At 44.3% G+C, this 66,370-nt stretch overlaps 4 protein-coding genes across 9 annotated transcripts in view; 2 read left to right on the plus strand and 2 right to left on the minus strand.

Annotated features, from left to right (window-relative positions):
- LOC100380499 (TRAF2-binding protein) overlaps nucleotides 1-1,588 on the plus strand; it is a 4,441-nt gene extending 2,853 nt beyond the window's left edge. Inside the window, exon 2 of one of the 2 annotated variants that reach the window (XM_014206807.3) lies at nucleotides 1-863. This exon is cut by the window's left edge and continues 484 nt beyond it. In XM_014206807.3, coding sequence (XP_014062282.1) covers nucleotides 1-172 — 172 coding nt within the window. In that variant the 3' untranslated portion in view covers nucleotides 173-863. 2 annotated transcript variants of the gene reach the window in all.
- A 1,896-nt stretch (nucleotides 1,589-3,484) lies between these two features.
- Nucleotides 3,485-8,929, minus strand: LOC106608730 (RNA-binding protein 4.1). 2 transcript variants are annotated; one of them, XR_014392888.1, is made up of 7 exons: nucleotides 8,800-8,929; nucleotides 7,854-8,281; nucleotides 7,087-7,739; nucleotides 5,448-5,544; nucleotides 4,674-4,707; nucleotides 4,337-4,485; nucleotides 3,485-3,785 (listed from the first exon to the last, which is right to left on the minus strand). XR_014392888.1 is itself a non-coding variant. In XM_014206834.3 (4 exons), the coding sequence occupies exons 1-3, from the start codon at nucleotides 8,892-8,894 to the stop codon at nucleotides 7,111-7,113; spliced, it is 1,152 nt and encodes a 383-aa protein (XP_014062309.3). In that variant the 5' UTR covers nucleotides 8,895-8,929; the 3' UTR covers nucleotides 5,959-6,762; nucleotides 7,087-7,110. The 2 variants fall into 2 exon arrangements, 1 of the variants encoding a protein (XP_014062309.3); XM_014206834.3 differs by lacking the exons at nucleotides 3,485-3,785; nucleotides 4,337-4,485; nucleotides 4,674-4,707; nucleotides 5,448-5,544 and adding an exon at nucleotides 5,959-6,762.
- Nucleotides 8,930-9,346: 417 nt separating this feature from the next.
- ponzr6 (plac8 onzin related protein 6) lies at nucleotides 9,347-12,223 on the minus strand. Its single transcript, XM_014206940.3, has 4 exons — nucleotides 12,079-12,223; nucleotides 10,562-10,678; nucleotides 10,221-10,378; nucleotides 9,347-9,924 (listed from the first exon to the last, which is right to left on the minus strand). Exons 2-4 carry the CDS (start codon nucleotides 10,674-10,676, stop codon nucleotides 9,706-9,708), a joined length of 492 nt encoding a protein of 163 aa, XP_014062415.1. The 5' UTR covers nucleotides 10,677-10,678; nucleotides 12,079-12,223; the 3' UTR covers nucleotides 9,347-9,705.
- Nucleotides 12,224-26,894: 14,671 nt separating this feature from the next.
- LOC106608729 (FMR1 autosomal homolog 2) lies at nucleotides 26,895-53,753 on the plus strand. 4 transcript variants are annotated; one of them, XM_014206830.3, is made up of 17 exons: nucleotides 26,895-27,588; nucleotides 30,330-30,382; nucleotides 33,226-33,319; nucleotides 34,275-34,361; nucleotides 36,132-36,280; nucleotides 36,679-36,772; nucleotides 37,024-37,140; nucleotides 37,266-37,436; nucleotides 37,567-37,645; nucleotides 37,876-38,033; nucleotides 38,619-38,705; nucleotides 48,928-49,156; nucleotides 49,908-50,087; nucleotides 50,385-50,585; nucleotides 50,686-50,790; nucleotides 50,976-51,061; nucleotides 51,149-53,753. In XM_014206830.3, the coding sequence occupies exons 1-17, from the start codon at nucleotides 27,538-27,540 to the stop codon at nucleotides 51,254-51,256; spliced, it is 2,049 nt and encodes a 682-aa protein (XP_014062305.3). In that variant the 5' UTR covers nucleotides 26,895-27,537; the 3' UTR covers nucleotides 51,257-53,753. The 4 variants fall into 4 exon arrangements, with proteins under 4 accessions (XP_014062305.3, XP_014062307.3, XP_014062306.3 ...); XM_014206832.3 differs by having other exon boundaries at nucleotides 37,876-37,985; XM_014206831.3 differs by having other exon boundaries at nucleotides 34,275-34,346.
- The last annotated feature ends 12,617 nt before the right edge of the window (nucleotides 53,754-66,370 follow it).

The following is a 66,370-nucleotide window of genomic DNA, read 5'->3' on the forward strand; positions in this document are numbered from 1 at the left end:
TGGGGTGCTGGCAGTGCCCCCTTCCAGAGAGGTGGGCGTGCCAAGTATGGTTCCCATCATGGATACAGGCTCAGACCATTCAACCAATGGCATCCCACCACTCATGAGCCATGGGCCGATAGAGATGGATGAGACAATAATGTACCAATCATGCAGTATGTTTCTCTCATAGACAATGATTTTCTCTTTACCTAGTAGCAGTTGTCTTTAACCTGTTAGTGATCCCTTCGTGCGCCAATCCCTTTAGCGGGATCGATTGGACAACATCCAGTGAAATTGCAGAGCGCCAAATTCAAACTACAGACATTTCAAGATTCATACGTGTAATACATCAAAATAACGCTTAACTTCTTGTTAATTCAGCCGCAGTGTCTGATTTCAAAAAGGCTTTACGGCGAAAGCAGACCATGCGATTATCTGAGGACAGCGCCCCGCATACAAACACATGAAAATCATTTTCAACCAGGCGGGTGGCGACACAAAAGTCAGAAATAGCGATATAATTCATGCCTTACCTTTGAAGATCTTCTTCTGTTGGCACTCCAAAAATGACCCAGAAACATCACAAATGGTCATTTTGTTCGATAAATTCCTTCTTTATATCCCCAAAATGTCATTTTTTTGGGCGCGTTTGATTCAGAAATACACCGGTTCCAACTCGCCCAACATGACTACAAAGTATCTAATAAGTTACCTGTAAACTTGGTCCAAACATTTCAAACAGCGTTCCTAATCCAACCTCTGGTATCCTAAAATGTAAATAATCTCTAAAATTAAAGACGGGAAAAACTGTTTCCAATACCGGATAAAAACAATGTGAAGCGCATTCCAGTTCACGTGCACCAAACAATAGAGTCCACTTGGAGTGACACTTACAATGAACAGCCCTACTTCTTCATTTCTCAAAAGAAAAACATCAACCAATTTCTAAAGACTGGTAACATCTAGTGGAAGCCATAGGAACTGAAACCAGGTTCCTATTAAATAGTGCTTTCAATAGAAACCCATTATGAAATACTATGACCTCAATTTCTTTTCCCCCTGGATGGTTTGTCCTCGGGGTTTCGCCTGCCAAATCAGTTCTGTTATACTCAGACATTATTTTAACAGTTTTGGAAACTTTAGAGTGTTTTCTATCCAAATCTATTATATGCATATCCTAGCTTCTGGGCCTGAGTAACAGGCAGTTTACTTTGGGCACACTTTTCATCCGGACATTTAAATACTGCCCCCTATCCCACAATATTCATGTTAAACATTGTATAATCTCTTGTGGACAGGAAGTGACACACTTTAACAATAATTTTACTTCTGGGTAACTGAGATTACAGAATGTTTAAACTTAATCATACTGTTGACTGTATGTAGCGCCAAGCCATTGGGACCTCAAGTGTAGTTTTTCATATCACTCTGCAAGTGTTACTAAGACTGTTACGTTATTATATAAAATGTGAAACTAAAGCTTTTGAATATTGCCCTTTTTCATGTAGTTCAAGTATCAGTGTTCAATGAAAGATGGGGAAGGATCATATGGTTTTGTAACTGTTTTGTAAATGTTGACTATAATAATAAAAATGTTTTTATTTGATTATTGTGTTACACGTCGTATACTTCCAAAGCCTTTAACAAGTAATTAAACTTTTATTTGCAAGGCACCAAGGTTTCTGGACCAATCAGACGGCACTGAATGTGTTTGCATTTGGTGAAGGGTCAGGGAGGTACATACAGTGGCTTCGGGGTTGTATTCAGACCCCTTGACTTTTCCCACATTTTGTTAGGTAACAGCCTTATTCTAAAATTGATTAAATAAATAACAATTCTCAGCAATCTACACACAAGATTGATAAGGGGGGAAAAAAACTATTTCATCCATTTTAGAATAAGGCTGTAACGTAACATTTGGAAAAAGTCAAGGGGTCTGAATACTTTCCGAATGCACTGTAGATCCAGAAATGTGTGGAGAAGTAGCGTGCCATTTGGCCTGATCGAGGCGTGTGGGTAGCCAGGCAAAGGGCCACTAGCTCTGAGGAAGGTATGGCTCATCTGGACTTGGGCTTGGTCCTATCAGTTCTCGTGTGCTCATCCATCCGCAGGAGGTAACCCCCTGTCAGCCGCCCCCCCCCCCTGGAAACAGCGATAAACCCCAGAGTTGAACGGAGAGGACCGGTGGATGAGGTAGCTGTTTCCCCCATGTGAGTGATCCAGGGAGTGGGTTCTGTTTTTTTGGAGAAGGTCCAACTTGGTTAGAGGCTATGCATCTCGTTCCCCGTATACAGGGCTGTGGACAGAAATAAAAAGAGTGAGTTATAACAAGTGGCTAGTGGGCTCAGAAATATCCAGTTATACATCATGTTCACAAATAAGCCATTATAGATGTGTTGATTGGTGTGATGACGGCGCTCCCTTAATATGACCTTACTAAAGAGCCCCTGAAGTGGAAAGGACCATCAGCTCACCTGTACACAGAGACAGAGGGACACGTAAGCAATGTCCAAGGAGGTGGTGACGTCAACAGGCTTCAGGAGTGACAGGTGGAGCATCGTTGTAGAGTGGGAACATCATGGTCGTCATGCCGACGAGAGGTCGGGCAGTCCTGCCGACATGTCACTATGAGCTCTGGGCCCCGGACAATGGAGAAAACTTGCAACCTCCTCTCTAGACGTCTCTGAACCATCCCACATGGAAGAGCTTCCCCGGGCTTCCCCTCTCCTGTGCTCACATAGTGTGTATAGCACAACCTAGGTAAAGGATAGAGGAAACTAGGAAATAGCACTTCTCAGAGTGTGTAACATGACACTACAACTCTTTCTGTCAGAGGGAGTAGCAAAATCAAAACAGTGGTATCAATGTATTATTAATATCATATCTTCTTTCTTACCAGCATTTATGCAATTACACACTTCACTCACTCAACCCTCTCCAAGTTCGCCACAGCGATTGCAACCCTGCCATGCACCCCTGATGTAAACACCTCCACCTCCCCTAGCCTCACTGTCAAGTTCTCCCTGCACCCCAGCTCCAAACAAGCCAGGGTTACATCACCCGACTGACAGGAATAGATAAGACTCCAGAGTCATGAACCCAGGTCTCAAAGGGTATAGTGAGGAACCAGGGCAAACCAGTGGCAGGGTTGAGGCTGAGGAAAGCCACAGTACAGGTCTTGCCAGTGCCACACTCAGCAAATGGGGCTTCAGCAAAACAGTAAGCCACATCCCCAGACAGGAGCATGACCAATAAGCTCACAGTAACAAAATCCTTTGTCCCCTAGGACTAGCCTAGAGTATTTTTATGTCTGGAAAGCACCTACTCAGGCATCATATGCAGTTATTCACCATTGAGTGTTGCATGTCAATGCCTCTGTACTTCCCCAGTGTTATATTAGGAAGTCCTTTACCATTCCATGATCTCATCAAACAGCTGTGATAATCATGTGAACAGTGCCTCAAGAAAGGATATTTTGTCCATACTCAAGAAAAAGTAATCATTTATACAAAAATAATTTATTCATTTTTGGTAGTTAGATTGGTAAATGAAATACATTGGAAAATCAGTGCTTTTAAGTAATATTTCTGCAGTTGAGCATGCAAGCAAAATCAACACTGATGACAACAGTAAAAATCATTCACAATTTATGACTTTTTTTGAATGGTGACTACATAGAAATGGTGAGCATCAAGGACAACAGTTTGCTGATGCCACTTCAACTCAAGGAGTCATCTGCTCAGCGAATGATTAGGCAGCAGTCAGAGTATTCTTTCTTCAAGCTGGTCCTGCCCAAGTCCCTCCTGAAGAAAGAAGAGATTATTAAAAAAAAGAAAAGAAAAAAGTAATTTTCTCCCCTATTTCATGATATCCAATTGCGATCTTGTCTCGTTCCTGCAACTCCTTAACGGGCTTGGGAGAGACGAAAGTCGAGTCCTCCGAAACATGACCTGCCAAGCCACGTTTCTCAACACCTGCTCGCTTAACCCGGAAGCCAGCTGCACCAATGTGTCAGAGGAAACACCGTTCAACTAACGATCGTAGGTCAGCTTGCAGGCGCCCAGCCCGCCACAAGGAGTTGCTAGAGCACGATGAGCCAAGTAAAGCCCCACCCCCAAACCCTCCCCTAACCCAGACGACGCTGGGCCAATTGTGCGCCATCATATGGGACTTCCGGTCACGGCCAGTTGTGACACAGCCTGGGGTTCGATCCCAGGCTGTAGTGACGCCGCAACACAGCGATGCCTTAGACCGCTGCGCCACTCTGGAGGCCTGAAGAGATTTCTCTTTAGCCCACTTTTCCCCACTGAAACATTAAACCTAAGACACAAAATGGCACAGAGAGATGTCTGACCATGATGGGCCATTGCACTTCCTGCATAAGGACCGATCTGGTAGTGGTGGCACCCATTCACAGCATACATAACCCTGAAGAGCAGTGTCAGAATATCAAGAGGAGCTGAAGTCCACTTCTGTACCAACCTCTGGAAAGAAGACCATGGCCTAGAGGTGAAGAGATGGGAGAAATAGGATGGAAGGCAAGTATCATTAAAAAGGACATGCTAAGCATTGGGGAAGTCTGTTCATCCATACAATTACAAAAATAAATATATTTAGTACATATTTAGTACAACATTTCATTACTCATACCTACATGGTTACACTATTCTGCTAAATGAATTTCACAATACCTTCCCTAGCAGAATTCCACTTCCGTACCAACCTCTTGTGTAAGGAAAGAACAAGAGGCCGAGATGTGGGGGATGGGAGCAATAAGATGGGAATTAGTTGGATAGAAAAGGATACAAAAAGATACTAAGCATGGGCAAAGTATGTCATCAAATGGGACTTAAAGGTACTAAAAATAGAATTTTTATTGCATTGTAATTTCAGAAAATGTCCATAATATATCTGCCGCTAATAGCGGAATGATAGTGTTTCAGAGTATTACTTACCCGCTAGCGTTGGCTGTGATATTCGCCTATCATTTGGGAAAGCTGTTTGACTTTGACTAAATCCCTGCGAAATATCATTTAAAAAACAGAGTTTTTACAGCTGTTTGAAGCTGAACTTTTGTTTCACTGAAAAGATTTTTCACAGCAATTTAGATTGTACAATGAGTCGCTTCACTATTCAGTGAATATTTTCTCACAAACTGAAATTGAGCGAACAGTGTAGAATTTTACCAACCAGGAAATGAGAGCGATTTCCACTAGGTAAACAGCCAGTCAGAAAAGCTTTCCCATTTCGACAAGTGCCGCTTCAGCGGGGAAACCAATAGACGAATAGCACAGCAAATCACAACACTGGCGGGTATGTAATACTGTGAAACACTATCATTCCACTATTACTGCAGATATTATGGAAAACCTGAAATTACAATGCAAAAAAAAAAAAATCCTTTGTAGCACCTTTAAAGTACAATAAATCATAGTTCTGTATAAATGACCTTAATTGAACATTACCTCCACATGTCCATATTGTAGGATACAGCAAAAGACAGCACGACCGTCTCCTACATTGTGTCCACAACACCTATCCACAGATCATGGTTCTAACAACCTACAAAAAGCAGAAGTGCTAAGAATACCAGGGCTTATCGTCCTATGTATCATGGGAGAGGGCATTAGTTAGATCACTAAGCCAAAACATAACATTTATTTAAGAGAATGATGGTGAAGAACATGGTAGGGTATGCAGTGGTTGAAAGATGGGAACTGTGACAATGTAAAATTAAGCACCTTCAGAGTTCGCAAGAGATTATACATTTGCCATCGCAAAGAAAAAGATGGTAAGAGGGTAATTTCCCCACTACTTTGAATATAAATTAAAAACATTGAAAAGCGTATTTTTCAGAATGGACCGAAATGCCATAGATTAAGTTAGTGCTGCTGCATATTGGCTTTCACTGACTGCAATGAGCATTGTCATGAAGCGCCTATAATAACGAGGAAAGATGGGGAAGTTCAAAGTGACGATAGTTCAAATCTGTTTATTAAAAAGCTTTGAAATCAAAAATGGCATCTGTAAAGAAATGAAAACCATACATAAAACGCAGCTTTGGGGTATCTAGGTATGTAAATCGGCATATAATTAAACACAAAATGTCTAACAAATCAAATTTGCATAGGTAGTTAAATCACTACGCTAACAGTTGCGTCGCAAAACGTCTTGAATACTGGTAAGTACCACCCAAAACCAAGATCACACCAGTTAAAGCGATATTACACTAACACGTTGTTGGACTGATTATGCAAATGAGTGTGTGGTTTATTAATCAAACTGAAGCTAGATACAGCTCTGAAAAAGACATCTGCAGAATCTTCGTAACATTCATGTTTACCAAAATTACATGGATTGCTATTTAATTAACATTCAAATAGTCCCTTCATGAATATCACAGTTTAGAGGGTTTGTATCCATGAAAATGATTTTATGAAGGAAGAAATTTTATGTTAGGTCTTAGGCCAACATAGAGCCCTTAGGAGTACTGCGTCATTTCAAAATAGAATAACACCTCAAAAATACAGTAACCCCCTCTGCCTTTATCCTTTGCCCCAAAACAGCTTATGAACCTCGAACAATAAAATCAAGCAGAACAAATGTAAAACAGTTCAAGAAAGAGGACGAAACCGTAGACAAAAGCGTATTTTTTGTATGGGTGCCCGCAAGCAATAGAGTATCTTCCAGTAAGTCGCAGGTGAACGCAACGCCACAGACGAAGGGGGGGTATAGTGCCACGTGCATCAGGAGACGACGATCTTGTCGGATAATTTAACCCTGGAAAGAGAGCAAACCACACAAGTCAAGCGCATTTTACTCATGGAGGAACGCGCTGAGGTTCATTAAAACTTCCAGCATTCTTTAAAAGGCATATTACGATTTTACATTGTTCAGTTGAAGCAGATTTGGAGAGTTTGTAAAAAGCTAAGGATATGGTGAAACAATGCATTTGGAGCTTTTCTAGTCTGGTATTTTAAGCGAGACACTGAACGTCAATGCGAGGAGTCACCCCTAATTCAAACCTTCCACTCCCCATTGTTTTAAGTGAGCTAGATATGAAGTGTAATTGCATAGTGTACTATCCTGTTTCTGATATCTCACCTTGAGTCAAGCACCAGTGTGCGTTCAATACGAGTAGCGGGCAGGAGGCGGCAGAGGCACCCTCTCAGCATAGGGGTCTCTGGTACGTGGTACACTGTACATCGCTGGCCTGGACAGAGGAGAGAGCCGAGAGCGCTCATAGGAGTAGCCGTTACCTGCGGGGGGCATGGGGGGAGGGGGTCTTCTGATGGGACTGCGATCACGGGCATAGTAGGAGGACGGAGGAGGGAGGGGGCGACGCTCGTACGGGTTGATGGAGGCCCCAAGGCGCTCCCTAACCATGGCAGAAGGGGGTGGTGGTGGAGGGGGTATGGAGCCAACACGCCTATCATCTCCATAGCCTGAAAGGCCACCGTAAGGGGCAGGGCGCGCTCTGTACTTCTCATAGTAATCGACCACCCCGTAGCTTTCTCTCTCACGCTCATAAGCACGCTCTGGGGGGTAAGGGGCTCGTCTAGGGGGAGGTGGTGGTGGAGGGGGGCCAGGGTAACCCCCTGACATGCGACCTCTGTAATAAGGGGGCTCACGCAGCCCCCTGTCCCCAGGGTAGCCACGGGGTGGTGGCCAGTATCCACCCCTATCTAGTGGGGGGCCGTAATCCTCTTCCTCCCCTCTGGGACGGCTTTTTGACATCTGAACGTGTATCCGTTTGCCTAAAGAGGAAAACCATGATTAACAGTCAGACAGTGACATGCCAAAGTCCATATTTAACTTCAGGACTTTCCAACGGTTCAATCATAAATCTTAAATTAGGGTAATTTTCTTACCTTGGAAGTCAGTGTTGTCTAATCCCTTTATGGCATCCTTGGCCTCATCTGAGTTGGACATGTGGATGAATGCGAAATTCTTTATGATGGCACATTCTGTCACTGTTCCATACTCCTCGAACAGAGTGCGGAGCTCATCGCCGTTTCCTTTCTCCACATTGGCCACATGAAGTTTCACTGGACCCTGGTTCTTCCCCCTGCTCGGCTCCACATTGATTGGCCTGCCATGAAGCTTGAAGAGGTGCAGGCTGCGGATGGCTTTGGTTGCAGACTTGCGGTCATCCATGTGGACAAACGCGTAGTTTTTGAACTTTGCACATTCTGTCACTGTGCCATGTTCAGTAAACAGGGCCTCAATCTCATCCTTTTCGACCTCGTTAGGAAGGTTTCCAATAAAGATCTTCACCATCTTTATGTTAACGCAGAGCCTGTGAGAGAGAAGAGGCATGTCAATATACCAGTTAGGCTGCAAATAAAGTCGTGATGTCGAGTGGGCGGCATGGACAGGAAGTGCAATGGTTAACGTTAGGTTAGCTAGCTAACTAGTGCGACTTAATTCAAACTGGCCGAACAATTACTGAATACTAGTTAGACAAAGATTGTTCAACGTCTATGTTCAATGTCTAAGTTCACATTTCTAAAGTCTGGCAAGCTGTTGTCTGGTAAGCAAAGTTAGCTATGGAATATCGAAAGTAGGCAAGACTTCCTTCTTCATCACAGCGTCGACTGGGTGGCTAACGACGTTAGCAAGCCAACTTAGCTAATGTTAGCTAGCTAGCTAAGGACGTTAGCTATGATAGTTAACTAGCTAGTTCAATATAACGACCAAAATAAAAATGGCAAATTCATGCAATACAATTATCGTAAAGCAAGTTCAGACAGTTAACTTGGCATAAAAATATAGAAATAAAGAATACATTGCTGTAGTAAGATTCCACAAACTCACCTCACTGCTACTAGGACGACGACACACGTTAACGTTACACCAACCCTTCTTCTATGCGTATAATGGCGGTCCACAAACAAACGTTTGAGGTGCATGAAGCGGATATAAACCTCACGTCCGTTTTTTTTTAACAATGCAACAAGTCCCGCCCACTAACAAGTTTGATTGGTGAATGGTCTTGCCAGTAAAGTATTCTCCGTCAAATATGCAGCTTGATTGGACAAACTGGCAAAAAAATAAAAAATTACGGAGGAGAAAAAAGGGATTAGTTCGTTTTACAAGGCCCGGTGCTCCTGGTAGGTAGAGTTAATTTATTTTAGACCATTCCATTGGCCCTTAAGTGAACTCTCCACTTAAACCGGGGAACCGACCCATTCAAAACGAACTGGCCCCATCACAACAAAGTGATTTTCAAATTAATCTTCCGGTAAATCGACTCAACTTTGCTCTTCTTTTTTCAACCCATGTGCTGCTCAGTGCTAACCAATGTAAATAGGTGCTCACACATCTCAGTATACGTACACCCAAATAATTCATTTTCAGACAATTAAAGTTAAAATATTTTATTAATTACATTAATATTCTCTAAAGTACAAAATTGGTATGGTACATGAATCAGATACCGTAGTTGCATGGTTGTGTTAATCGTGTCATTTTAAGTGTTAGCGTCTAACAAGCTATATAAAACACTAAGGACGTTTATATTTTAATTCATTCATTGCAATCATTGTCATTCTGATAGTGTTATGATTTCCTGATAATGTTATGATTTCTCTAAAAGTGTTTGCTTTTCTATCATTTTTTTAAACAGATACCTATGTGATGCACTGTTGGCTGGCTGTGCTGCCTGTTTCACATTCTAGAATGGCATTCATCCACAACCCCCTCATTTATCTCTTGCTTATGCTAGCTATATTGTGGCGCGGAGGGGTAGAGTCCTACAGGCATAGGCTGTAGAGACATAGAGGGGTGAGGGGCTTGAGGGGGATACATGTTGATCTGGACAGGGGATGGGACATTGACGAGGAGGAGAGGGCGCTGACGTAACTTCAGCTCTCGGGCCATCTGGCACCAGGCACAGGGGGTGCAGCAGGTGACCAAGAGGCAGTCATTGCACATGGTCCCCTACAGTCGGTGGTGGTAGGTGCGGAGGATAAGAGACAGATATTAATTAGACAGATGGGTTGTCAGATCATGTGAATACAGTGAATTTCATTCCCATGATCACATCTCTTCTACTGGCATTATTCAATGATATAATATATGCCATTGGCCCTATTATTGCAGTCATCATGATTATGTATTTATTGATCTTGTCTAGCATCACCTGACAGCTCTGTGTGTATGAGGCACTAGTTAATTGTATAATAGGAGATGTTACGATATCAGCGAAGAGTAATGTCAGGGGTGTTTCACTCTACCCGGATGCGGTATCTCTCCCTCATGGTGCTCCGGAGGGCCAGAGAAGAAACTGGGACCCAGTAGATGAAAATGTCCAGCAGGGGGAGACAGAAACACTCTCCAAAGTCTGTACTGGTCTGACATCTCTGACAGCATGGGCACCAGAACCCCAAGCAACCTGACAAGAGACAGACAGACAGACAAAGTTACTCACACACGCATGCACACACATGGACACATATGGACACACGGACACACACACATACACACACACACACACACACACACACACACACACACACACACACACACACACACACACACACACACACACACACACAGACTCATTAAATACACTCACAGATATTCATGTTGTCACAACAGTCAAAGATGCCGCTGCTCCACACCTCAGTCTTTATGTCAGCAGGGGACCGAAACATGCTTGGCTGTACGCTCACTATAGGCTGGACTGCCATCACTATGGATATACAGAGGACAATGCAAATCAAAAGCACTGCCAGAGATCTGCCCAGGTAATATGGAGTTGAGTTATATGAGGAACTGAAAATAATATACATGAATATATATACACATGAGTCATGCAGATTAAATTAAAATGTATTTTTGTTATCAGGTTATTCTGCTATTCAGCTAAGATACTCCTGGAATTTAAACTTCTGAGATCACAAAAAAATACATCTGTAACGCCCTGGCCATAGAGAGGGTTTTTTTGTTCTTTATTTTGGTTAGGCCAGGGTGTTACATTGGGTGGGCGTTCTATGTTCATTTTTCTATGTTTTTGTATTTCTTTGTTTTGGGCCGTGTGTGTGGCTCCCAATCAGGCACAGCTGAAGTGCGTTGTTGCTGATTGGGAGTCACACATAAGGAGCATGTTTTTCCATTGGGTTTTGTGGGTAATTGTTTCTGCTCAGTGTGTTACCTGTCAGTACTGTTTGGCTGTCTGGTTTTTTGTATCGTTTTCTTACGTAATTAAATATTCATGATGAACACTAACTCCGCTGCACCTTGGTCTACTCTCTCTTCAGACAGCCGTTACAACATCTCCTTTCACTATTGCCAGAGGGAGCAGGTCAGTAGCTAATACAACAGTGTTTATTGGTTGGTATGACGATCTAAAACTCTAGTAGCAGGCTGGTTGTCAGGAAGTATGTGTATACTCGGCTCAAAGGGGCGGGTCTGGTCTTTTCACAGTAAACAGAAGAACAGAAGCACGTCTCCTCCCCTTCAATTCATCTCTAGGGAACTGGTAGTTTTGCTAGTCAGACGGGTTGCCTCCCACATTAACAATGTTCTAGCATTCACTAGTGCTGTTGCCTATGTGTTGCTCTAGGTCTGGGATTTTAGAGACTACGGAACTGGTCTCTCGGAGCACTCAAAACAATTGAAGTTGTGGTTCAAATGTGGTGTGATTATAAACTGGTTTAGGTACTCACAGAATGGGTCAACTTTATGTGCGGTTAATGTTCTGATCTATTGTAAATGTCATAGATTTTCTGCTATGATAACTTTAACATTTACTTTGAGTATTACTATATGCAATGACAGCGTTCAGTCTCTTATAACTTATCAACAGCTCTACAGCTGAATGTAAAGTTATTATTTCAAAAGCAAAGACAACATCCATCATTTATTTCACATACAAATTACCGGATATACTATATTGATTATGATAAAACCACATTAATGGAAATGATATTGCTTTTAACCCACTATATTTCTGTAAACTATTTTTCATTCCAAATTGCTTGAAAGATACCTCACATTGCACATCATCATTAATATTGTCTGTTTTCACTTATGACATTAAAATAACATTTGTCTTATCATCAAAGAACCACAAAATACATCTCAGCCTACCTGCTTCTAGAGGTGATGGTGATGGTCAGGTCTACGGCGTGTCTCGAAGGGGTGGAGATGCAGAAAACAAGGCTGGATACACAGAATCCAATTCACATGGATGGATGGGTCGACACACAACTAATGATATCTCAGGTGAGCACAGGTTAGTGTATACCTGAGGTTCTCTCTGGCAACCAAATGTATGGTGGGTGGAACCTGTGTGTGTGTCACTATCACTCGTGAAATTTGTATTGTCATAGGGGAGAGTGGGGTAAGAGTTTATCTTTTACATTTAGAAGCGCTACATCAAGGGAAATACAGTATTCTTTCTAACAAAGATATCTACATTGAACAAAAATATAAACGCAACATGCAACAATTTCAAAGATTTTACTGAGTTACAGTTCCTATATGGAAATCAGTCAATTAAAATAAATAAATTAGGTCATAATCTAAGGATTGCACATGAATGACAAGTGAAAACAGATATGCATCTGTACCTTTAAAAAGAAGGTGGGAACGTGGATCCGAAAACCAGTCAGTATCTGGTGTGACCATCATTTGCCTCAAACAGTGCAACACATCTCTTTCACTTAGAGTTGATCAGGCTGTTGATTGGGGTCTGTAGAATCTTTTCCCAATCCTCTTCAATGGCTGTGCAAAGTTACTGGATATTGGCGAGAACTGGAACACGCTGTCGTACACATCCATCCGAAGCATCCCAGACACGCTCAATGCCTCTTGAGATTGCAGGCCATGGAGGAACAGGGACGTTTTCAGCTTCCAGGAATTGTGTCCAGATTCTTGCAACATGGGGCCATGCATTATCATGCTGAAACATGAGGTCATGGCGGTGGATGAATGACACAACAATGGGCCTCAGGATCTCGTCATGGTATCTCTGTCCATTAAAATTGCCATTAATAAAATGCAGCTTATGCCTGCCCAAACCATAACCCCACCTCCCCATGGGTCACTCTGTTCACAATGTTGACATCAGCAAACCACTGACCCACACAATGCCATGCACGCTGTCTGTCATCTGCCCGGTACAGTTGAAACCGGGATTCATCCAATTCTCCAGGCCATCGAAGGTGAGCATTTGCCCACTGAAGTCGGTTACGACGCCGAACTGGTTAAGACCCTGGTGAGGACGACTGGTCTCAGATGATCCGGCAGGTGAAGAAGTCGGATGCGGAGGTCCTGGGCTGGAGTGGTTACACGTGGCCTGCAGTTGTGAGGCCGGTTGGACGTAATGCCAAATTCTCAAAAATGATGGAGGCGGCTTATGATAGGGAAATTAACATTCAATTCTCTGGCAACAGCTCTGGTGATCATTCCTGCAGTCAGCATGCCAATGGCACGCTCCCTCAAAACTTTAGACCTTTGTGGCATTGTGTTATGTGACAAAACTGTACATTTGTTTAGTGTCTCTTTATTGTCCCCAGCACAAGGTGCACTTGTTTAATGATCATGCTGTTTTAATCAGCTTCTTGATATGCCACACCTGTCAGGTGGATGGATTATCTTGACAAAGGCGAAATGCTCATGAAGAGGGATGTAAACAAATTTGTGCACAACATTTGAGAGAAATAACCTTTTTGTGCGTATGGAAAATGTATTTTATTTCAGCTCATGAAACATGGGACCAACACTTTACATGTTGCATTCATATTTTTGTTCAGTTTACATATATTTCAGAATGTTGTGTACATCTGGAAAAAAATCTGAATTCATGTAAACACAACAGTTTTGAAAACATAGCTTGCCCAAAGAAAGTGGTCTCTTGGCACAAAACATTAAGGACACCTGCTCTTTTGATGACAGACTGACCAGATGAATCCAGGTGAAAGCTGTGATCCCTTATCGATGTCACTTGTTAAATCCATTTCAATCAGTGTAGATGAAGAGGAGGAGACAGGTTAAAGAAGGATTTTTAAGCCTTGAGATAATTGAGACAAGCATTGTGTATGTGTGTGCCATTCAGAGGGTGAATGGGCAAGACAAAAGATTTAAGTGCTTTTTAACGGGGTATGATAGTAGGTGCCAGGCGCATTGGTTTTTGTCAAGAACTGCAACGCTGATTTTTCACGCTCAACATTTTCCCATGTGTATCAAGAATGGTCCACCACCAAAAGAACATCCGGCCAATTTGACACAACTGTGGGAAGCATTGGAGTCAACATGGGGAAGCATCCCTGTGGAATGCTTTCGACACCTTGTAGAGTCAGTCCATACCCATGCAAATTGAGGCTGTTCCGAAGACAAAATATTAGGAACGTGTTCCAAATTAAGGTGTTCCTAATGTTTGGTATACTCAGTGTAGATCTCTTTGTTCAATATCACTTACCCTTCCATTTCTTGACCAGTTGTTTGGGACAGGGATGTTGTTTCGATGTGCCAATTCATAGGCAAGTTCTCAGCATTTGAGGATACTAAGCCCATTGGTATTTTGTATTTTTGTTTTGATCATGGATCCCCATTAGTTCCTGCCAAGGCAGCAGCTACACTTCCTGGGGTCCAGCAAAATTAATTAAATTACAATACATTCACAACTGATTTCACAACCCATATATTGCACCGAGCTGTCTGTTTGAACTACTTGCACACAGTTCGGACACCCATGCATACCCCACAAGACATGCCACCAGAGGTCTCTTCACATTCCCGGCTGTTCCATAAGGTGTATTTTTATCTGTTTTTTAATCAAATTTTACTGCTAGCTTGAGTTACTTGATGTGGAATAGAGTTCCATGTAGTCATAGCTCTATGTAGGACAGTGTGCCTCCCATAGTCTGTTCTGGACTTGGGGACTGTGAAGAAACCTCTTGTTGTCACAGATCCCCCTGGTACTGCTGCTCATTCCATTCACCAGCTCCGGAGGTCTACGTCACCGGCCTTCTAGGCGTCACTGAACTGGATTCATTACCATCAACCCCGGACTGTCTTGTCTCAATTCGCACACCTGGTTCCCATTCCCCCTGATTAGTATGTGGATATATGTGCCCTCTGTTCCCCATTGTCCTTGTCGGTTATTGTTACCATGTCCGTTGGTCTTGTGAGCACCTGTGCTGTTGTATTGGCTTCCATGCTACGCGTTATTGTGCACTTGTTTTATGGGTCTTGTCCTGTGTATTATTTAGAGGTTTACACCTCACTCTTTTGTTTGGGTGGAGAAATGAAAACCCCCTATTACGTATTCCTGCGCTTGTCTCCTATCATTATACAGCGTGACACTTTTTGCATGTCTTGTGGGGTATGTATGGGTGTCCAAGCTGTGTGCCAGTAGTTCAAACAGACAGCTCGGTGCATTCAACATGTCAATACCTCTCACAAATACAAGTAGTGATGAAGTCAATCTCTCCTAGACTTTGAGCCAGGAGAGATCCCCATCCTAGCTACTGTTGTATCAATATGTCTTGACCATGACCGTTTACAATCCAGGGTTACTCCAAGCAGTTTAGTCACCTCAACTTGCTCAATTTCCACATTATTCATTGCAAGGTTTAGTTGAAGTTTAGCGTTTAGTGAATGATTTGTCCCAAATACAATGCTTTTAGTTTTGAAATATTTAGGACTCACTTATTCCTTGCCACCCATTCTGAAACTAACTGCAGCTCTTTGTTAAGTGTTGCAGTCATTTCAGTTGCTGTAGTAGCTGACGGGTATATTGCTGAGTCATCCGTATGGTATGCACAGACACACTGGCTTTACTAAAATGTCGTTTAGTAAAGATTGAAAAAAAGTACAATGAAACTGGTCTGTGAGATTCTTGATATATTTTGCGAGCTCAAACCCAATGTCATCAGATAAGACCTTGAGTGCCTCTGCTACTCTATCATAGCCTATCTTTCGCACCAGTACATTTGTATTTTTTGTCAATGTACCTCTTCAGTGTCATGGTCTATTTTTCATCCCTTGCTGCTGCTAGAATGGAATTCTTCCCTTCTCTCACTGCCTTGGTTGCTCTCTGAAGAACCTGAAGAGGGGCTAGACCCCTTCTTGTTTTGTGCTTGTATACACGGAGATGCATGACGATGTCTGCTCTGAAAGAATAAAAATGCACTATCTTGAGTTTATACGCATGACACTGCAAAAACACTATGCATATTATGCATAAAACGGACAAAATGTAATCATCATTTGTATTGGGTATGGCGGCCATTGGCTCAATTTAACCCAAGGCAAACATTTTGACTCTATTAGCCAACACCGCTACAAGGATGCACTTTCATGCTAGGTTTAGGACCTGATATTGTAACTTATAGAGACCCCAACTGATGTACAAAACAATCTACTTTGGTTTAAATACAAGCACCATGAACCATATAACACAAATTAATTTGACTTTGTGAAAATCCGATGTGTCTTCAGCTCCCGAGACATCTGACACGAGGCACAAAGCTTGCAGAATGTGACCACTAGGCAGTTATCACACATTGACCCCTATAGGGGAGAGAGAGAGAACTTCAGGAACAGGTCAGGGACCTGTCTGTAATGGACAGTTGTGATGACATTCAGTCCACTACCCACCCAATAGGGCAGCGCACAATTGGCCCAGCGTCGTCCGGGTTAGGGTTTGGCCGGGGTTGGCCAATTTTAAAAATTGTCTGCCAGTCATACAGAGAGAGAATTTAGAACTAGCGCTAACTAGAGGTTTTCACGGTCAGGTTACTTGGTCAGGAAAAACTTGTGGCTGTAGTTGTCATGACACCTGTTGTATTTACCTGGATGTGGTAACTCTCCCTCATAGAGCTACTCATAGACAGAGTAACAAATGGGACTGGGGCACAGTAGAACAAGTCCAGCAGGGGGAGACAAGCACGCTGGCCAAGCTGACTGGCCGTGAGACACCACAGACAACAGGAGCACCAGGAGCCACAGCATCCTGTCGGAAGGATTGGGTGTTTATGAGGTTATAGTTCAACAGAGTAAAGAGCGCTGATGAAGGCTTCTTACCTAATCATAATTTGAGTTAATTTCAATATGGTAGGACTGTCCCTCAGAGAGACAGATGGTAGACAGACAGGCAGGCAGGCAGGCAGACAGACAGGTTTGTGCTCTACAGATGCCCATGTCTTCGCAGCAGGCAAAGAGACCACTGCTCCAACATCTGCCATCTCTGCTAAGACCACAAAATGTCTAGAAGGAAAATACCACTTTTTGAGTTTTATGCAGGCTATTAGATTTGATGTTGTGATCACAGGAGGTTGGTGACACCTTAATTGGGGAGGACGGCTTGTGGTAAAGGCTGGAATGGAATTAGTGGAATGGTATTAAATACTGTACATCAAACACATGGTTTCCATGTGTTTGATGCCATTCCATTTGCTCCGTCCCAGACAGGATTACGAGCCATCCTCCCCTCAGCAGCCTCCACTGGTTATGATCCAATACCATAATCATCACATTGTTGTACACTGTACATTAACTTGTACCAGCCAAAACACTATTGTACATCTATCAAATTAAATCAAATGTATTTATAAGGCCCTTTTTAGATCAGCAGATGTCACAAAGTGCTAGATTTATATGAACTGAAATGGCACCTTGGCATAAACCAAACACAGAATCGTTAATCAATCTTGATTTCTAGCACACGGATAGGTGTCCATTTTGTGCAACACAGTAATGTCTTTGCTGTCATATGTATGTGGCAATAACAGTCCATGTAACAACATCAGAGAGTTAAAAAGGAAAAATGACCCACCTATTGAGAGGTCAGTGCTGGTCATGACTTGGGGACTGTCAGGTGTTAATATGGAGGTGATTGCGAGGGATCAAAAGTGCCTTATTACATACTACGTTACTGTTAAGGGCAGCCCATTTACTATTGTCTGTGTATGTCACCCTTTACTACTGTATTTGCTAATATTTACTGACTCTGAAAGCCATGGCTGCAAGCCTATGCCCTGAGATTGAATAAATATCAGCAATATGGTATTATGCCTTATTATGTGGTTGTGGGTGGAAACTATTGGTGGGGGAAGGGGAAGTTTTCCCCATGCTATATCAAGTGTTTGGGTTTAAGAAAAGCTCTCTCTAAGCCTATATGTGAATGACTAAATTATCAATCATACTATGGGAATATACTCTTACGTAAGAGTAAAATGGGCCCAAATCTATCATTGGATGCAATGGATGCTTGTTGAGCTTGCTCAACCAACCTGTCACGTCCTGACCAGCAGAGGGCATTTTGCTTAGTCTTGGTCAGGATGTGGCAGGGGGTTTGTGTTTGTTAAATGTTGGGTTGATGATTGGGACTTCCAATTGAAGGCCGGTGAGTATAGTTGCCTTTGATTGGAAGTCCTATATAGGTGTGTGTGTTTGTCTTTGGGGGTTGTGGGGAATTGTTTTTGCACTGCGTTTATAGCCTGCAGAACTGTCACTGTTGTCACCTTTTTGTGATATTAAGTGTATGCTTTACTCCTTAATTTCAATTAAAGATGAGTATTCACATACCTGCTGCGCCTTGGTCCATTTATGAAGACAGCCGTTACAGAACCACCCACCAAACCAGGACCAAGCAGCGGAAGAAGGCTGGCGAGGACTGGGAGACACGACGGGTAAGGGAGACCGAGAGGCACCCCCAAGATTTTTTTAGGGGGGGCACAAGGGCTGGTTGACGGGGCAAGACTGGAGTGCCAGTCAACAGTCACCAGAGCTGCCGCCAGTCAACAGTCACCAGAGCTGCCCGCCAGTCAACAGTCACCAGAGCTGCCCGCCAGTCAACAGTCACCAGAGCTGCCCGCCAGTCAACAGTCACCAGAGCTGCCCGCCAGTCAACAGTCACCAGAGCTGCCCGCCAGTCAACAGTCACCAGAGCTGCCCGCCAGTCAACAGTCACCAGAGCTGCCCGCCAGTCAACAGTCACCAGAGCTGCCCGCCAGTCAACAGTCACCAGAGCTGCCCGCCAGTCAACAGTCACCAGAGCTGCCCGCCAGTCAACAGTCACCAGAGCTGCCCGCCAGTCAACAGTCACCAGAGCTGCCCGCCAGTCAACAGTCACCAGAGCTGCCCGCCAGTCAACAGTCACCAGAGCTGCCCGCCAGTCAACAGTCACCAGAGCTGCCCGCCAGTCAACAGTCACCAGAGCTGCCCGCCAGTCAACAGTCACCAGAGCTGCCCGCCAGTCAACAGTCACCAGAGCTGCCCGCCAGTCAACAGTCACCAGAGCTGCCCGCCAGTCAACAGTCACCAGAGCTGCCCGCCAGTCAACAGTCACCAGAGCTGCCCGCCAGTCAAGTCACCAGAGCTGCCCGCCAGTCAACAGTCACCAGAGCTGCCCGCCAGTCAACAGTCACCAGAGCTGCCCGCCAGTCAACAGTCACCAGAGCTGCCCGCCAGTCAACAGTCACCAGAGCTGCCCGCCAGTCAACAGTCACCAGAGCTGCCCGCCAGTCAACAGTCACCAGAGCTGCCCGCCAGTCAACAGTCACCAGAGCTGCCCGCCAGTCAACAGTCACCAGAGCTGCCCGCCAGTCAACAGTCACCAGAGCTGCCCGCCAGTCATGCGTCACCAGAGCCGCCCGCCAGTCATACGTCACCAGAGCCGCCCGCTAGTCAGGAGCCGCCAGAGCCGCCCGCTAGTCAGAAGCCGCCAGAGTGGCCAGACTTCCCGGAACTGCCAGAGTGGCCAGACTTCCCGGAACTGCCAGAGTGGCCAGACTTCCCGGAACTGCCAGAGTGGCCAGACTTCCCGGAACTGCCAGAGTGGCCAGACTTCCCGGAACTGCCAGAGTGGCCAGACTTCCCGGAACTGCCAGAGTGGCCAGACTTCCCGGAACTGCCAGAGTGGCCAGACTTCCCGGAACTGCCAGAGTGGCCAGACTGCCCCGATCAGCCAGAGTGGCCCGCCTGTTCGGGGCTGCCAGAGTGCCCTGCCTGTCAGGAGCTGCCAGAGTGGCCCTCCTGTCCTCCGGCCCAGCCCGAGGGGCCCTCCTGTCCTCCGGCCCAGCCCGAGGGGCCCTCCTGTCCTCCGGCCCAGCCCGAGGGGCCCTCCTGTCCTCCGGCCCAGCCCGAGGGGCCCTCCTGTCCTCCGGCCCAGCCCGAGGGGCCCTCCTGTCCTCCGGCCCAGCCCGAGTGGTCCGTCTGCCAGGGTCAGCCCGAGTGGCACGTCTGCCCGGCGCAGCTAGCGGCGCCACCAAAGTGGGTGACGCCAAAGGGGGAACGAGGTCCACGTCCTGCACCTGAGCCACCTCCAGGATAGGTGGGTTAGGGAGGGAGGGTGTAGCACAGTGCCGTCGGTGATGGCAGCCACCCTCCCTTCCCTCCCTTATGGTTTAGGGGTTATTGTTTGTTGGTTTTGTTGGGGTATTGGGGATTTTCTTGTGTTTTTCTTTTTTAAGGTGCATCCCAGAGTCTGCACCTTGAGGGGGGGGTACTGTCACGTCCTGACCAGCAGAGGGCATTTTGCTTAGTCTTGGTCAGGATGTGGCAGGGGTTTGTGTTTGTTAAATGTTGGGTTGATGATTGGGACTTCCAATTGAAGGCAGGTGTGTATAGTTGCCTTTGATTGGAAGTCCTATATAGGTGTGTGTGTTTGTCTTTGGGGGTTGTGGGGAATTGTTTTTGCACTGCGTTTATAGCCTGCAGAACTGTCACTGTTGTCACCTTTTTGTGTTATTAAGTGGATGCTTTACTCCTTAATTTCAATTAAAGATGAGTATTCACATACCTGCTGCGCCTTGGTCCATTTATGAAGACAGCCGTTACCCAACCATAGAAAAGCATTGAGGAAATCTGAGAGCAGACCTCTTTAGTTGACTGAGCTGATGTCTGAAATAGCTGAACTGGACATGCAGTACCCCACTGGACACAAAATGGTTGAATCAATGTTGTGATGAGGAATCTATGTAGAAAATACATTGGATTTGAAAAAGTTATCACTGTTGTTTTATTTTGAGGGTGTTTGTTTTGTTTTGAGGGTGACATTTCAACCGCTATTGTTATTTACTGCTGCTCTTTAATTATTTGTCATTCTTACTTTGTTTTGTTGGTATTTTCTTAAAACTGCATTGTTGGTTAAGGGCTTGTAAGTAAGCATTTCGCTGTTGTATTCGGCACCTGTGACAAATACAATTTGATTTGATCATTGTAACAAATTTTCAACATAGACAAACCTTGAATAAAATATGTTTATTTTTGGATGAAATGGAGACATGAATCCAACATATCAATTATTCATTTATAGACAAACTGGATTTTGAATTGTGTTTGGTTGTCAATGCAACCAAATGTCAACATTTAAAGGAGATCTTCTGCTTGGATAGTTCCATCTGTGCTGACTTAGTCATCTGTGCTGACTTAGTTTGTCTACAAATTAATAATTTATATGTTGGATTCATGTCTCCATCTCAACCAAAAATCTAAATAAAAAATAAATTAAATCAAATCAAACTTTAAATGCACTTTAAATAAAGTTTAATTTTATTTAGTCGTGTTCTTTAACTTTGATTATTGGTTGAGATGGAGACGTGAATCCAACATATCAATTATTAAATTGTAGACAAACTGGAATTAAAGCTAGACTAAATCAGTGGCACAAAAGATACATCTCCTTCAAACGTCGAAAACCAAACACAATTCAATTACACTTTTACAGTAAATAGCCTACTAACTTGTTGACAAGTTAAATTATGTGTTGGCTTCACATCTCCATCTAAACCAAAAATAAAAGTTCAAGAATAGAATTAAGCCAGTGGCTCAGATGAAACTATTCAAGTATTAGATATCATTTAAATGTTTGTTTGTCTGCGTTGTCAACCAAGCACAATTCATTAATACTTTTGTAAAACAGTAAATAGCCTAAAGTTAAGGCTACCTTACAAACAAATGTAACTGTATTTATTCAACCTTAAAATTAGTAACACGTCCATGGCCATATTTTGAGGTTTGTTTAATGTAACTATAAATGTCTTCTTATGTAATCATAGAAAGTGTGCATGTTCAAGATAGCATGCAAAGGTCGCAGGTCTGTGGAGATGTGTAACGGCTGTCGGGAGAGAGAGTAGACCAAGGCGCAGCGGAGTTAGTGTTCATCATGATTGTATTTAATTAACGTAAGAACACTATACAAAAACAAGATAACCAACAGCAAAACAGTCCTGTTCGGAAATAATCTAAACAGAAACAATTACCCACAAAACCCCAACGGAAAAACAGGCACTTATGTGTGACTCCCAATCAGCAACAACCAACAACAGCTGTGCCTGATTGGAAGCCACACGGCCAAAATCAATGAAACAGACAACATAGAAAATGAACATAGAATGCCCACCCAATGTAACACCCTGGCCTAACCAAAATAAAGAACAAAAACCCCTCTCTATGGCCAGGGCGTTACAGTACCCCCCCCCCCCCCCCAAGGTGCGGACTCCGGCCGCAAAACCTGACTCTGAAGGGGAGGGTCCGGGTGGGCCTTCTTACGGCGGCGGCTCAGGTGCAGGACGTGGCCTCCGCTCCACCCTCAGCGTCGCCCACTTAGGAGGACTGGTGGGCGACCTTGGTTGCGCCCGGCTGGCGGGCGACCCTGGCTGCGCCCGGCTGGCGGGCGACCCTGGCTGCGCCCGGCTGGCGGGCGACCCTGGCTGCGCCCGGCTGGCGGGCGGCTCCGGCGGCTCCGGACAGGCGGGCAGCTCTGGCGGCTCCGGACAGGCGGGCGGCTCTGGCGGCTCCGGACTGGCGGGCGGCTCTGGCGGCTCCGGACTGGTGGGCGGCTCTGGCGGCTCCGGACTGGCGAGACCCACTGGAGGCCTGGTCTGTTGAGCAGGCACAGGACTGACCAGGATGGGGAGACCCACTGGAGGCCTGGTCCTAGGAGGAGGCACAGGACGGACCAGGATGGGGAGACCCACTGGAGGCCTGGTCCGTGGAGGCGGCACAGGAGAGACCAGGATGGGGAGACCCACTGGAGGCCTGGTCTGTGGAGGAGGCACAGGCTTAACCAGGATGGGGAGACCCACTGGAGGCCTGGTCCGAGGAGGAGGCACAGGATAATCCGGGCTGTGGGGGGAGCACTGGAGTTCTGGTACGTAGGCTCCTTACCCACACTCAAGGCTGAATGCCCACTTTGGCCCGGCATGGGCGGAGCACAGGCATTGGGCGAACTGGGCCCTCCCAGCGCTCTGGAGACACAGTGCGCAGAGCCGGTGCAGGATAACCTGGACCGAAAAGGCGCACCGGAGACCAGACGCGCTGAGCTGGCACAACCCGTCCTGGCTCGATGCCTGCACTCACATGGCACTTGCGGGGGGCTGGCCTATAGCGCACCGGGCTATGAACGCGTACTGGGGACACCGTGCGCTTTACCGCATAACACGGTGTCTGACCAGTACTGCGCTGCCTCCTGTAAGCACGGGGAGTTGGCTCAGGTCTACCGCCTGACTCCGCCAATCTCCCCGTGTGCCCCCCCAAAAAAATTTGGGGGGCTGCCTCTCTTGTCTGTTGCGCTCCCTTTCCTCATACCAGCACCTCTCAGCTATCGCTGCCTCGATCTCCCACTGCTGGCGGCGATACTCCCCAGCTTGAGCCCATGGTCCCTTTCCGTCCATTAATTCTTCCCATCTCCAGGAATCCTGAACGTTCCTCTCCATCTTCTCCAAAGTCCATGAGTCCATATTACTTTCCTTCTCCTGGTGCCTCTCCTTCCTCCGCTGCTTGGTCCGTTTTTGGTGGGTAATTCTGTAACGGCTGTCGGGAGAGAGAGTAGACCAAGGCGCAGCGGAGTTAGTGTTCATCATGATTGTATTTAATTAACGTAAGAACACTATACAAAAACAAGATAACCAACAGCAAAACAGTCCTGTTCGGAAATAATCTAAACAGAAACAATTACCCACAAAACCCAACGGAAAAACAGGCACATAAGTGTGACTCCCAATCAGGAACAACCAACAACAGCTGTGCCTGATTGGAAGCCACACGGACAAAATCAATGAAACAGACAACATAGAAAATGAACATAGAATGCCCACCCAATGTAACACCCTGGCCTAACCAAAATAAAGAACAAAAACCCCTCTCTATGGCCAGGGCGTTACAAGATGTTCACAATTGCTATAATAATCTATCAGAATCTTGAACAGCATTGATCACTTGCGCTATGTACCTTTAATGTAATCTCAACTATAATCCAGGTAATTTAGTTGTGCTATTAGATGAAGCACAGTGATAACACATTAAGTTGTTGTATAAATATAAAATATCTGACATGGTATTCCCATTTGAACTTTGTTGTGCTTTTAAGATTTTAAATGGTTGAAAGCAAAGTGATAACACATTTATATGGCAACTTAACCAAAAATCACACATTGTTTTTCCATAGTAATAACACATTGGGAATTCAATAAACTTCAGACTGTCTTTTTGAGTGGGTGAATAAAGGTTGAAATCTCTTGCCTCAACCAAATATTACCCACATGTACATGGTTAAATGACGTGGTGTGCCTAGTGGGACCTGTCTTCCTCCTGCATGGAGCAAAGAAAACGCAATGACATCTCCATACTTGCTCTTTTTCAACCAAAGGATGTATTTTTATCATAGGTCTGTCAGACCCATGTGACAAAGTTGTGATAGCTGTCACTCTTTTTGACCTGTGACCCCTCATGTCTGGTTACAACAGCTTACCCCTCAGGCCGGACGAGCCCTCCCCCTGGTACTTCATATCCCTTAATGTAATTTTAAGTAACTCAGACTAGGAGTGCTGATCTTTGAGATTATAATGAATAATATAATATGGACGGAGGGGGACCTGATCCTAGATCAGCACTACTACACTGAGATGCTTTTTGAATAGTATTTAGTATTTAGTATTTTTTTAGTATCTCCATTAGCTGTTGCCAAGGCAGCTGGTACTCTTCCTGGGGTCCAAACAGAGATACATTAGATCATACAAAACATTGTGCATTATACAAATTGACATTGCTCCATTGTTACATTACAATATTACAATACTACATTTCATTACTAAGAATAGTGCGTGGGTGTGTGTAGGGTGTGCGTTTTCAGAGTGTGTGTCTCTTCGAAGTCTGCGTCGTGCCATGAGGTGTTGTTTTATCTGTTTTTTTTGTCTGATTTTAATGCTAGCTTGAGTTACTTGAGGTGGAAGAGAGATCCATGTAGTCATGGCTCTGTATAGTACTGTGTGTTATCTAGCGTCTGTTCTGGACTTGGGGACTGTGAAGACACCTCTGGTGGCATGTCTTGTGTGGTATGTATTAGTGTCTGGGGTGTGTTAGCCGATTGACTAGACAGTTATGTACTTTTAACACGTCAATACCTCTCACAAAGACCAGTAGTGATGCAGTCAATCTTTCCTGTACTTTGAGCCAGGAGAGATTTATATGCATGTTATTGATATTAGCACTCCGAGTACATATAAGGGCCAGATGTTGCTGCTTTGTTCTGGGCCAACTGTAATTTGCCTATTTCCCTCTTTGCAGCACTTGACCATATAACTGGGCACTAGTCCAGGTATGATAAAACTAGGGCCTGTAGGACTTGTTTGGTCTGTTATGGTGTCAAGAAAGCAAAGCAGCACTTTATCACAGACAGACCATAACATTGTGCTGAAACCATAACATTGTGCTTAAGAAACTCGTATTCTTGTCATGGCCATCCATGGTCCCTCAGATAGGGTTTTTGTAAGGTTGGTCCTTTCATAACAACGAACCAGGGTAGAATAGGGGGGAAATCTGTGGTTACAAGCTTTTGTTTTTATCTTTTCAACTAGGACTAGAAATTTAAGTCATTTTACATGTTGAAAAATGTATATAAATACCTGCATTTCCTAACTGAATTATTCCTGATATTCTAATAATGCATAGAAAAGTGAAATCAGTCAAAATGTTGTTTCTCCACCAAATAGATTTTAGAGCAGTAAGAAGTGTCATACTGCTTTATTGCATACTTCATTGAAGAACATTTCACTGAGAAACTGCAGACCACCCATAGACTAATGGTGGCATGTAGTGGTCCACAAAATTGGCTAGCCGTAATGCTATGTTCATAACCAAGTGGGTAAGTGGTAATTTCCAGTTGTGAAGTAGTAAATCTGAGTATATATATTTTTTAACCTTTATTTAACTAGGCAAATCAGTTAAGAACACATTTGTATTTACAATGACAGCCTACTGGGGAACAGTGGGTTAACTGCCTTGATCAGGGGCAGAAGGACAGATTTTTACCTTGTCAGCTCGGGGATTCAATCCAGCAACCTTTCAGTCACTGGCCCAACGCTCTAACCACTAGACTACCTGCGGCCCCAGTTAGATGCATTTATGTGCTTTGAACTCATTGAGAAACACTGATTGGCTAATAGCAAACAAACTGTGTCAACCATACACTAAAAGTACAGCTATCATGCCAGGAAACAAATTATAGTGTTCAAAAACCTTATTAATAGATTGCTTTTTATAAATAATGTTTTGTTGTTGTTGCTGCCGAAAATGCTGCAATCGTGGTCATTTCCTTAGTAGGTGACGTCAGAGGACAGAATGTTGGAGAAGTGGGAGCTCAGGATGATAAATTAGTTTCCTACTGGTAATTATGAGTTGGAGGGCAGTTCAAGTGGAATTCTCAGTTTATGTGGTAAATTCCTACTTGGTTACGAACGTAGCATAAGAGCACGTTAATTTGGCCAACATAATTGATAGGAATCATCTCCAACAGATATTATTAAAATTGATATTTGGTTCATTTATTGGATAATACACTGACCAACCTCTAACTATTGAACCAATAAAAACAAATCTAGAGTTGAATGACGATTATTTTGACCAATGATCATTCAGGATGTCATTTTGGGTGGATCTTTCAAGAGTGAGGGGTGGGATTTTCGAGGTCATTCCGTACCTCGGCGTGCGTTTGAGGAGACGGGCGGTTGGAGTAAAAGGAGTTGCCGGGCGATAGTGCATCACAAATGTTTTTATCGGGAGGACTCTTCCTAGCAAAATTGTACTTCAAGATAAAATAAAGGAATCCCTGTGACGACTTAAGACAAAAACTTTACATCGACTGCTGCATTTATACGCCTGTTTTAACATCCCCGCAAGTACGGAATCAAGGTGTTGGTGATAGCTAACTTAGGTAATTAGCGATAGCTAACATCATTAGTTTACTAGCTTTGAAGCACATTGCAACTTGGCCGCCGCGGTCCCCGTCTCAACGCAGGACAGTACCTTGATTGTGCCGTTGCACGCCAGCTAACAAAGCTATCGGTAGTTGGCTAACTAGTGTGAGCAAACGTCAAGTTGACCGCTGGAGACGGTATCTACCTAACGGTATCTGTTGATCCCATCAACACCCATCTCCCCAGCCCCTTCACCCCTCTCCCTCCACCAACCGAAACACTGGAAATCCACAAGCGGTTGGAGAGCGGCGACGGGCCAGCGGCAGGGAAGCTGGGGGTGGTACCGGAACCGCACGGAGTCGTAGCGGCTTCAGAAAAGACCAGTCGTGGGGACCTACCGACTACTATGGACGGGCTGGCGGTGGAGGTTCGCGGCTCGAACGGGGCCTTCTACAAGGTAAAGGAAATGACCGGTGTAACTAAGTTAGTCATGCGTTAACGTTAAACAACTACAAATATGAATCAGTCGACATTGTTTTGTTTTAACTACAGTAGCTAGCTAGGTAGTGGGTACATCGTCGTTGTTAGCTGGCAGATTCGGGTCGCATCATTCATTGAGTAGGCCCAACATCAAATGATAAGGTCGCTATTCATAGATTTCTACTTCGTCAGGGTTTGCGATTGTGGTGAACGCTTGTCGTGGCCTGTTTTTGTTAGCTAAATTCCAAGTGTCTTAACTATGTTTTCTGTTTGGGCTGTTCAGTTAGCTAACGTTAGCCAGTCACCTAACATCTTCTCTGGCACTCCTTTCTTTGGTTGGAGTTGCTAGCTAACCTCTCAAATGTGCGAGAATGAGGGTTGTAGAATGATGCCACATCTGAAATGGTGATACCTAATGAAATATCGATCTGTTTGTTTGCTCTGCCGGTTTATCCCGAGCAATAACCCCCCCCCCCCCCCCCCCCCCCTATATTCTCTTTCCAAGGAGTGGGCTGAGTCAGCTTTCATTATTTCAGTGAATCAAATTACTTACTTTGTTAGTCAGTCACATGACTGTTTCCATAAAATCATCACACCGCAATGGCTTAATAACCATACGTGACACAACAAGGGGAAGTCAACGATGTCAGTCATTTTATTTAGTGACTCAAGTTCAGTCAAATGACTTCATTCAATGTCTGTGCCAAATGGTTGCTGTAGTGTAAGTGTGTGTGTGTGTACTGGCAGACAGTTGAATAGGCCCTAGTGATTTGCTATGGGTTGAATGGCCCAGGTCTGACAATGACTGAGGGACTGAATCAGGTGTTGGTGGAACAGATTATCCTAATCTCAACACTCCGCCAGTCAGTCAACACCATAGTCCTCCCCCTTTCCATGCTCTCTTCCTATCCCTCTTTTCCTCATCTTTCCATTCTGTCGTTCTCTACCTCTTTCGTTTAGCCCCCTGTCTCATTTGTTTCCTCGTGCTTTCCTGTCTTTTCTCTAGCTCCACTCTCCCCTCTCATTGACTCGTGGTTTCGACTATTTTTACACTCCTCTCCCTCTCACCTGTTCTGTTTACTGGCTGACAGTTTAGCACTCTGGCCTGGCGCTGATTTCTCTCCTCACTCTTGTTCAGATTTTATTTTTATATTTATATTTCACCTTCATTTAACAAGGTAAGCTAGTTGAGAACAAGTTCTCATTTACAACTGCGACCTGGCCAAGATAAAGCAAACAAAGATAACACACCATTGTCTCAGATACCCCTCAAGTAACCTAAAACCTTTGTTATTTGTATTTATTTAGAGCACTTCTGTTTCTCCCTGTGTATTCTAAAGGTGTGATTATGATTTCCAGAGGAACCAGATTGGTTGGACAACTTAGGTGACGACAACATGCCTCATGTCTTGCACATGCGTAACACACACAAACCACTACCCTCTTCAGCGCTGCCCTTTCTGCACAGTTACAGTAACCCATACACAGATGCCAGAAGGAATATCCTGCTATACCAGTAATGTCAGGGGTGTAGACCTGGCACCCCCACTCTACGTAGACCTGGCACCCCCAGAGGAGACCCTCTTTGGGCATGTGGGGAGTTCTAGTCCTCCTGGAACAGCACATGGCCGGAGGAGGAGTGACATCACTGTACGGCCGTGAACGACCACTCTAACCTCTGTGCTCTCCTGGGGTCATGTGACCATGACTGCCATGCCAAATGGCTTGCATGACCCTTGACCTGGTAGTAGAATGGAACACTGTTCATTACATCACACAACACATGTGGCTACTTCACTAGGCCCTGTAATGGAATATAGCTATTAGGCCTACCTCCTTTCTTCCATCACAGCAGCCATCAGGACAGTGTTTTCCCCCTGTGGTAGCTACTACCTATCCAGTCTCTGTGCCCTTGCTTGCAGTTTTGAGTGACAGCGACACAAACAGTGGCTGTTTGTGTTGTGACATTGCAGTTCAATCTGGCTTCCATCTGGCTCTTTGGCCAGCTCTCTGGGGCCTGAGAAAGTGGCAGCAGAGCTGTGAAGTTACTGTGAGATTGTGTAATATGAGGGACTCTAATGCTAAGAGCTTTCATACGTAGCCTAATGCTCGTTCAGGCTGCCTCCTGAAATCTAAGCAGGTTTTCCTGGGAAGTGCCGGCCCTTTCATTTCCAGCAGGTGAAACTCCCTCACCTCGGCTCTGACACTCCCTCTCAGGCCCTAGTGCCACTGCCAGCGACATCGGCCCCATATAAGGCAGTGTAACACTGAGCACCGTGGCAAAACCCCCCCATGTCTCTGCTCTACTCCCACCCTGATGGAGAGTTTATGGCACTGTGATAGATCTGTGGATGGCTGACTGTGATGGATGAGGAACAGATTTGGAGGAGGGGGTCTCGTAATGGTGGTTGATCAAGGATACGGTATCGCATTACTTTCTCAAGCGGGGACAGTCGTCGTTCGCTTTTGATACACATGTAGTCAGACCTGTTTTTACCCTCTGACGACACACAAAGCTCTCATTTTAATGTAATAAATATGGATGTCCAGCACAGTTATATTTCACTGTCCCCAAGATGACTACACTGTCTTTTCAGTAACAGTCATAGTTGTTTCGTGGGTTATGAGTCTACCCATTAGTCCCTCTGCCCTCCCATCAGTCAGTGGCATAGACATTTGCCTAACATAACTTTTGGGTTTTTGGCTCTTCTTTTTCAGGGTTTCATCAAAGATGTCCACGAAGACTCACTCACAATAGTATTCGAAAACAAGTAAGTTTTCATTCTCTCTCGTGACATAACGTGTGGAGTTGACCCTCTGCTTGTGTGGTTACTGACTAATAGGAGATCTGTCCGAGTTGCACACTATCACCAGTCTAGCCACGCTGCTCAAGTCATCACTCTCCCCCAGTCCTTTGGCCTAGTTTTACTGTCCTGAAACCCCCGTTTCAGAACCACCTGTGGTCCGGACACAGCTGTCCACAAAACCTCTTCTTTCTGAAACTCATATCCCCCTGTCCTGTTCCATCCCACCTCGCTAGCCACCCTCCTCCTACCCCCTGGTTCCTCTTTCTCTACTTGACTCTGTAAATAAATATAGTCCCCTGCTAAATATAGTTCCCTATGGTATGCAGGCAGGGGGGCTGGACAGTGGCCCCTGCCATTCTTGGGATGGCTCTGCCGTTCCAACAACCTCCCTCCCTCCTGTCCTCTTGCTTTGTGGAAGTGTAGGAGTAGCTGGTTGTAAGATACTACGTGAATGAATGAAAACCATGCTTTCTATGAGAGTGCTGGCTACTGCTCCTTGACACCATTCTCGTTCACATTTGAACCACTGACTTCAAAATAGGGTTGACCTTTACACTATATCGGCTAGCTTGCCTATAATACAACTAGAGACGAAACAGTGTTTAAATTTCATATCACCATTATAGTCACCAAAATTATCACGCTTATCAGTATTATCGCGGTGTTGTTAAAATGTGCTGGAAGTGTTCTTAATGTGTTGATACACACTGAAATAATTTCACCATGTTTTATATTGACAAACAACATCAAATTAGCATCACTATGCACTTTTTGTGTGCATAAACATGAAAAAAAATAACATTAAAGATGGAGCCATGAGGTAAAAGTTTCCCTAGTGCAGGTTTTAATGAACACAACCTTAAGTTGGGGCGGCAGGTAGCCTAGTGGTTAGAGCGTTAGACTGGTAAGCGGAAGGTTGCAGGATCAAATCCCCCGAGCTGACAAGGTACAAATGTCGTTCTGCCCCTGAACAAGGCAGTTAACCCACATTTCCTAGGCCACCATTGAAAATAAGAATTTGTTCTGAACTGACTTGCCTAGTTAAATAAAGGTAAAATAAAAAAAAAGTAAGCAAATCAAATGTGCATATAAAAACAACACAAGTAAAGCAATGTAATACAACCATATGTAAACAAATCCAATGTGCAGGTGTTGACATTTTAAAATAACAACACAAATTGCAATGAGCCCAACAATTGACATAAATACAGGAGTCTTGTATAGGAGTCTATAGTGTTTCTCCTGTTGGAACACTTTTACAACCAAGTCGACGACCGCCGGGTTTTAAATGAACAAAATCTACTACATAACGTGTTATCTTGTGCAACGGGCAAATAGTCTGCATACACACGACGCACACAGCAGCAGAACAACGTGTCGTGTTTTTACAAGAGTAGGTAACACTGAAAGCTTCAATTTACATTATTGACAAGCTATTAGCAAGTTAGACAAACCACGACATGTTCCCCCTTTCCAAAGTCCCCACATCATGCATTGAGCTAAAAGTTAAATGACCTTGCATTCGCTATAAAGTAGTGGGTGGTGGTCATGAAAATGACTCAAGAGATTTGAAGTGTTGCCCCCTTCCGCAGCTATTTATTTTCAGGGAACCATCTTCGATTTAAGTTTCCCTCAGCACTCTTGTAAAACCCACAATACGATCACACTTCAGATTGTCACTGCCTTCCGCCCATGTTTTTTTTTTTTACACAAAACAAAACCTGCGCCTTTGTCAGACTGTTGCTAACTGTGGTTGATGCTGGACAGTATTTACCGTGAGTTTTTTTCAAAGCTCGGCAATCAAACGTGGTTTTAATGATTACCATTTGAAACAGTGATGCTAACCGTCAGGGATTTTATCGTGGAAACGGTTTCATCCCTAAAGAAAACTATGATGAACCCCCTCACATTTTACATAAATATCTCTCTGTGAATGTGAAGCCAGTAGGTTGAACTCAGCCACAGTCCAGCGGGCTGTTTTTAGACTGAACTCTCGTTTTGAGTGTTTTATGTAAAAGGACACTCTACTCCCTACCGGATATCCTAGTTTTATATGATGCTTGATTCTCATCCACACAGTCTTCCTGTAGATAAATTATCTAATTTACATTATTAGGTGTCTTAGGATCATCACCATATGTAATCCAGTAACTCTATTAGGTTTATGGCTTTCCCCTTCTTGTAAACGTGCGTTAGTCTCACTTCCTGGCCCCCACTGACTGACTGTCACCAAGTGATTTGTCTGTCTGCTAGAGAACACTGCTTCAGGCAGAATGACACTTAAGCTTTAGTTATGTTAGGGGTTGACACGCTTTTGGGTCTCGCTCCTGTTTCTTTGTGGTACTTTCATTAGGGTCTGTGTTCCGGAAGTTTCTGCTACACATGCGCACACACTAGAGGCGGCTGGTGGAAGGAGCTATAGGAGGACTTGCTCATTGTAATAGCTGAAGTGGAATCAATGGAACAAACACATTGTTTCCATGTTTGTTTGGTATCATTCCAGCCATTACGATGAGCACGTCCTCCTATAGCTCCTCCATCCGCCTGCTTTACCACACACCCAGACTTTATTCTGGACCTAACTGGTGTGGCGATGTCTGTCAATGTAATATAAAGTGTTGGACAGGAGGTGAACTTTCATAAATCACATGACAGGAAGTGGGGGGTCAGCTGATGTTTCTCCTACTGTTGTGACTGAAAGGTGTTTGTTTCCCCTCTCCCCATCTGTCTCTCTCGCTCTCTCCAACTCGCTGCCATCTCTCTCTCTCTCTCTCTCTCTCTCTCTCTCTCTGTCCCCCCCCAAAAAGCTGGCAACCAGAGAGACAGCTGCCCTTCAGTGACGTTCGGCTGCCGCCCCCAGCCGACTACCACAAGGACATCGGCGAGGGAGAGGAAGTGGAGGTACTTCTGCCCGATCGTTGTTATGTCCCCAAATTCTCCAGATCCCGCTATCTCCCGCTAGGGCTGCAAAGCAGATTCCAGAAACATTTCAGCAATCTTCCACCTGGGAATTTTGGGAATGTTTCTGGAATTTTGCAACCTAATTCCCCTCATTATTTTCTGAGGGCCAGGAGTTTTTCCTCCCTGTGTGACCTGACCAGAAAAACAGTGGAAAGTCCTTCCTTGGTTGGTTTCTACCTCCTGTTTATTCCACTGCCCACACGGTCCGTGCTATTCGGATACTTGGGATGTCCCTACCCCATTAAAGTTGAAATTTTTTAAATGTTTAAGTTTAGGTAAGGGTAGGGATGTCTCAAGGATCCCGGATAGCACTGACCCTACCCACACACCCACATGTGATGTCATAAAGCATACCATACCACACATTAATCCATATCACTATCAGTGGTTTAGTTTGCTTCCTCCGTCGTGATTCCATTCATAGCTGGACATTGCTACCCATGAGCCCGGGTCCCAGCCAGTCGAGAGATTACCCAGAGTCCTGTTCACTACGGCAGAGCGATGTGGAGACGGATTAACTACAGTCCAATTTAGACATGATTAGCCAGCTAGGATTCCATTCTTCAGCACAGCAGCACTAATCATCATCGCCAATGAGAGACACTCCATCTCACTGTTTATCATATCATTACATAATCACCCAATAATCACTTTACTAAATATTTTGCCTGACCTGTTTGGTTAATGTTAGATTTCAAAGTTTTCCCTTTTGTAATTGTTCTGGTATCATTGCTCTGGCATCATCCTTCCTGTCTGCATCCCTTAGCATGATGAAATAATCAGGGAATCCAGAATTTCTGTAAAACCCGCGAGTTTCTGGAATTGTGCAACCCGAGCAGGTATGAACACCTGTATGTCCCGATATAATCATCTCTCCTGTCTACCTCTCCAACAGGTGTACTCGAGGGCCAACGAGCAGGAGCCATGTGGCTGGTGGCTGGCCCGGGTTAGAATGATGAAGGGAGAGGTGAGTCAGGGACTGGTGAGTTAGGGGTCGGGTGCACGCTGGGGCCGGCATGGGGTCGGTAGGGGGGGGCACTGTGTCTGTGTGTGATTTATACAAAAATATTTAAAAAATGGTGTGCTTGCATGCAACATGGTCGGGTCTCTCTCTTGTGTGAAGAGGTGATGAACATCCCTGTATCTCAACCAAGACTTTGGTGTATTGTTGCTAAATAGTCCCCTTTTTAATGTTCTTGATCAGTCCAAGTCGTCATTTGTGCAATGTCATGTGCATGTTGTGTGATGCATCAGCGTTTTCCACACCCGCTCCGTCCACTACGGGATACCACTCAGTCATCCCTTGTTTAGACCCACACACAGCAGTGTAATGTAGGCTAATTGGGATAACTAATGCAGCAGGAAGCACATGGCTTGTTTAAAGCAGGCAGGCACATACTGTAGGGTCACGCAGATTCTCCATTCCATATTGACCCCTAGCACTTCTGTAGATCCCACTTAGTCTTTGAGAAGGAAAGCTGAAGCAACTACTTTTCTCTCTCTTCTACCTATCCAATCCTCTCAGATCTTCTGGATTGGCTGTTGAGTAGGGGCCGAGGGTTCATTTTTGGAATTTAGCGACTAACATTAAACACTATTCCCTGTCTGACACACTGAGTCCCAAATGACACTTAAATAAATAAAAATATATATATATATTTTTATAGTCACAGTTCACTACGTTTTAACCAGAGCCCTATAAGGCTTTTCTCAAAAGTTGTGCACTATTGGGATGCAACCACTTTGTCTTCCAGACCGGCAGACTGACCCTGGGTCAGTAGAATGTGACTGAGGTGGTGTTAAGGCTTCCGCATGCTTCAGTTTGGCTGGCGCTGTGCCGAACTCGGCTAGGCCAACAGAACGAGTGTACTCGCATACTTAAAAAAGAAATACCTTTGCTTGGAAAACGAGAAAGCGGCAATGGAGCTGTTTGGCTCGAGAAAAATGTTTGTGTGCACGAACAGCCCCCCCCCCCAAAAAAAAAAAACCTTGCCGAAGACCAAAACGAACAGAAACGTCACATTGTTGTCATAATATATGCACAAACTGTTTCGGATGGGAAGCATGCGGACGCCTTTAGTGAGACTTGATGCTGGATTTGACCACTATTTTGATCAGTGATAAAGGTTTGGAATGTCAGCTTTGTGTTGAGTGATGGTTTTTATACTGGCCTTCGAGCATGGTGTGTGGAGTTCCAGCTCTCTCTCTTGCCCTCGCTCTGTCAGAGGGGACTAGGAAAATGACTATTGGTTAATTTATCACATGAATAAGACCTTAGCTGAATTACATTTTTAAAGAGAAGTGCCATTTCTGATTAACCTTGACCCAAAACCCTATGAATATTCAATGTAAGTTGTCTTGTGTGGAATTAATAATTGAAGTATTTTGGGCTGTTTATGATTGGTTGCTCTGTTTGCGCCCTAGGTAGTTGGGTAGTACCTCATCTAGCCTAACACAATATAGTCCCCATTATTATTATTCGGCACACATTATTTCTCTTGCCGTTTCTCAATCTCTGAAAACCCTTGTTATTTGAAATGATCTGACGAAGATCCTTGCAGGATTGAAGCGTTGTTTATTAATAAAGGTATATGGTGGAGCTCTGTATAAAATAAATATACTTTTTTGATGATCCTTGTTATTTTACCCATATTTATATTCATCTGGGTCTATTTCTATTCATTAAATATTTTCTTTCTCTTGCAATTTCGCCATCTCTGAGAACCTTTGTCTCTCTATTTGAACCCTACAGTTCTACGTTATCGAGTACGCAGCGTGCGACGCCACATACAACGAGATCGTCACGCACGAACGCATCCGGCCCGTCAACCCCAACAGCCCTTCCTCCCGAAACTCCTTCCACAAGGTCCCCATCGCCATCCCAGAAGACCTACGAAACATGTGAGTGTTTGACCTCTGACCCCGGCAGTGCACTACACCAGCCTCACCACTGGGGCGGCGCTATAGCACTGTACTCAGATTGAACGACCAGAGGCAGCATGTTACTCCACTAGTCATTGGAGTACATTGGCTGCACCTGAAATGGCTGCCTATTTATTGAAAGGCTACTTCCGTAACGTGGTGCGCTATGTAGGGAATAGGGTGCTATTTGTGAAGGGTTTCTTGTTTAGACAGTTATACACATCGAAATGTTGTCATCGGAGCTTTGTCTGAGCTGTCTTTTGGGCAGGCCATCAGCCTCTCACAGTAGCTACATAGTGCGCTGTTGTTGTGAATAACTGTGGTTTGACCCAAGTTCATTTTTATTTGTATTTATGTTTATTTTTTTAAACCAACAGCTGTGCGAACGACAGCATCCATAAAGACTTCAGGAAAGCTATTGGTGCCAACTGCATCTTCTACAGTGCAGCCTCACACGAGCTCATCGTGCTGGTCAGTATCACAGCCACTACTGCTTTCAGGGCCTGTATTCAGCACTCCTACTCTGAAAAGCTTAGTGATCTAGGATCAGTTTGCCTTTTTTAGTTCGTTATTAGTAAATTATATGGACTGGGGGGGACCTGATCCTAGATCAGCTCTCCGACTCTGAGAGCTGTGCTACAAGACTAGCCTTTTTAGTAATGTCCCCTTTTTTTTTTCTTCTTTAACCAGCTTTCTCAGACTAACACTTCCGCTTTCTCTAGTCAACAAATGAGACAACAGTGAAGCGTGCTGCTCTCCTGAGCGACATGCACTTCCGCAGCATCCGTACCAAGCTCATGCTCATGTCCCGCAACGAAGAAGCCACTAAACACCTTGAGGTATACACACACTTCTCCCCTCATGTTCATTCACTTTGAATCAAACACGCTTGAGAATGTAACTTGGAGACTGGCCATCAACATGTAGACACACACACAGACACCCTATTGTCCTTGTTCCCCAGACGAGTAAGCAGCTGGCGTCCGCGTACCAGGAGGAGGTGAAGGTTAGGGAAGACCTGATGGGTCTGGCCATTGGCTCCCACGGTGCCAACATCCAGCAGGCCAGGAAGGTGCCTGGTGTCACCGCCATCGAACTGGAGGAGGAGAGCTGCACCTTCAGGATCTACGGAGAGGTGGGTGGGTATGTTGGGGTGAGAGCGGGGCCTTGGTGTGTGTCAGCGCGGGTGTGGCAGGCTGTCAGCCTTTATCTCGCTCTGTATGTGTTTAATGGCAGGTTGGATTGATGTTGTGTTTGCGTTGCAGACCCCAGAAGCGGTGAAGCTAGCCAGGGTTTTCCTGGAGTTCAAGGAAGACTACTTCCAGGTGCCCAGGAACCTCGTAGGTGAGTTGACGCCCACCCCAATGATTTAGTCAATCGGGAAAGTTCCTGCATATACATGTACTGAGAAACAATGATTGTCTGAATTGTGGCATCTTTTATAATTTGATATAAACTAGAGGGCAAGTTGGTCAGGATGATATCTATGAGAGTGGCTATGTTTACGGATTTGTCCAGCTAATCCTTGGTCTCCAAATGCCCCCTCTTCTTCCTCTCTCACTCTTCTCTCCCAGGAAAAGTGATCGGCAAGAACGGCAAAGTCATCCAGGAGATTGTGGACAAGTCGGGGGTGGTGCGGGTCCGGATCGAGGGGGACAATGACAAAAAGCTTCCCCGTGAGGAGGTAGGCAGGCAGGGGGCTGGCAGAGAAGACACTGCCCCTAAACAAGAGGTGAATGGAGCGCTGCGGCCGCCCAAACAACCGTACCAAACAACTGTAACCTTACCAGGGTGCTAGCTACCGCTTCTGTTTCCAACTCTGTCTGATGTAAGGTTGCACAATACCGGTAACGTTCCTAAAATGCCCAGGTTTTCCAGAAATCCAAGTAGGAAGATTCACAGATTCCGGGAAAGAATAAACAGGAAATCCAGGAATCCTTCAAACCGGGATTTATGGAATTTTGGGAAAGTAACCAGAATTTTGCAATCCATAGGCTCAGTCTGTCGCCGCTGTCAGTTGTCCCATTTCAGTTTCCACTGCATGTCGGTACCGTACATGACCCATTCTAGGGGGGGTTGCCTGGGCCCGCTCCATCGGTTGGTGTATATCACTGTTGTTCAGTGTGCTTTTCCCCACTTTATTTTCAAAAAATGAAACCTCTATGTATTTCTACATCAATTTAAAGACACCAGTTCTTTGGCCCTAATGGAAATGCACAAATGTCCATGACTAAACATCAGGACTCGCCCACCTCCAATTGTATAATGAAGCGTAACAGTCTACCAGTCCACTCACTTACACTCTCCTTCTCTCCAGGGCATGGTCCCCTTCGTCTTTGTGGGAACTAAAGAGAACATTAGCAACGCCCAGGCCCTACTGGAGTACCATGTGGCCTACCTACAGGTGAGATGCACACACTCAGAGGGGAGAGATCACCGTCGCTCTCTGGCCTGACCTCTACTCATGTCAATTTAACATCGGCCCCCTCTCTGTTACGACACGTTAAGATATATATTGACCCTATATGCCTGTGTATTTTTAATACATACATACTGTGGGCCAATGGCCAGAATATACACGCATGGTAGGAGTTCCCATTACCCACAGATTTCGGATCAGATTACCCCAACCCCCCCCTAATCTTAATCGTTAAAGGGAATGGAAAAAATATCTGACCCTGAATCCGGGGCAAGTTCTAGTCTACCTACTCTTGTGTGGACACTCATGGAAGATGTTGTCTTACACTGGTCGGTATTCTTCTGTGTACTCTACACACCACCACTTCTGTTTGGGGAGAGGGGAGTAGATGCAGTCTGTAGAAGGTGGAGGTGTCACATCAACTCCAGATTGGTCACCTGTCCCACCCTCCTCCACCTACCTCATGTGAAAGCTGCTGAGGGCGGCTCCATTTTGCCCTTACCCTGTGCTTTTAAAAATAGCCCCCTACTCAGGGTTGGGACGAGGGGTAGGGGTGTAGATTACAGTATATCTGGACCCTAGCCTCCAAAAATAACGCACCCGCTCACCCATCATCAGCCACCTCACACAAGGCTCAGTGGCGGCAGCTGTCGCATTCTGAAGTGACACCCTCCAACCCTTCCACCTCACCTAACCAAAAGTTTCCAGTAAACTGCTGTCTGCACTTTAGCCCAATCCCTAAAACGCCTAAACTGACCACCCCCTTCTACACTGCAGAACTTAAGAGTTTGGCTCTTACATGGCTTATTTCACAAAACCACTGGGAAATCACATCAAACTGCGGCACATGGGTAAAGTCACATGACTTAAAGCTGTGGAAACTCTGCAGTGATGGCTTTTTCCCACACTAAAGGTGCATCCCAAATGGCACCCTATTCCCTTTTGTAGTGTACTACTTTTGAGCAGGGCCCATAAGTATGGGTGGGTCCCTGTATGTTGCAAAATAAATAAATTATCAAATCATATAAATATTTGCCAGTCCACATACAGTTGAAGTCGGAAGTTTACATACACCTTAGCCAAATACATTTAAACTCAGTTTTTCACAACTCCTGACTTTTAATCCTAGTGAAAATTCCATGTTTTAGGTCAGTTAGGATCAACACTTTATTTTAAGAATGTGAAATGTCAGAATCACATTCCCAGTAGGTCAGAAGTTTACAAACACTCAATTAGTATTTGGTAGCATTGCCTTTAAATTGTTTAACTTGTGTGAAATGTTTCGGGTAGCCTTCCACAAGCTTCCCACAATAAGTTGGGTGAATTTTGGCCCATTCCTCCTGACAGAGCTGGTGTAACTGAGTAAGATTTGTAGGCCTCCTTGCTCGCACACGCTTTTTCAATTCTGCCCAAAATGTTTCTATAGGATTGAGGTCATGGCTTTGTGATGGCCACTCCAATACCTTGACTTTGTTGTCCTTAAGCCATTTTGCCACAACTTTGGAAGTATGCTTGGGGTCATTGTCCATTTGGAAGACCCATTTGCGACCAAGCTTTAACTTCCTGACTGATGTCTTGAGATGTTGCTTCAATATATCCACATCATTTTCCATCCTAATGATGCCATCTATTTGTGAAGTGCACCAGTCACTCCTGCAGCAAAGCACCCCCACAACATGATGCTGCCACCCCTGTGCTTCACGGTTGGGATGGTGTTCTTTGACTTGCAAGCCTCCCCCTTTTTCCTCCAAACATAACGATGGTCATTATGGCCAAACAGTTCTATTGTTGTTTCATCAGACCAGAGGACATTTCTTCAAGAAGTACGATCTTTGTCTCCATGTGCAGTTGCAAACCGTAGTCTGGCTTTTTTATGGTGGTTTTGTAGCAGTGGCTTCTTCTTTGCCGAGCAGCCTTTCAGGTTATCTCGATATAGGACTTGTTTTACTGTGGATATAGATACTTTGTACCTGTTTCCCCCAGCATCTTCACAAGGTCCTTTGCTGTTCTGGGATTGATTTGCACAAAAGTACGTTCATCCCTAGGAGACAGAACGCGTCTCCTTCCTGAGCGGTATGACGGCTGCGTGGTCCCATGGTGTTTATACTTGCGTACTATTGTTTGTACAGATGAACCTGGTACCTTCAGGCATTTGGAAATTGCTCCCAAGGATGAACTAGACTTGTGGAGGTCTAGAATCTGAGGTCTTGGCTGATTTCTTTTGATTTTCCCATGATGTCAAGCAGAGGCACTGAGTTTGAAGGTAGGCCTTGAAATACATCCACAGGTACACCTCCAATTGACTCAGGCTAATTGACATCATTTATCAGAAGCTTCTAAAGCCATGACATTTTCTGGAATTTTCCTATCTGTTTAAAAGCACAGTCAACTGAGTGTATGTAAACTTCTGACCCACTGGAATTGTGATGCAGTGAATTATAAGTGAAATAATCTGTCTGTAAACAATTGTTGGAAAAATGACTTGTGTCATGCACAAAGTAGATGTCCTAACCAACTTGCCAAAACAATAGTTTGTAAACAAGAAATTTGTGGAGTGGTTGAAAAAAGAGTTTTAATGACTCCAACCTAAGTGAATGTAAACTTCCGACTCCAATTCTAGCTACACATAAGTTAAAAAGCATAACATGTACCTCGTCCTCTGCCCTAAAGGAGTCTTACATACAATGCCTATCGAAAGACTACACCCCCCCACCCTTTGGATTTATTCACATTTTATTGTTTCAAAGTGGGATTGAAATGGATTTCATCTGAATTTTGTCAACGATCTTCACAATACTCTATAATGTCAAGTGGAATACATTCCAAATGTGTTAAAGGATTAATGAAAAATAAAACTAATATACCTTTATTAGATAAATATTCACCCCTGAGTCAATACATGTTAACACAGTTGTCAGTGATTAGATGTGAGTTTTCTTGGGTAAGTCTGAGCTTTATTGTGCAATATTTGCCCATTTACATTTTGGGGGGAAATTCTTCAAGCTCTGTGAAGTTGTTGGATCATGGCTAGACAGCAATTTTCAAGTCTTGAAATAGATTTTCAATCTGATTTATGTCAAAACTGTAACTTGACCACTCAGGAACATTCATTGTCTTGGTAAGCAATTGCAGTGTAGATTTGGCTTTTTTGTAGGTTATTGTCCTGCTGAAAGGTGAATTCCTCTCTTGGTGTAAAGCAGACTGAAGCAGGTTTTCCTCTAGAATCTTGCCTGTTCTTAGCTTCATCCCACTTGTTTTCTTCCTGAGAAACGAGAAACTATCCCGTCTTTGCCGATGTCAGGCATACCCATACCATGATGCAGCCACCACTGTGCTGGAAAATAAGGAGGCATTTACTCAGTGACATGTTGGATTTGCCCCAAACAAAAAGTCTAGGCCTTTGCTGTGTTTCACAGTATAACAATAATGCCTTGTTGCATACATATGCATGTCTCGCATGTGGCTCAGTTGGTAGAGCATTGCATTTGCAACACCAGGGTTGTGGGTTTGATTCCCATGGGGGACCAATACGTGAAAGTACAAAAAATGTATGCACTCACTACTGTAAGTCGCTCTGGATAATTAATGACAAAGCATTTTTTTAAACGTTTCAGACGAACCATCACAGGCAAAGCGTCAATACGGCACTAATATTGAATCCTACTACACTGGCTGAGACGTTCATCGTATGTGCAGGGCTTGCAAACTTCTACAGATTACAAAGGGAAACCCAGCCGCGAGCTGTCCAGTGATGTGAGCCTACCAGACGGGCTTAATAATTTCTATGCTCTCTTCAAGGCAAGCAACACTGAACCTTGCATCAGAGCACCAGCTGTCCAGAAGGACTGTGAGATCACACTCTCCGTAGCTGATGTAAAGTGGTTCATTCTTTAAAAGTTGCAGTGTAGGGAGTAGACTACAGTACTGGGCTATTTAGCTAAAGAATTCTGTGTTGTGCGGGAGACCGGGGTTCAATTCCCCAACTGGGAGGAAGGAGTAGGCTGTCCTTGTAATTAAGAATTTGTTCTTAACTGACTTGCCTAGTTAAATAAAGGTTACACTAAGAACATAACATTTCTACACCTTAATTGTAGTCTAACCAATACCCAAATGGAGATTCAGTGAAAATAAAAATCTCTCATTGATTTATCAAGACCAGTGCCCATGCTTGTCTCAGAGCAGTGCAAAACGGTGCTAAAATAGTTGTAGGCTATTGCTTCAAATCCTATTGCTTCTAACTTAAATATGCTCTTTAAATTAACAAGACCTACACCACTTTTAACAGCACATTACTCAACACTAGTGAGACTCATGTCGCCTACGGTAGGCCTACACTATATTGGAAAATATGTCGTGACTCTCCGCCAATAATTACATATAGTGGATTGGAGGATTCTAAATTAAAGCCAAAAGCCGCCACTCGGGAGGCCCCATCCACAAAGTATCAAAATACAGAGAGGTGTTGGTAAAGGTATATTGTCCTGCTAACAGTCCATAATGGGCTATTATAATACTGTACATGGTGTCCAGGTCAGGATAACCAAAACAGTCTTTAATAGATAAATATCAGAAAGAATGTTGGTACCTATTTTGATCATGGGATGAGCGAGTCCACTCAGCTTTATTTAGGTGCCGGGCTATAGGACTGTGCCATCAACTTGATAATATATAATAATATTTTGGAGGGTCATTTGTTTGAAAAAATAATAATAATGAAAGTGAGCTATTCTGAATAAAGGCCAAAACATTTATTTCTGTTTTTAGAGGGCGAGAAACGTTGGGCCAATTGTGCGCTGCATTATGGGACTCTCAATCACGGATGCATAATACTTTTTTTTTATATATATATATATATATTTTCTGGTTGATTAAACTGAAATTGAAAACAATCACGGCTGGTTGTGATACAGCCAACCTAAGAAATACATTTGACGATAGAATTCTCCCCCTACCCTCCTTCTAGGCAAGTCTATTGTCCAGCTACCTGCTAATAGCCATAATGGCGCTGTACAATGTGACCGTGTGTGTTTGAAAGAGTATTTTCCAGTAAGCTAAAATTTGTTTACCTTCATTAGACAACTTTGTTCCAATATTTCAGTCGTTCTGTGATGTTTATTCCCATAGTAATTTTTGGGATTCGTAACTAAATAAACATCTGCATTTTGAAAGAGTATTTTTATCATTTTATTAACGAAAGCATAAAGATGCTGATGAAGAAATACAGTACTGTGCAGTATATGCTTTTACATTTTGGATAATAAATAATTTAAGATATAAGCCACCTGCATTTGTTTCAGGCTACTGTGCAGTCTGACAAGTAAACATAGCAGAACAGCATAATGGTCTGGATGGCCCTTGCTCTGCCCGGTGAGCAGTTGGTCAAGTTCTGTTGTCAGAAGAGAATGGACATTTCAGGATGAACCCGCCGGGTATGTTGACTCTGCCTGTCGGAGGTGGAGTTCCAGAGCTCACGGGTGTGCCTGGCATGAATTGTGACGATCTCGTTCCTCGCCCTCTTCAACACGTCATTCTCCGCCAATGCTGCCTTGCTCTGGACCAATGCATCAGCTGTTGCCCGTAACTCTGCCCTCCGATAATGTTTCTCTTTCTGCTGGTCTGCCTTCAATGACTCGATCTCGGTCTTCAAAGTTCGAATCTGATCCATGTGCACCTTCATCAGATGAGCAGAATGGTACCGCCCTGAGCCCCCATCGATTACAGTGGCCTACGGTAGATCAATTAATATCAATTAAGAATTAGTTGACTCCAACACTAATGCTGCGATGCTGCGTACACATTTTAAGAATCTAGCAAAACTAACCGCTTTCTTGGCAACCTTGTTTTTTTTCTCGGTGCGGCGTTTTGTCCAGCCCTTTGTCCACTGATCTTCAAGGATGGTTGTCGGCATGGTTGTATTCTCAGCAAAAACACATTCACGTTTTTGTACACAGTTTTATTTATTTTATTTAACCTTTATTTAATTGACTTTATTTGACAGTATGCCTACACATTAATAGGCAATATAATAAAAAATAAATAGCTTTTTTAGTTTTGGTGATCATCTCAGCTCTGGCTCGTTTTCAAGTCCTCTTGAAAATCCTAACCCTGGAACGGGTAGCACCATAGAAGCTGGCTTGATGAAAACCATGTCTGTTCTCTTTGGTCGCAATGTCCTTTTTTGTTGTTGGATAAACAGCTCGTTTTTGAATGGTAACTGTGTTATGGGTGGAGTTTGGGGCAGGGTGAAGAGTACTGGAAAGGTGACTTTCACACCTACAGTAGCCGGGCTATAAAGAGTAGTGTCCTGCTAATCTGGCTACAAGTGTTTGAAAACCTGTTTTCAAAATGCCACCAGCTGTCCCTCGCTAATGTAAATAAAACACAGCATCTTGTTTACATTTTGTCTTTTTTAAAAACATTTTAACTTTTGTCTGCCTTTAGTGAGAGATCTAATGCTTTAATATTTAAGAATATCTGCCCTCCGAATTCATATCTAAGGGGCATTTTTTGCGCCATTATTAGTTACATTGTTTTAGTTTGAACATGCAGACTGGCATAAGTGTTGCTCTGTGCTGCCCAGTGGGATGCCCACTTTCTTCCTCCCTTCCCCATGGGCAAGGTTTGTCTTCTGTGCGTGGCTCTGCGGCCCATCCCCTACCCTCGGTGTGTGTGTGTGTGTGTGTGTGTGTGTGTGTGTGTGTGTGTGTATGTGTATATATACATACATGCATACATACATACATACATTCCTGCTAATAACAGGGTTAATAATAGATCTGTGAGAATATCCAAGGGGCTTTTTATATAATTAATATTCACTGTTTAAAAAAAATATAACTTGAGAGGGGGGGTGTTTCTTGAACATGGGGTGAGACATTGTTACTAATTTGTAAATAAAGCCATCTTTTATTTAGAATTGTGTTTCTTTAGAGGGAGAGAAACCAAAATCCTGCAGTCATCTCATGGGTCTCCCAGTCGAGGCCGGCACAGGTATTGAACCAGCATCTGTAGCAACACGGCTTGCACTGCGATTCAGTGTCTTATACTGCCGCGCCACTAAGGCGCTGTACAACGTGACTGGTCAGGAGTAGGCTACAGTACTACAGAGACACAGTTGCGCCTTGGGACCCAAAAACATAATCAGTGCTCTAACTCCCCCTTGCGCTGGTCTGGAGCAATGACGTAGTGATGCAGGGTACTGTACTAAACCACAAATTACCTCTAAGTACCGCAGCATAATTGTAAAACTTTTTTAGTGGAGCAACCACTTTAAGACCTTTTTTAAACAGGTTAACATTCACAAGGCTATAGGGCCAGATGGATTACCAGGATGCTTACTCAGAGCATGCGCTGACCAACTGACATTTTCCACCTCGCCCTTACCATCTGTAATGCCTACTTGTTTCAAGCAGACCACCATTGTCCCTGTGCCCAAGAATGCCAAGGTAATCTGCCTAAATGACTACCGCCCTGTAGCACTCACATCTGTAGCCATGAAATGCTTTGAAAGGCTGGTCATGGCTCACATCAACACCACCATCCCAGAAACCCTGGACCCACTCCAATTGCATACCACCCCAACAGATCTACAGATGATGCCATCTCTACTACACTCCACACTGCCGATGGGCAGAGTTTCCTGCCATTCAGGACCTCTATACTAGGCGGTGTCAGAGGAAGGCCCTAAAAATAGTCAGGCTCCAGCCACTGAAGTCAAACTGCTGTTTCCACACGGCAAGCGGTACCAGACCGCCAAGTCTGGGACAAAAAGGCTCCTGAACAGCTTATACCCAGCAAGCCATAAGACTACTGTACAGTTAATCAAATGGCAACCTGGACTATTTGCCTTGAGCCCCTTTATTTTTTGCACTGACTCTCTTGCACAGGCTCCATGCACACACACATAACTCTAACCACACACTCTCACAAAATGCACTGACACTCCAACACACATGCATATTGACACCACACACTCATAGATTCTCATTCCTTCACACTCTTCACATACACTGCTGCTAACCTCTTTATTATCTACGTATAGCCACTTTACCCCTACCTACATATTACCTTAATTACCTTGACTAACCTGTACCCCTGCATATTGACTCTACCTGTACCCCTTGTATTTAGCCTCGTTATTGTTACTCTTTTTCCTTTTAGAATATTTAGCAAATTTCTTAATTACTGCATTGTTGGTTATGGGCTAAGCATTTCACTGTGTTTTTTTATTTATTTTTAGAGATCGATCTCACCGTTCAAAAGTTTGGGGTCACTTAGATATTTCTTTTATTTTTTATTTTTTTAAGAAAAGCACATTTTGTGTGTTGGTCCATTTTTAAAATAACAAATTCATCTGAAATACAGTGTCGACATTAATGTTAATGACTACTGTAGCTGGAAACGGGAGATTTTGTAATGGAATATCTACATGGGGTACCGAGGCACTTTATCAATTAGCCTTTTTAAAATGATAAACTTGAATTAGCTAACACAACATGCCATTGGAACACAGGAGTGATGGTTGCTGATAATGGGCCTAATGTAGATATTCTGTTAAATCTGCTGTTTCCAGCTACAATAGTCATTAACAATGTCTACACTATTCCTGATCAATTTGATATTTTATTGGACAAAAAATGTGCTTTTCTTTTCTTTTTTTTTAAACAAGGACATTTCAAAGTGACCCCAAACTTTTGAATGTGTGTCTTGTGACATAACATTTTATGTTTTAGAATATTCTGTTTAATTTTTATTCTTCTCAAGCTGTCATTTAGGTCATTATTGTGGCTTCACTACAAGGTTGTTGATCCATCCTCCGTTTTCTACAATCACAGCCATTGAACTCTGTAGCTGCTTTAAAATCACCGATGGCCTCATGGTGACATCCCTAAGCAGTTTCCTTCCCGTCCTGCAGCTCAGTTCAGATGGATGACTGCATCTTTAATGTGTCTGGGTGGTTTAATAAATCATAATTATTTACTTGACCATGCTTCAAGATCTATTCAATGTTGAATGTTATTGTACCCATCTACTGACCACTCCCCTTCTGAGGCTTTAAGAAAACCTCCCTGGTCTTTGTAGTTGAATCTGTGCTTGAAATTCCATACTTTACTGACAGACGTTTGTATGGGGGACATGATAAAAAGTCATAACCCCCATTTCACACAGTGAGTCCATATACCAGCCAAATTGTACTTCTGAACTAATTCTGGCTTGCCTAAAGAAGGGGTGAATACTTATGCTATGACTATTTTAGTTATTGCTTTTTATTAGTATTTTGTGTAGATCAGTAACCACATTTCCATCCAACCATTTCATGCAGTTGAATTACCTAACGCATGAAAGTCAGGAACGGACTGATGGAAACCTGAGATGCCAGTACAATTTTATAAATTCTGACAGAATTAGTTTGTTCGACATGGTGGGATCTTTGTGTGTAAAATTAATTGTGAGAAATGGCAGAAGTGCCTTTATGTGCAAATATTGATATAATAACCATCATATCGACGTAAACTGGGAGTAACGCATTATGTTGTGTGGTCCTCCCACTACGACTCAGGAAACCATGCACTTTATTGGGCTACATATGAAATAAGTTATGAACTTCACAGGGTGATGAGCTTGATCCTCCTTTCCAATAAATATTGAGGGTTTTATTCTGGTGACATGATGATCGATGCTTGGCTGCTGTTTGACAATTGCAAATAATATCACTCTTCTCCATAATCTCAATGTAGTTAGCCTACCCGCACTGTTTCTGCAAGCTGTTGGCTAGAGTTCTTTTGCCAAGACCAGAGTTGCCACGTTGGCAATGCAACCGGCAGAGTTGAAAAGGTGATGGAAACCCATTTGAACCTGTATTTTTCATTCGGTACATGGGAATTTAATGGCAAAAGTTATTTGTGTGCACTGTCATCATGCACAACCTTTTATCCGCAAAAACTCTGATGGAAACATCTCTGGTGGGAAAATGTGCGTTGTTTTACGCAGATTTGAGAATATGCGCATGGAAATCTGCCAAATTGGATGGAAGCCTAGCGACTGACACGTAACGATTTTAAATCTATTTCAATCCCACTTCATAACGCAACAAGATGTGAAACGTTTAAGTGGGTGTAGACTTTTTATAGGCACTATGTCCTAACATGTACCTCTGTCTCTCTGCCCTATAGGAATCTACCTAATGATATATGTCCGTCTCTAACAGGAAGTGGAGCAGTTGCGCCTGGAGCGGCTGCAGATTGACGAGCAGCTCCGTCAGATCGGGGTGGGGTACCGTGCCCCCCCTAGTCGGGTCGGGGGCACCGGCCCCGGGGACAGGGAGAAGGGCTACCTGACAGACGAGAGCAGCAACTCCACCAACCTCCACACCTCCCGCACCTACGGAGGCCGCGGACGAGGACGCAGGCCCTCCAACAGCCAGTACTCTGGATATGGTGAGACGAGACTACAACTCCCATGATCCCTCACTGCTAACTGCCTTCTATCATCTGATAAGACCAATATCTCAATATATAAACATATTTATCATACGGGAGGCTAAACTCTGAGTGAAGTTTCAAATGTTTACTAGGCGACGGTGTAGAGCTGAGTACATACATTTTAAGTGTCTGCTTGTACCCTGAACTCTTGCCCCCCTCCCTTCCACAAAGAGGTAGTTCTCCATCACCCAGGATTTCTCCATGCTCCGTCATACATATCACCCTACTTCATATCAGTCAGGAGAGGCTTATCTATTCATGTTAATAGAATGTAAAGATTTAAAACATTCATTTACAATCAACCCAACAATCCTCACATGCTTCCATCTAAAACGGCAAATTATTATTTTGACTGCAAGTGGGTAGTTTGGTTCTGTGTGAACTTAGTGTTTGCAGGCTACACTCCGTCAGTCGACATGACGATCTGGTAAAGTGCTTTGCTGTAGTGAACACCAACTAGTCTGACTATTTGGTGTTCTCTCTCACAAGTTTTCTGCTGAGACAACTGGTACACCACACACACACGTGGGACTAAAAACTACAGTTTTGTACAAAACACTCCACATTCCTGCCTTCATCCCCCTCTCGCCATCTGTTCATTTCACTCCATCTCTGTCAGAACAAAACAGCTGCTAACTTACTATACTAATCTATACTATTGTCAGTTGAGGTTTAGTCTCTAGCTGCCCCTTACTCTGTTTTCCAGGTACTAACTCTGAACAGTCCAACGCTTCGGAGTCAGAGGACCTTAACGAGCGCGACCAGCGGCCCCGAGGCGTGGGCGGAGATGAGAGGGGTTCCCGTCGGGGTGGCAGGGGCCGTGGATCCAACACCGGACGGGGTCGCGGAGGACCCGCCTCAAGGACTACCAACTCTATCAGCTCAGGTGCAATACAGCAGGCTAATTAATAGTCCAAATGGGGTACAGGGTTGTATTCATTGTGCACCAAATAGAAGGAAACAAACTGAAATTGGGAGGGACTTTGTGACCTTGTCCAATGAGAAACGCTCTTTTGAGTATTCTGTAACAATGTTTTGTTCCGGTGTGCTGTAATGAATCAAATTGGTCCTTGGTGATACTGGGATGTTTCAGGTCAAACCTAATGGTCAAGTTTTCCTTCATTACGACTGGAAGGTGGTACAGTTTGATATGCTAGGCCTCTTTCTCCTCTCTCCTGGTCAGTGCTGAGGGACCCGGACAGCAACCCGTTCTCCTTGCTGGAGGGTGAGAATGAGCAGGGCGACACGGACACCAGTGAGGGAGTGGGAGGAGTAGACCGCAGGAGACGCTCCCGCCGTCGCCGTAACGACCAGGAGCCAAGCGTGATGGACGCCGCCGCCACAGAGTCAGACAGCCAGGCCGGACCCAACGAGAACGGACTGGGTAGGGTGGACATTTTGTCGAGTCAGCATAACTAACGGGTAGTAGTTTGAAGTTAAAGTTACGTCTCTCATACTTCCTCTTTTTTTCTCTCCTTTATCAGATGAGGAGGGCCGACCCCAGCGCCGCAACAGGAGCCGCCGCCGCCGTAACCGCGGCAACCACCCCGAGGGAGGATCCCTCAGCCGTGACAGACAGCCAGCCGAGGGTGAGCAGTGTGTCAGACGTCCCAAACCTCCCTCCCTGTTGTCAGTCTGGTCCTTAGAGGAAAATGGTAGTCTGATCTAGTCTACTGTATCCTTCCTTAGTCTCATTCCTCACTGTGTTGTGCTGAATTTGTCATTAAACAGTATATCCTGTTTAAATCACTGTTCTCTGGGTTCTTGTCTGTAGTGACCGTGGCAGACTACATATCCCGCGCCGAGTCGCAGAGCCGACAGAGCCTTCCCCAGGAGACACTTGCTGCTTCCGAGCCTAAGGTACACACACACACACACACCGTAGAAGATACCAGCTTATAGCAACTTGTTAAACTGACAGTTTCCACCCCTCTGCTGTTCCCCCAGGAGAACGGGAGCAGCGCCAAGAAGGACGAGCGCACGGCGCCCTCAAAGCGTTCCCCTAGCAACGGCATGGCCACGCCCAGCGAGACCCTAGTTAACGGCGTCTCGTAGAGGACTAGGTCCCGCCCCCTAAAAACCCAGGTCTAGAGCAAGACTTCATGGCAAACTGTCCCTGCTTGCATTTACTTAAACCTTAAAACAGATGAGTGAAAAACAGCAAAATACCTGATTCATACTTTGAGTGAGAGGGGGGGAGAGAAAAAGTACAAAAAAACGACAGTCGCATCTTACTTAAACACACGTAACGGTGTATGTTATCCTATCTATCAGTACTTAGTGCTTATTTAAAAAAACAACTAGCTTGCCAAAAGGGCTGGTGGATATGACTTGATTTTAAAAGAACTGAATCTCAGAAAACAGGACGAGACTTATTTTTTTTTATTTTAATTTTTTTTATATGTAATTACTGGTTTGGACTTGTGGTCGCTCTCCCATTCAAACAGAAGCGTCTCAAAGTCGAGGAGGATAGATGCCAGCTGGAGAAAGGGAGGGATAGGCGGATGAGTCCAAGCGGTGAAGAACAAATGTCAGGAGTGCTACGTACCCTGGCCTAAATCTCGGTTGGTGATGACAGACGGATGGGATTATTGATAGACATTGTGCCTTGAATTTGAAAAAGTTCATTGTTGAGTTTTGTGTCACAGGAAAGAGGTTTTTATTTTATTTTTGCTCAAAGAGAACAGACCAGTAGTGAGGGAATGGGAGTTAAACGAGTGCAGAGGTGTTAACTGTGGTAGGACAGAAAACAAGGGAACGAGTGACTGGCCAGAAAGTCTGGTGCCAAACAAAAAAATTCAAGGCGCTTGTCCTCAGTGATAGTGGACTGGACAGCGATTGGGGTGTGTGTGTGTGTGTGTGTGTGTGAGAGATTGTGTTTGTACGTACGTATGCACAGTTGAGAGAGCTGGCAACCACAGGATTAAAATCGGGGGGGGGGGAAGAACACAGAATTCTTGGAACATAGCCCCGGGTCGGTGGTGAGGTCACAAAGGCAGGCGAGGCCGCGCTCTTTTGGCCGGGCGGGTAGGAGGAAGTGTTACATCACATCCCGTCTCCCATGCTCGACACTAGTGTCCAGGGCTGTCCCTATACATCCTGACAGACTGACTGAACGACAGACAATGAAAGGTTAAGGACTTGATATATGGATCGATTTAGACTTTAAACAAATGAGAATTTTCGTGCCTCATTTTCTCATGGCCCACTAGCAGTGTGGAATAGAGAGGTAGGGTAGCACGGCGCTCTAGCTTCCAGCCACACTTACTAATGCCTGGGTGAACTGCAGAATGGCGGTCTGAACGCACACGCCACGACGACCACAAGGAAAGGGAGGTAGACGGATGAAGGCGAGCCACGTTGTTTCACCCTTCTATAATGGTCCGTGTGGTCCTGGCTGGGGGAGGAGACAGGCAGTCTGACTGTGACGCGCACAGCTTCAAAAGGGATGAGTTGAGCCATAGACACACGGGCTTACACAGATGCACGACCGCGCCGCGACACTGTTGCAATTCAGTCACAGGCGGAGGGGTTCAGTCAGTGTGGTCGACTGTGCGTTGCGGTCAAAGGAGAAATGACAGTGTTTCGAGTTGAACTATAAGCGAGATGGTTTTCCGGTTCCTAAAGGTGGCGGTCGACAGGCAGTGGGGGGGGGGGGGGGAGTAGTGACTCAGAAACCCTTGGTGGCTCATGTTACTGTCTTGGTTACCTCTCTCAACTGCGTTTTTGTTCTTTCCACATAGAAAATATGAAATAAAATGGAAATGAAATCAACTGTCTTTTGAGATGAACTGATTGATTTTCTTCTGAGTTTGCACTATTTTTCTAAAACGATCAACAAACCAACTGCATGATCATTCAGCAGTAGCTTTGCACGAGGGAGAGGGTTCACGTTTCAGTTTCACCATTATTTGATCCGCTACTAGAACTGCTGCTAATGTCCACCTTGAATGTGTTTTAGAATCCATACCTTAGACACTTAAGTACTTGTGGCTTCGGAATACCTTTCCACCACTCAAATTCACCCACAATATGGCTGACCTTTTTACAAGGATGACTAAGAGTAAAATAAACCCCATCTCCTTAGTGTCATTTTCTTCTGACCCTCATTAAATACTTATTGTAATACTCAGTGTAACATTGAGCATGATAGGTGTTCACACAAGTATTGAGGCTAGTTAGGGATTGTGTTTACTGAATTAAAATCACGCAGATTGATTGACCCCTTCCGTTTCAACTGTCTGCGTGTTAATGCGTCAGCAGCGCACTGAGTATTTCTATCTTTGGTTCATTTGTGCATGCCTGCATGTAAGATTGAGAAAGATGGATCACTTTTGTCTTGTTATAGTGTGAAATGTATACCTCCGTTGTCTTTTAATACTATCTGCCGCTTGTGGCTCCCTATGTCTTTCTGGGTGGAGAGAATGTTGACCTTTCTGTGTGTGTATGTATGCTAGTAGTACTGTTCAGGTACTGTCAACTCCTCAGTGTCAGGTAGGCTGGTCTTCACACTCATGTTCTGATGGCAATAAAGGACTTCATTGTTTGATAAGCATTTGTCCCTTTGGCTAAATCAAGAACATTCGACACACAAACCTTGGACTGATAACTGAAATCCCCGCTATCACTCACCTGATGACATGTAAATTGAATAGGTTAGTCTAGTGCCAACCTTTACATTGATAGCCTTCAGCAGAATTTCCCCAAGCTCTGTCCTGGGTTGGTTTTTGCCCTAGTGCTACACAGCTGATTGAAAATAATCAGTTTGTCGGTTATGAGTCAGCTGTGTCGTGTTAGGCCAAAAACCAAAATGGGAAACCCTGTTGTACAGCAGCTTACATTGATAATGTCTACATACAGAAAAGGGCTCTGTTAATAAGGGGGAAAAAGCAGTCACTGAGCATTTAGATCTGGTCCATTGTGGCTGAGGCAGCACGTCACCCTGGATCTTGTTAGTCTCATGGCACTATATATACAGTGAGCGGGGAAAAGTATTTGATCCCCTGCTGATTTTGTACGTTTGCCCACTGACAAAGAAATGATCCAGCTATAATTTTAATGGTAGGTTTACATGAACAGTGAGAGACAGAATAACAACAAAAATCCAGAAAAACGCATTTCAAAAATTGTATAAAATGATCTGCATTTTAATGAGGGAAATAAGTATTTGACCCCTCTGCAAAACATGACTTAATACTTGGTGGCAAAACCTTTGTTGGCAATCAGAGGTCAGACATTTCTTGTAGTATGGGATTTTGTCCCACTCCTCTTTGCAGATCTTCTCCAAGTCATTAAGGTTTCGAGGCTGACGTTTGGCAACTCAAACCTTCAGCTCCCGTCACAGATTTTCTATGGGATTAAGGTCTGGAGACTGGCTAGGCCACTCCAGGACCTTAATGTGCTTCTTCTTGAGCCACTCCTTTGTTGCCTTGGCCGTGTGTTTTGGGTCATTGTCATGCTGGAATAGCCATTCACGACCCATTTTCAATGCCCTGGCTGAGGGAAGGAGGTTCTCACCCAAGATTTGATGGTACATGGCCCCGTCCATCGTCCATTTGATGCGGTGAAGTTGTCCTGTCCCCTTAGCAGAAAAACACCCCCAAAGCATAATGTTTCCACCTCCATGTTTGACGGTGGGGATGATGTTCTTGGGGTCATAGGCAGCATTCCTCTTCCTCCAAACACGGCGAGTTGAGTTGATGCCAAAGAGCTCCATTTTGGTCTCATCTGACCACAACACTTTCACCCAGTTGTCCTCTGAATCATTCAGATGTTCATTGGCAAACTTCAGACGGGCATGTATATGTGCTTTCTTGAGTAGGGGGACCTTGCGGGCGCTGTAGGATTTCAGTCCTTCACGGCGTAGTGTGTTACCAATTGTTTTCTTGGTGACTATGGTCCCAGCTGCCTTGAGATCATTGACAAGATCCTCCCGTGTAGTTCTAGGCTGATTCCTCACCGTTCTCGTGATCATTGCAACTCAACGAGGTGAGATCTTGCATGAAGCCCCAGGCCGAGGGAGATTGACAGTTCTTTTGTATTTCTTCCATTTGTGAATAATCGCACCAACTGTTGTCACCTTCTCACCAAGCTGCTTGGCGATGGTCTTGTAGCCCATTTCAGCCTTGTGTAGGTCTACAATCTTGTCCCTGACATCCTTGGAGAGCTCTTTGGTCTTGGCCATGGTGGAGAATTTGGAATCTGATTCTGTGGACAGGTGTATTTTTATACAGGTAACAAGCTGAGATTAGGAGCACTCCCTTTAAGAGTGTGCTCCTCATCTCAGCTCGTTACCTGTATAAAAGACACCTGGGAGCCAGAAATCTTTCTGATTGAGAGGGGTCAAATACTTATTTCTTCATTAAAATGCAAATCAATTTATAACATTTGACATGTGTTTTTCTGGATTTTTTTGTTATTCTGTCTCTCACTGTTCAAATAAACCTACCATTAAAATTATAGACTGATCATTTCTTTGTCAGTAGGCAAACGTACAAAATCAGCAGGGGATCAAATACTTTTTTCCCTCACTGTGTATACACACACACACACACACACACACACACACACACACACACACACACACACAATTAACAAATAAGCGCAGCATGCAACAATTTCTGAGTTAAGGAAATGTCAATTGAAATTAAAGTCCTAATCTATGGATTTCACATGACTGGGAATACAGATATACATCTGTTGGTCACAGAACTTCTTCTTTTTTTTTAAAGGCAGGGGCGTGGATCAGAACACCAGTTGGTATCTGGTGTGACCACCATTTGCCTCATGCAGTGCAACATCTTCACAGAGTTAATTAGGCTGTTAATTTGTGGTCTGTGGAATCTTGTCCCAATTCTCAATGGCTGTGTGAAGTTGCTGGATATTGAAGGGAACTGGAGCACACAGTCGATCCAGAGCATCCCGAGTATGCAGGCCATGGAGGAACTGGGACATTTTCAGCTTCCAGGAATTGTGTACAGATCCTTGCGACATAGGGTTGTGCATTATCATGCTGAAACATGAGGTGATGGCAGCGGATGAATGGCACGACAATGGGCCTCAGGAGCTTGTCAGGTACCTCCTGCATTCAAATTGCCATCGATAAAATGCAATTGTGTTCGTTGTTTATGCCTGCCCATACCATAACCCCACCACCACAGGGCACTCTTAACAATTTTGATGTCAAACAGCTCACCCACACAACGCCATGGTCCGTGGTTGTGAGGCTGGTTAGACATACTGCCAAATTCTCTAAATCAATGCAGGTGGCTTATGGTAGATGATTAACATTACATTCTCTGGCAACAGCTCTGGTGGACATTCCTGCAGTCAGCAGGCCAAGTGCACGCTCCCTCAAAACCGTGGCATTGGGTTGTTTGCAAAACTGCACATTTTAGTTGCCTTGTCCCCAGCACAAGGTGCACCTGTGTAAACATGCTGTTTAATCAGCTTCTTGCTATGCCACACCTGTCAGGATCATCTTGGCAAAGGAGAAATACTCACTAACAGGGATGTAAACAAATGTGTGTGCAAAATTTGAGAGAAGTAAGCTTTGTGCATATGGAACATTTCTGGGATGTCTTATTTCAGCTCATGAAACAACCACGTCGCATTTTATATTTTGTTCAGTGTCTTTATAGGGGAAAGTGTTCCATTAAGGATGCAGAATCTGTCTAAGCAGCCTGTTCTGTGGATGAAGGAACCCAGGAGGGATGTGATGCTGTAGCCAGGAGACTGGGGAAGACTGCCAGCAATGGGAAGGATGAACTTTATAAATGGCCAGGTGACTATGAAACCAGAACAGGCTCCGTTTAGACAGGCAGCCCAATTTTATATTTTTTCCACTAATTGGTCTTTTGGCCAATCAGATCAGCTCTGAAAAAGATCTGTCAATACCAAGTAGTGGAAAAAATAAACGCAGCGATAGTCACTCCCCAAGGTTGATCATGTCCCAGATTTGAGTAAAGTAAGTTGTGTAGGCTGCCTCTAAAGTTTTTTACAGAAGATAGGTGGCAGATCCTAATTAGTCCAACAAGGGGCAGCAGTGTACACACCTATTCATTAGTCGGATTCTGTTGCAAGACGTTTGGCAAAAGAAACTGTTTACTCCAAATGTTCTTAAACTGAAATTGTAGTTCAATTGAGTCTTCAAAAAAAATAAAACGGCTGGAAGAAGTTGGAAGAACCCTGTGGACTTCACTCCACTTTGGAGCGTGGAATAATCGATAATGTATAGATGTGCAGCTGAGCTTGTCCCAAACACATTGCAGACTATTCGGATTGGAATGGCAACGTGTGGAAACTACAACTTCCATTTAAGAACCTAACAGCTTTTACGTCACGTTGAAGAGCGTTTGGAGTAAACGGTTTCTGTTGCAAAACGTTTTGAAATGGAATCCGACTAATGAATGTGACAGTTCTAAGATACCACGGAAAACAGCCACACAGGGAAGCCAAAAGTTCAACCAAAGGTTCTTTATTATAAATTCAGCTTTTACAATACAGTCACTACAGCCCGATTAGAAAGGTATAAAAAGGCTAGGATTTAGGGCTATAGGCTAACTATTTGCACTGTCTGGGGCAAATAAACACTCACGGAGTGGTGGCCAATGTTCATTCGGCCCTTTCGGAGCAGTGTTCGTTTGGCTCTTCCTCCCGAGCAGGGGTCGTTAGTCAAGGGCTGGTCCGGTTGTCAATGGCAGGTCACCGGCTGTCCCTCGCTCCGCTCTGGCCCGGCTGTGTGGTAGTGTTGGATGCAGCCTCTTGCAGCTGCGTCGGGCCTGTCACAGGGGGCACATAATATGCAATTAGAGCATGTATTGTCAACAATTGTGAGTCACACTTACACAGTGGCGACCTGTCATTCAGGGCAGGTGGTGCTCTAGATTGTTATTTTCTGCCTGTTTTGCATGTTATTTTGGCATTAATACGTGTCACATAACAGTTTGCAACTAATAAAAAATAATAATTGAGTTAATAAATCCGCATACAAACATGGTCTCTTTTTTGCTTCTTTTTTTGAGTAAGTGCCAAAATGCAGGTGTGTCAGCCTAGCTCAGTGCTTCCTGTGGTGGGCAGCCAGCGGAAAATACAGGGCGTAGGGGTTGATAATGTTCTCTAGATGCGCCGTCATGGGCGCAGCCCCTTGGGTGCTGCAATAGATTTACATTAGAAGTTCCCATCCAAGAAGGCTCAAGGTCATTGGCCACAGATAAAATGACGTCAAAACACGTTATATCTACCATAGCTTTGATTGGGCTGTACAAAAAACGAATAGTATGAAAATGTATGCATCACTACTGTAAATTGCCCTGGATAAGAGCGTCTAATAAATGACAAATAAAAAAAATACAAATGACTGATCATGTCAACATCATACTTTAAACATCATACTCTTTCCTAGCAAGCAAGACAGGCTTTCATCATCATGAATTAAGATGACAATCTACTGGCAAATCCTTTTCAATTCTTCATATGAAGAGAAATTATAGATAAAACGTATCCGTGCTCATCGGCCATTGGACATAAATATTACACAAGTTGGAAATCGCAAATTCAACAATGAGTGGTTTGGAAATTCCAAATCTGGGTTTAAGGGTCTCTTTTCCAAACTTTAAAAGGATAAACATTCACATGCAACACCATGGGCCAGAAAAGGTTAAATACATTGGCTATGCTGTCAATCCAGCATTACTTCTGCCCATTCAATACAACTGGAAACTGGGAAATCTCAGACTTCAGTGAGTTCTAGACAACTGGGATCTCGGGGGAAAAACTAGCTATTTTTGACTTCGGACCTATAAAATATGTGTGTGTGAACAATGTCTAAGGTACATACATTCAGCAGGGCTGCCAATTTTTTTAGGAAACTTGGAGTGAGATTTGCTATGTGAATTTCATTGCCCCCTTGCACAATCCCTAGAAGGGGAACCTGGAAAATGTTACTGTTTTAACGCTCATTTCCTGCAATTCTATGTATTTTGCCATGATTTATGCCCAGTAGCGATTTTATCTTGTAAATCTTGGTGGGGCTAACTAGCCCACATTTTTGGGGGGATGTATGCCAGCAAAGTCACTACATAACACGAAACAATACATTAATTGCACTATAACGGTGACAAACTGTCCACACAAACTGTTAGGGCCTACATAAAGCTGTCCCAACAGCAGAGTCCCAACAGCAGTCCCAACACCTTACCACTTCTACACCTGGCTATCAGCTGAGATTTGTCTGGCATCGAAACAGTTCATTCAGCTTAATTTACTGCTTAAAAAAAAAAACATAGCTGATATGGCTAACTTGCTTAAACAAATGTGGTTTCTACTGACAATCGAGATGTACAAAATATGGAATAAGGGGACGACGAGCGGAGGAGAGGCAATCCGTAATTTCGATTAAGACATAAATGAGTGAGCTAGGACGGACGTAGTCAAATATAACTTTTTATTCAGAACTTTTGAAATGTACAGCAACAGAATTCAGAACATGGCCCGTTCTTACATTATTCTCCCCGTACACCAAGTCAGAGCCATAGGATGAGAAAAGGGAGCATATAAGCAGACAATGAATGCTCTTACAATATTCAATGATTACATTTCTCTAAAACAGGCTATAGGCTACATGTGCACCACCAAGTCAGAACAGTAGGCTAAATTATGAGGGGGAAATTGACCAAATTATTAGGGTGAGGCACATGGGCTACTAACAGCTTACTACACAACATACACTTAGTATTACTTTCTTAGCTACAGTATACATATCTCCCTGGAATATTACACAATTTATGCAGCAGCACAAAATACACTTTTGGTCTCACCTTGTTGTGCTGTGCTCACTTGAACAGGAAGGTGGCATGGTGGACCTTTGTTGGCAAATTTTGTCATTAAACTTTGCCATCAAAGTCTGGCATTCCCTGGATTTAGGGTGGTTTCAAGACAACTTGGAACTTGGGAAAAAGAACTACGTTGAATCATGACGTCAGTAATCTTCAGGTTGGAGCTCTAGAAAGAGGCCCGAGTTCCCGACTTGCAAAAACGTATTTTCCCAGTCAGAGCTCGTTTTTTTTCGGAGTTCCCAGTTTTCTTGAACTCACTGAAGTCTGAGATTTCCCAGTTCCGATTTTCCAGGTGTTTTCAGCAAGGTTGAGCTCGGCATAAGTCATACTGGATTGACAGCATGGCCAATGTTGAAAGTTTATCCTTTTAAGCTTGTAAAATAGAACCTTAAACCCAGACTTGGACCACACACCCACTTCACTGAATAGCAGGCTAGTGATTGCTTTGCAATGCTTGCAGTTAGCCACTGATTCCTTCCAAACTTCTCATTGTTGAATTTGCAACTTGTTGTGTAATGTGTCCAATGAGCACCAATGAACACCGATATGTTTTATCTATAATTTCTCTTCATATGACAAGTATTGAAAAGGATTTGCTAGTAGATTGTCGACTTGATTCATGATGATGACTGCTAGCTTGCTAGCTAAGATTTTGAAAGTATGATGTTGACATGATCAGTCCAATCAAAACTACTGTAGATACATATCGTGATTTGACATAATTTTATCTATGGCCAATGACCTTGAGCCTCCTTGGATGAGCACTTCTAATGTACCTCTATGGCAGCATCCAAAGGGTTTGAATTTTCAAGCTCTATCTATAGATTTTGCGGTAATGTAGTGTCCCCATGAGTGACAGAACACTGAGCCAATCACGGTGCAACTAGAGAACATTACCAACCCACCACCACAGAAAGCACTGAGCTAGGTTGAAACACCTGCGTTTTGGAGCTGCCTTACTCAAGAAAACAAAAAAGAGAACAAGTTTGTATGCAGCTTTATTAACTCAATGATGATATTTTTTACATTGTTTGCAAACTGATATGTGATATGTATTAATGCCAAAATAACATGCAAAACAAGCAACAACAACAAAAATATACACATTACCAGTTAAAAGTTTGGACACACCTACTCATTCCAGGGTTTTTCTTTATTTTTACTATTTTCTACATTGTAGATTAATAGTGAAGACATCAAAAGTATGAAATAACATGGAATCATGTAGTAACCAAAAAAGTGTTAAACAAATCAAAATATATTTTATATTTGAGATTCTTCAAAGTAGCCACCCTTTGCCTTGATGACAACTGCTGAGATAAGGAGACACCCGATACTGACTGTTACTTCTGATTTTGACTCTCCCCCCCCCTTTGTTCAGGGACACATTATTCAATTTCTGTTAGTCACATGTCTGTGGAACTTGTTCAGTTAATGTCTCAGTTGTTGAATCTTGTTATGTTCATACAAATACTTACACATGTTAAGTTTGCTGAAAATAAACGCAGTTGACAGTGAGAGGATGTTTCTTTTTTTGTTGAGTTTGTGACTCGTGCCGTGGAGTGTTGCCACCACATCAAGGCTCTGCACAGGAATGTGTTATATTAATGGTTGATGGCAGAGGGTAACCAAATCATAGACCGCAATCTCCTTGTCCATAGACTGCTTTCAAGGTAAGGACACAAACATTTTGTAATTTGGGTGAACTATCTCTTTAAAATAGGGTGAACTGATCTATGTTTCCCAAGTGCTGGGTGTTTGAATATGTTCTTGTTTACCAATTCATTTCTCAAAATCACCCAAACTTCAAGAACAATCAAATTAATATATTAATGTGGTTTATGCCCACTAAGATCCTTGCCATCATTTTACTCTACATAGACACAATATGTGTTTGAGTTGTGAGTCCACCATCTCTGCCTAGCATGTGCACAATACTAAAATGTCAAAAATTATATTTAATTCCTGGAGTATTTAATATCCAATGCTTATTTGTATGGCTGCAAAAATACATAGCCTCCTATCATTAATTGGAAGAGTTATATTTGAGTGTTTCAGTGAAAGGCTAGTGAGGGAGGCCCTGCTCTCTTGCTTCCCCAGTTGTTTAGTTAATTTTCATTCCAATCTCCTTTGCATTAGTGTAGCCTCTTCTGTAGCCTGTGAACTATGTGTCTGTCTATCCCTGTTCTCTCCTCTCTGCACAGGCCATACAAACGCTTCACGCCACATGACTGCTGCCACTCTAACCTGGTGGTCCCAGCGCGCATGACCCACGTGGTGTTCCAGGTCTCCGGCAGCCTCTGGAACTGCCGGTCTGGGGCCAACAAGGCAGAGTTCATCTCAGCCTATGTTACCCTCCAGTCCCTCGACTTCTTGGCGCTGACAGAAACATGGATTACCACAGAAACCACTGCTACTCCTACTGCTCTCTCCTCGTCTGACCATGTGTTCTCGCATACCCCGAGAGCATCTGGTCAGCGGGGTGGTGGCACTGGAATCCTCATCTCTCCCAAGTGGACATTCTCTCTTTCTCCCCTGACCCATCTGTCTATCTCCTCCTTTGACTTCCATGCTGTCACAGTCACTAGTCCATTCAAGCTTAACATCCTTATCATTTATCGCCCTCCAGGTTCCCTTGGAGAGTTCATCAATGAGCTTGATGCTTGATAAGTTCCTTTCCCAGGGATGGCTCACCCCTCACAGTTCTGGGTGACTTTAACCTCCCTACGTCTACCTTTGACTCATTTCTCTCTGCCTCCTTCTTTCCACTCCTCTCCTCTTTTGACATCACCCTCTCACCATCCCCCCTACTCACAAGGCAGGCAATACGCTTGACCTCATCTTTACTAGATGCTGTTCTTCTACTAATCTCACTGCAACTCCCCTCCAAGTCTCCGACCACTACCTTGTATCCCTTTCCCTCTCGCTCTCCTCCAACACTACTCACTCTGCCCCTACTCAGATGGTATTGCGCCATCGCAACCTTCATTCTTTCCTCTTACATCCTATCATCTCTTCCCTCTGCTCAATCCTTCTCCAACCAATCTCCTGATTCTGCCTCCTCAACCCTCCTCTCCTCCCTTTCTGCATCCTTTGACTCTCTATGTCCCCTATCCTCCCGGCCGGCTCGGTCCTCCCCTCCTGCTCCGTGGCTTGATGACTCATTGCGAGCTTACAGAACAGGGCTCCCGGCAGCCGAGCGGAAATGGAGGAAAACTAGCCTCCCTGCGGACCTTGCATCTTTTCATTCCCTCCTCTCTACATTTTCTTCCTCTGTTTCTGCTGCTAAAGCCGCTTTCTACCACTCTAAATTCCAAGCATCTGCCTCTAACACTAGGAAGCTCTTTGCCACCTTCTCCTCCCTCCTGAATCCTCCTCCCCCTCCCCTCCTCCCTCTCTGCGGATGACTTCATCAACCATTTTGAAAAGAAGGTTGACGACATCTGATCCTCGTTTGTTAAGTCAAATGACACCGCTGGTCCTGCTCACATTGCCCTACCCTATGCTTTGACCTCTTTCTCCCCTCTCTCTCCAGATGAAATCTTGCGACTTGTGATGGCCGGCCGGCCGCCCAACAACCTGCCCGCTTGACCCTATCCCCTCCTCTCTTCTCCAGACCATTTCCGGAGACCTTCTCCCTTACCTCACCTCGCTCATCAACTCATCCTTGACCGCTGGCTACGTCCCTTCCGTCTTCAAGAGAGCGAGAGTTGCACCCCTTCTCAAAAAACCTACAATCGATCCCTCCGAAGTCAACAACTACAGACCAGTATCCCTTCTTTCTTTTCTCTCCAAAACTCTTGAGCGTGCCCTCCTTGGCCAGCTCTCTTGCTATCTCTCTCAGAATGACCTTCTTGATCCAAATCAGTTTCAAGACTGGTCATTCAACTGAGACTGCTCTTTCCTGTGTCACAGATGCTCTCCGCACTGCTAAAGCTAACTCTCTCTCCTCTGCTCTCATCCTTCTAGACCTATCTGCTGCCTTTGATACTGTGAACCATCAGATCCTCCTCTCCACCCTCTCCGAGTTGGGCATCTCCAGCGCGGCTCACTCTTGGATTGCGTCCTACCTGACAGGTAGCTACTACCAGGTGGCGTGGCGAGAATCTGTCTCCGCACCACGTGCTCACACCACTGGTGTCCCCCAGGGCTCCGTTCTAGGCCCTCTCCTATTCTCGCTATACACCAAGTCACTTGGCTCTGTCATATCCTCACATGGTCTCTCCTATCATTGCTACGCAGATGACACACAATTAATCTTCTCCTTTCCCCCTTCTGATAACCAGGTGGCAAATCGCATCTCTGCATGTCTGGCAGACATATCAGTGTGGATGACGGATCACCACCTCAAGCTGAACCACGGCAAGATGGAGCTGCTCTTCCTCCCGGGGAAGGACTGCCCGTTCCATGATCTCGCCATCACGGTTGACAACTCCATTGTGTCCTCCTCCCAGAGTGCTAAGAGCCTTGGCGTGACCCTGGACAACACCCTGTCGTTCTCCGCTAAGATCAAGGCGGTGACCCGATCCTGTAGGTTCATGCTCTACAACATTCGCAGAGTACGACCCTGCCTTACACAGGAAGTGGCGCAGGTCCTAATCCAGGCACTTGTCATCTCCCGTCTGGATTACTGCAACTCGCTGTTGGCTGGGCTCACTGCCTGTGCCATTAAACCCCTACAACTCATCCAGAACGCCGCAGCCCGTCTGGTGTTCAACCTTCCCAAGTTCTCTCACGTCACCCCACTCCTTCGCACACTCCACTGGCTTCCAGTTGAAGCTCGCATCTGCTACAAGACCATGGTGCTTACCTATGGAGCTATGAGGGGAACGGCACCTCCGTACCTTCAGGCTCTGATCAGTCCCTACACCCAAACAAGGGCACTGCATTCATCCACCTCTGGCCTGCTGGCCCCCCTACCTCTGCGGAAACACAGTTTCCGCTCAGCCCAGTCAAAACTGTTCGCTGCTCTGGCACCCCAATGGTGGAACAAGCTCCCTCACGACGCCAGGACAGCGGAGTCAATCATCACCTTCCGGAGACACCTGAAACTCCACCTCTTTAAGGAATACCTGGGATAGGATAAAGTAATCCTTCTAACCCACCCCACCCAAAAAAAAGAAGAAAAAAAAGAGATATAGATGTACTGTTGTAAAGTGGTTGTTCCACATAAGGAATAAGGTGAATTCACCAATTTGTAAGTCGCTCTGGATAAGAGCGTCTGCTAAATGACGTAAATGTAAATGCATATCAGATTTAAAATATGTGATTACACTGGCAAAATTGGGAAGAAGTGGAATAATAAAATACGTTTGGGAATAACAGTACTGTTCTTGCTGACAAGCACAGTAATTACCCTATATTTGAAACCATTATTAAGAATGAGAATTGTTCTACTGATCAGACTAAATAAAGTAAATAGACAATAAAATGCTCCTGTAGACATGATGACCTAAATCTGCCCCTACACCCTAACAAAATTATTTTTCTTTTTGTTTTCCCACTCTAGAATCAAACGTACACTTTTGGGATTCACAATCTGTTTAACAAAATTATTTTCATAGTTACAAATTCGGTCACTCTGCAGTACCAAACTTCCATGCTAAAACATACTGTAGTTCTGTCTGTTGCATTTTTGTTGTCACAGCCTAAACCTTTTAGTCCCCTCATTAGATCTAACGAGGGAACTAAACCTTTCCCCCTCAGGAGACTGAAAAGATTTGGCATGGGCCCCCAGATCCTCAAAGGTTTCTACAACTGCACCATCGAGAGCATCCTGACCGGTTGCATCACCGCCTGGTATGGCAACTGCTCGGCATCTGACGATAAGGCGCTACAGAGGGTAGTGCGAATGGCCCAGTACATCACTGGGGCCAAGCTTCCTGCCATCCAGAGACTACGGTCACCCAAGTTATAGACTGTTTTCTCTGCTACTGCATGGCAAGCGGTACTGGAGCGTCAAGTCTAGGACCAAAAGGCTCCTCAACAGCTTCTACCCCCAAGCCATTAGACTGCTGAACAATTCATACAAATCACCACAGGACAATTTACATTGACCCCCCCCTCTTCTTCACTGCTGCTTCTCGCTGTTTGTTTGTTACCTATGCATAGTCACTTCGCCCCCACCTACATGTACAGATTACCTCAACTAGCTTGTACCCCTGCATACTGACTCGGTACTAGTGCCCCCTGTATATGGCCTCTTTATTGTGTTACTTTTTATTATTGTATAACAAAACAGAGTATACACATATTTGTGCTACAAATGGTTGGCACGTGATCTGATTGGCAGGATTATTTGAAGAAGAACACGGGTGCAACCCTCAGATCACAG

This window comes from Salmo salar, chromosome 07 (assembly GCF_965601325.2).
Source record: "Salmo salar chromosome 07, fSalSal1, whole genome shotgun sequence".
NCBI classification, from domain to species: domain Eukaryota; kingdom Metazoa; phylum Chordata; class Actinopteri; order Salmoniformes; family Salmonidae; genus Salmo; species Salmo salar.

What these genes read in the sequence shown, in the direction of transcription:
- ponzr6 (XM_014206940.3), bottom strand. Translation starts at nt 10,676, where the DNA reads ATGGCAGTCCAGCCTATAGTGAGCGTACAGCCAAGCATGTTTCGGTCC. An exon ending in TTGTGACAACATGAATATCT is followed by an intron (nt 10,379 to 10,561) that starts GTGAGTGTATTT and finishes GTCTCTTGTCAG; the next exon opens with GTTGCTTGGGGTTCTGGTGC. An exon ending in GGGAGAGATACCGCATCCGG is followed by an intron (nt 9,925 to 10,220) that starts GTAGAGTGAAAC and finishes CACCGACTGTAG; the next exon opens with GGGACCATGTGCAATGACTG.
- LOC106608730 (XM_014206834.3), bottom strand. Translation starts at nt 8,894, where the DNA reads ATGCACCTCAAACGTTTGTTTGTGGACCGCCATTATACGCATAGAAGA. An exon ending in GTCGTCCTAGTAGCAGTGAG is followed by an intron (nt 8,282 to 8,799) that starts GTGAGTTTGTGG and finishes TCTCTCTCACAG; the next exon opens with GCTCTGCGTTAACATAAAGA. An exon ending in AGACAACACTGACTTCCAAG is followed by an intron (nt 7,740 to 7,853) that starts GTAAGAAAATTA and finishes TTTCCTCTTTAG; the next exon opens with GCAAACGGATACACGTTCAG.
- LOC106608729 (XM_014206830.3), top strand. Translation starts at nt 27,538, where the DNA reads ATGGACGGGCTGGCGGTGGAGGTTCGCGGCTCGAACGGGGCCTTCTAC. An exon ending in CGAACGGGGCCTTCTACAAG is followed by an intron (nt 27,589 to 30,329) that starts GTAAAGGAAATG and finishes CTTCTTTTTCAG; the next exon opens with GGTTTCATCAAAGATGTCCA. An exon ending in ACCCAACGAGAACGGACTGG is followed by an intron (nt 50,586 to 50,685) that starts GTAGGGTGGACA and finishes CTCCTTTATCAG; the next exon opens with ATGAGGAGGGCCGACCCCAG.